We start from the raw sequence: 70,061 nt of genomic DNA, 5'->3' as shown, positions 1-70,061 counted from the left end.
TGGTCTAGAAATTTTCTTTGGAACTAAATCAGCTTATGATCTAAAAAATTTTAATGAAATAGCAGCTTCGTTCTGAAGCATTTAGGGCATTTCCTCACCCATAAGGTATCAGAATCCAGCAGCAAAATAAACTGGACTTTTGTATGTTTTTATTATAAGAAATAGCGGTTTATTCTCCATGGTTGGTCTTTGTAGATGGAGCTTATTTCAAGAGTCCGGAATCCATATATTGTGGAATATAAAGATTCTTGGGTAGAAAAGGTCAGTATTAATTCAGAATCTATTATTCATTTGCTACTGTTTTATTTAATTTTTGCTCCTATATTGAGAATCAAATTATCAATACCTAATTTCCACAAAAATGCACATGTGATAGTTTATTACTGTAGCTTGTTCTGTACTTCTTTTGTAATAGGAATTTTCTTTGCTAGAAGCTGTCTCAACTAGCATAAGAGCTAAATTTATGAACTTTTATGCTTCTCAAATGCGACATAATTCATTGATAGCCATGACATGTCTTCATTATTAGCTTGGCAATGTTGTAAAAGAGTAGTTCTGCATACTGCCATGAAAGGTTGGAAAGTAATATTTCTGCACACATGGAGTCAAGTGTTAGAAAATAATAGTTATGACTGGAATTGACAATAATAATGGAGGGAGAAAATGCCAAGTTGGCATGCTACCTCATCCTTTTCTGCTTGTTTTACATCTGAATGGAAGAAATGAATTTCCTTGCCATCTTAAACATTTTCTTCTTTCAGTGATCAAACAAATGTGGCTGAACGAAACATTTTCATCCTGCCTTTTAGAGCTTTTATTTGACTTGAAATAACCAATGCTATCTACATGCATGGTGAAAATTTTAAACCAGATACTGGTAACTGAGTTCAATTGATGCCTTGGTGCTTCCTTCTTCTTCAGGGTTGCTATGTATGCATCATCATAGGATACTGCGAGGGTGGAGACATGTATGTTATTTCTTGCTGCCATATGTGTTCCTATTTCCGCTAGAATGGGGCTTTTGATGGCTTATGTCTTGTGTTTAATCTGCTTCTTTTACTTATGTAGGGCACAGGCCATTAAGAAGGCAAATGGAGTTCTTTTTCCAGAAGAGGTATGTCTCATATCAACTATGACATTCATATGGTGTAATTCAATCAAATTTAGTATGCACATGATACATTGATTGATCATAAACAGAGACTTTGCAAATGGCTCACTCAACTGCTTATGGCACTGGACTACTTGCACTCTAATCACATACTTCATCGTGATGTGAAGGTACTGAATTTTCCTGAACATCTTCTGAAGTTTCCCTTAACACTGTAGTGATTGTTATTTTATACATTAGTGCTCTGAAGTTATTACTTATAGTGTTGTATAATTGCTTCAGTGCTCAAATATATTTTTAACAAAGGATCGAGACATTCGGCTAGGTAATTCCTTCTAATCATTGGCAAATACTGCTAGTCTAGTCATTGCAGAGACATGGGTGTAAATGCTTGGATTCATCTGTTACATGATTTTTGTGTAGGTGATTTTGGGCTTGCTAAAATATTGACTTCTGATGGCCTTGCCAATTCTGTAAGTGTCCTCATCTGGATAAAATTTCTTAGCTATGCTCTTGAAACGTTTCTGCAGTGTCAGTTGAAACTTCATTTTTGCCAAACCCTCTGTCTGCCATCAGGAGTAGTTCGTCCAATTTTCATGTAATGCAATACCTTTTCAAAGCACTACAAGGATTCTACTTTTTGAAGTGTAATAAAAGTTAAAAAGTGTTTTACTCTTCTTTTCTTTGTTTTCAAGTACCGACCTCATTTGGTTGTATCGAACAATTATGTGTTTCCTCCTTGATACTTGTCTGGTATTTGCTTTCTTCGTTTATATTTATACTTAATTCTCTTAGGTTGTTGGGACTCCCAGCTATATGTGCCCAGAGCTTCTTGCTGATATTCCATATGGTACCAAGTCTGATATCTGGTCGCTGGGTATGTTTTGACTTGTTAATTATCTGCATCATTGTCTTTACTTAATGTCTATGCCATTTACTGATACAAGCACCTGCCATTGAAAATGCTTCCAGGATGCTGCATATATGAGATGACTGCTCACAAGCCTGCATTTAAAGCATTTGTAAGTTTACATCATTTCAGTGCCTAAATTTGGATCATTATTCCTGATTTATCTCTGACCTTGAAATAAATTTTCTGCAATGTTCATTGTCAGCTGAAGAAACTTTTCTAGATAAACATTTAAGTCATGAACTAGTTTCTCGAATGCAGCCCAAAATTGCGCATGAAATTTCTTTAAGTTTGGAAAGAATATTATTTTATTTGCTCCACACCTGGTCCTATATTCATGCAAGGATATTGTACTTTGCTTCTGAATGGTGGTTTCTATACATTCTTAATGAGTTATCATGCTATTTGTGTGGAAATGTGTCCTAGGCAATGCTGAAGCCTGCTTCTGATGATTATAGCATCATCATCCTATTGATGTGAAAAATGACAGTCTTACCCAAGGTTGTCATCTGGTGCCTCTAGATTAATTTCAGAGTATTTTGTGGCTGTAAGGATGACGGCTGTTTTATCAATGTTTATTCTGTAATGCACTACAATGCCTAAAGTTTCTATCAAATTTAAAGTAGATGAATTGAATTTTTACCGGAGAAGTTTGAAAAAAATACTATTTTATTTGCTCCACACATATTTTATCATTCTTGTCATGACATTGGCTGGCCTTGCTTGAGTTCATTAATCATAGGGTTTGTTTCTTATACTGCTTTCTTATTTTTCTGCACCCATCTGTTATCCACTTTGCATATATATATATATATATATATATATATGGCATATAATTGCAGCTTTCCTCATGAACAATTTGAATTTCCATGATTGTCTGCAGGATATGCAATCATTGATCAATAAGATAAACAAGTCTATTGTTGCTCCTCTTCCAACCAAGTATTCTGGTGCATTGTAAGTTTCTTGCCTCTAACTTGGACTTGTGTTTTTGCTAAACTCCACAAGAATGTTACAGATGTGAAAGGGTGGAAGGTGCAATTTTGTTTCTTGAGATGCTTCATAAAAATAGGCACGGTGGTGAAAATAAATTAGACCTTAATATGTATGGAGTCTATGGACCTATAAAAGTATTTTGCTTGCAGTGGAATACATGTATGAATATGAAGCACTGTTACAAATTGCGTTTTTTCGAAAAACAACATTACGTTAAGAAAGAGAAAAATGGCAAAATTGTGAACATGTTTTTCTGAAAAAAATGTGAAAACAAGTTTAGCACAATTTTTTTCACGTTTTTTGGGGAATCCTTTACTCCTTCTCATTTTTAATGTTAATATCATCATGGATTAAATTTTAAATTTAAATTAAAGTATTCATAATCATTTTTATCATCAAAGACCTTTTCAGCTCTTTCCCCGTTCACTTTCTTTTGTTTGGTTGGATATTGTTTCTCATTTCCGATCCTCTCCACATCTTGATAGGTAATTATCGACAGACTGGAAATTAAAATATAGCTATTTAACTATTTACATTGTGGAAAATTTATGAAATATAAATTGTTTAACTTAGTAATATCTTATTATGGAAAAAATGTGGGTTAAATTGCAAAAAGCACTTGAATAATCACATTTAAGCAGTCCGGTTTTTATTCGTGCTAGTGGTTTGGGATCTACCAATTTCTCATATATATATATATAGTCTTACGCCTATTTTTTAGCATAAGAGCTGAGGGGTACGACGGCAGGGGAAATCGCCGTGAACTTCATTCACGGACGCCTCCCCACTGCAAAAAAAGAAATTGCAACGGAGGGCAGCGCGTCCTCCCTTTTTAGGAAGGGGGAGGCCATCCAGGACCACCGGCGACGCCCCGCCAGACCGTCCTCGGCAGCGTCGGGGTGGCGACGGCCTCCCCTCCACCACTGCGACGACACGTGGCGATGCATCGCCCGAGTGGGGAGGAGAGGCCGCAAAGCGCGGGGAAGGCATGGGGCCCGACCCGAGCCTTCCATTGATTTTTTTGTTTTTGTTTTTGTTTTTTTTTTAACTTTAACGATTGCGTGTTGTGAAAATCGGACGCTCCATATGGACGCTCCAATTGGATACTGTGTTCGATACCCATCATTTGTACAGTGCCGATGCAACATAGCTTCAGATATTTGATATCTCCAACTAATTTGGATGTACTTGTCTTTGAAAATTATATTGAAAGTTGTTGGTTATGCTTCCCCTCCCATTCGTGATTCTGACATTCTCTCCATAAATGTTCAGTAGGGGACTCGTGAAAAGCATGCTGAGGAAAAGCCCAGAGCATCGACCAAGTGTACGTATAGAATGCCATTCCTGGGATTTTACTTTTTCATATGTGATGTTCCCCCATGCGGCCATGCCCGTTCATTGGAGTAGGTATTGAGTCAAAAAATGTTGTTGTTGACAGTCAAGCTGGATAGGCCCATCGGTTTTGAACCTCAGACCAAGTTATAAAAACAATGCAACTATTTGACACAAATTTGGCGGATCTTCTTGACACAAATTTGCCATTTTTTACCTGCAAAAGGGAAGAGAAAACAAAGCCCAATTTTGGCCAGTTTCAGGATACATGTTGACATTTACAAAGAACGTTATCCAAATAACTTGTTCAGATCATTCTTTTGACGGACTCGCAGATGATGCATGACCACCATATCCAGAGATGTACCACGTCTTCATAAAAGAATTATGGTTAATTGGCTTGCCTTGTCCCTTGCTTATTTCTGAATGGGCCAAATAAGTCGGGTTTCTCAAGTCCCAATCCTTGTATCGAAGCTTTAGATTTTGATTTTGACCAACACTAATTTGGCTTATCAGGCTGCAGATCTTTTGAAGCATCCAGTTCTCCAGCCTTACGCCCTCAAGATCCATCTCAAATCCATACAGATGCGTGGTTCTCTTCCATTCCACCTGCATGGATATGGTGGTATTATTGATGATGTTGACTATAACCATAACCCAGAAAGACGTTCTTGTGTGGATTGTGTCGATAACTTCAGATTCTCTGAGGTAGAGGACAAATGTATTCCAGCAAACCCTGAAGAGAATAGACGGTCATTCTGCGACGAGAAAATATTGAGAGCTTGTGATCCTTACGACGATCAAGACTTAAAGTTTGGGAGGAGAGCATACAGTAGTCCCATCTTTCTGAAGCATGAACTGAGCGAGGTATCTGATGCCTGTTGCCATGCTGAAGACACCACCATCAGAAAGCCTCAACGTTTGAAGGGCTCGCGTGTTACAGCATCTCCTAGACAAAGTTCCCCCGTTTGCATGCAAACGCCTGCTACAGCTTGCTCAACACCACAGAGAAGATCAACATTGCCAAAGATTCCTAGAACTGGCATAACCCGGGAGTCGGTAAGCTCTTGTATTTCTCACTGTTCATTTTTTTCACACAGAACATGCAAAGACCTCTAGCATCTTGACTCGCCTAAAATGTCCACTGCAATGCTCAACCGTCTGCGGTTTTTCATTTTGCCGTATGAAGTCATCAAAAGTTGCTTTCCTATTTTGCTGCAGCCTTTTACAGGACGAACTCTGGACTACCAATCCAGTAGGCATGGTCGCCGAGCATCATTACCGCTACCCACAAAAGCAAGTGTGCAGACACCTCGTATCCCCAGCGCTGCAACGCCAAGAATCCCGCGCACGTACAGTACTCCGCGAACATCTTCTGCTGATACAGGATCGCCTGTGACCAAAGTTGTTAATAGGCGACAACCGGCCAAGCACACCATCCAGCTTCTGCAGCATGTGGACTCGCCTGATGTCTCCGTCAATGAGCCTCGAATCGACAAGATTGCAGAGTTCCCGTTAGCAGGCAATGGCGAGCCTCTTTTTACCAAGGCTCAGAACAGAAAAAATGTGAAATCGGCTAGCGCTGCCATTCAAGAGTGCCTATCCAACTTGGTTGATCTGTCTTTGACACAGGAAAAACGGACTATAAGGATACATGAAACGCCTGGGAAGTGTGGGTTCAATGAGGTTATGAATGTGATAAGGAGCAACTCGGGTGGCCTGGGATCGGCTGATGGCGTTGGAGAGGATGTCTGCTCTGGCAGGTTGTCCATTGATTCCCAAAACCATCGGTTCAACACCAGGTCGTTTCAGCAGCGGGCAGAGGCTCTGGAAGGGCTGCTAGAGTTCAGCGCGCGGTTGCTGCATCAGGAGAGGTATGAGGAATTGGGAATACTGCTGAAGCCCTTTGGGCCAGGCAAGGTTTCTTCCAGGGAGACGGCTATCTGGCTGACAAAGAGCTTCAAGGGAACATTGAGATTAGATCATTGAGATGCATGCGGTTGAAAATGTCGTTACCACGCTGTTCTTTGGAAATGGAAATGAAAGAAGTTTGCGATTCCAGATCTGCGTGTGCGTGTTAAGGCGGCTTAGAAAGTTCTCCAAATCGACAGCCAAAGCCAGGTGCGCTGTTCAATGGACCTTACAACAGTCCCCACTTCGCGCTAATAATTTTTCAAATCCATTCTTAAAAAACCTGAAACGTGTCTTTCACTTCTTAACCAGAAAAAGTTTGGCAAAAGAAACAAGCCATATTGTCAAATATACGCGTGATTTTAAGATGACTTTGATCGCCAAGTGAAAGACAGTGGCGATGCTGAAAGCTAATGACATACGTGTTTGATTAAGCTGATTGAACTAGCGGCTGGCAGGTGGGCCGCTAGTTCGTTTCTTGGTGGTGTCAGCGGAATGTGAAGTATTTAGCAATTGAATTGTAGTAAACAGTAGTAATCTCACAAACATTTGAGCCATGATTGTAAAATTGCACGTGTATATGTAATAACTGTCATCATCAAAGTTTTCATCTTTGTAATGGTCTGAGAATACCCGGCAACAACTACCGTGCCCGTAATTTGGGCGCACTTTAAATTAGTCCATTAAACATGCCTTGTTGGACTGGTTCACATCGTCAGGTGGTTGAATGGTTGTGAATATTTCTCATCTGATAAATATTTGAGTCCCATCTTCCTATAATTGCAGTGGCATATGCCAAAACCATCTTGATCATAAATTCACATTTATGAAGTTCTGGAAATGCCTGGCATCGGCTATCTTGCCCATAACTTTGGCAGACATCAGCGGGTTTGGCGCAAGCTGCCTGCTGAAGTAATGGCTCAATAATGCTATCAACGTCGGTTAGTGCACTCGGCATTCGCTCGTGTCGGCCCCTTTCAAATATCGGCGGATACGGGGCCTCTATCAGCTATCTCGTTTGATGTTAATAGCAAAATAATATTAAAAAGATAATTTCATTTTTTAAAAATATCAAATATAGTTCAAAAATTGACTGCCACTGAAAAGGACACCACAATCTTTTGGCAGAAGAATTTACAAAAATATATATCTTTGGGGTGAATTTCATTCGGATCGGTTATCTGATTGAACTGCTTGAGAAAAGTTGGATATGTCATGACTCGTCCCATTCATATATTCAGATTATTTTAAAACATGTCTGAATTATTTCAAAACTTGACTGAATAGACGAATAAGAGTTTATGAGTCAACTTATGACCCAGTCATCGGGGATCCAAATCCCAATCAAGAATTTGCCAACCATGGTTTGAGCTACGCCCTTCATGTTATTTTGGCGATATTTTCCCGATTTTTTAGCCGTCCGTGTATATGAACCCAATTTTGAATTGAACCAGGCCATTTCTCTCTCCCCAGGTTCCCACCCATTTCTCTCTCCCCAATGGAAGGCGACGCCGGAATCCTCAACGCCTTCGAGCTCCATTATTCCGATCTGGTTCTCCTATCGTCGTCTTCGTCATCACCATCAACGTCCGTTGCTTCTCAGGAAAGGCTCGATTCCATCTCCAGAACGGTCGTGGAAACCCTAGGACCCGGAGGGCACGGACTGCTGGCGGTAATTGGGGTACCGAACGCCGGTGAGAACTCGCGGAAGCTCCTCTCCTTCGCCCGAAAGCTCGCGCTTGTCGAAGATGATAAACGACGTCGTATCCTCAAGGTGTTTCCCTGTACTGGCTCATTCCTCGGTCTGAAATGTCATTTGAATGGAATTTCTTTGTTTCCTCTTCGCGTTAAATGATGACGATTGAAACGATACTTGATGGTGATCTGCGTTTAGATGAAATGGCGTGTCTTTTCGTTCCGACCATTTTGAAGTAGACATGTTTGAACGCCCAAAACGGACATTGCTAGCCTTACCAAAATATGTCCAGATACTAAATAGGTGGTCCATTTTTTCTGATCTCTGTTGCTTCATTCAATTCTCAGGATCATGGATTGGGGACAGATGTTCCTTTGAAGAGCCCCGATAGAAATGTCTCGGCTTTCGCGATGCAACTCAAGTATTCGAGTTTAAAGTTGAATTCAGAAGGTCTAAACAAGGAAGCGGCTAAGTTCCGCACAGATCATCCTGTTGCTGTTCAAACATCTGATTCGGTTGAGGATGAATTTGACATGCTAGGCGATGCTTTTAAGCAGCTAGGGTTTTGCATGATGCAGCTAGGACTTCTTCTAGCAAAGGTGTGTGATAAGGCATTTGGTGGTAACGAGCTTGAATGTAGCATTTTGGAATCTTGTGCAGCTAAAGGCCGTCTCATTCATTACCATTCTAGCTGGGATAGGCTGATACTGAAGGAGGTCGTGAAGCTGAAGTCGATTAGTAAAGGACCAAGATCGAAGCACTCTTCGTGCCAAAACAAGGCGAGAAAATCAGAAGATATGGTGGGGGAAATGGCGATACTGCAGTTCGGACTGCGCTGAAGGGCGAAAGTACTCGAGTTATTGAAAGTGGTGCTACATCTTGCGAGACACCTGTGCCCAGTTTGTGGCAACAATGGCATTACGATTATGGCATCTTCACAGTGCTAACAACACCGATTTTCTCGTTGCAAAATGAGAAGCTGGTGAAGGAAAGGAATGAAGTCAAGTTAGACGGACATACATCTGAGTGTTATCTTTTGGATGGACATACGTGTTTGCAAATCCTTGATCCTGTAAGCAGGAAAATTCTTTTCGTAAGAGCTCCTCCAGAGAGTTTTATTATTCAGGTTGGAGAAGCAGCTGAAATATTATCTAATGGGAAGCTCTGCTCGACTATTCACTCTGTTTCTAGACCCGTGGAAAGGACAAACTCAAGTAGAGAAACTTTTGTTGTCTTCCTTCAACCGGCTTGGAACAAGACGCTTTCCGTCTCAGGATTGCCTGTTGCAACTTGCACCCGAGAAATTGATTCAGATCATGGTATCGACAAAGTTGATGATGAAGTTAATTCTTTAGCTTATGAGATCCAAATAATGGTTCCACCACTTTCAGCTCGCCTGAAAGAAGGAATGACATTTGCAGACTTTTCGCGTGTAACAACTAAACAATATTATGGTGGCAATGGATTACAATCGAATGTCAAGTCTTAAACTATATCATATTTGCTCAGTACCAATACCTGCTATTTTGCTTTCATGATTGGAAATGAACAAACTACAAACGTCTCGAGCGTTTAACTTTTTGGTGCTGCTGATAAACCCAAAGAAGAAGGCCTGAGACAGAAAATCAAGCTTCTCTGCTGGAATATTGTTATCAAGCTCTTCTACTGATACAAAAAACAGTAGGAAAAGAAAATGGTTCTTTGAATTGAACTGAGGGTGACCCCTACCACCTTACAAGGGAAAACTCAGTAAACAAAATGGGGTTGGACTTGATCCCGAAATTTCAACTTCATACCGTTTACAATCCCTTCTTACCACCTGCAATATTGAATTTCACAGCGAACATCATCACCCAACTAGCTTATATACAGTCTGGGTCAGGAAAAAACTTTTTGCCAGAAAACGTGACAAAATTTGTGCCTTTAATATATTTCTAAAGCACTGTTTTGCATCTTAAGCATCTGAAATCTGCCCTTTTATCTGTCCATACAGAGCTGGCCTGTGTAATTTCTGTATTTTCAGATTTCTTGCCGTTTCACAATTCACTCGTGATTCAGTAAGAGCTGGAGTCAATTCCTCTTGCTAGACGCCTGAACGTTAGAAAACATCAAATTAAGTGATCAGTATGCCCCAATTTTCTAGTGCTAAAGAATGCATTAGTCTGAAATGTATCTGAATTCCATGTTAGGCAATACGTACATCTATGCGAATGAATGATCTGCGGTAATTAGTATTTGCAAGCATGGAGCAGGTGGAATCACATTCACTGTCCCTCAGAGAAATTGACGATCTGTCAAGTTTGATGGTGCCTGCGTGTTGATAGCTTTTGCAGGATGAAGCTACATGTGATGATGACCTTTGCATCCGGATTCCGCAGGGTACGCTCTTGTTATCCATAGATGCACGCCTCTTAGCCAGAACCTTCTCAAACGAATCAGGTCTCTGCTTTGGTGCACTCTGTGACCGAGCTTTAGCTCTTGAAGATTCTGTGTTGGCCATGTAATTGGGGAAAAAGCTGTCACTGAAAATTGGTTGCGAGTATTCAGCTGTCCAAGCTCCAAATGAACCTCCAGTTGTATCTGGCATGGGCTTGGCTGATGAATACTGTGAGGTGCTATGTGTTGTTATAGTTGAATATTCCTCCGTGTCCTTTTTGCAGACCCATTCTCTGTCATCGGCTAATTCGGTTAGAGCAGCGGATTTGGTGCAATCCAGCTTTGGAAGGGGTGGCACGGGCCTAGAATTGGCTGTCCCCTTTGAGGTATCCCCGCTTCCACTCATGTCTATCTCGACAATTTTTATGTTCTCAATCCTTCTGTCAGGATTCTAAGAAGAACAAAAAAAGACACTGCTAGTTAGTAGTCTTTCTATTCTATGTTTATCCTAAAGGAAGAACTTTCACTCTGTCTTTTGTATGTTCTTAACCAGGATGTGAAGTGCTGGACTACTTAATTTTTTTTCTTGTTGAACAGATATTTACACTTTAAGTTTCAGCAAATTCAGGTTGGTATGTGTAATTGTTATGTAATTCTGACCGTTAAATCTAGTGCAAACTTTTGAATAACTTGCACTTATTTCACAGTAGAAATGTTGAAACTTGAAAATAAGATGTTGAGAAAGGGGTTTCACTTACATATGAACATCTGAATTGGTGTTCATGATTTGTTCTCTTGGGATCAGATAATTGCAGAGCATGATATCGTGCTTCTTCAGTCATTCTAATTCTTTGAGCTCGGGCTCGGGCCTGAACTGTTACAAGTGCTTGCATGCACCGCAGAGTGGCAGTAGCCTGCTTCCTCACTAGATGACCTCTCACTAGGGCCTGCAACTTCACCAAGCCTTTGAGTGCTCGCAAAGCTTTTCTTGCCTGCAGAAAGCAGAAGTTAGTACATTTTGAATTTGTTAACTTGGAGTTTAGAGCAAGAAATAGCAAGTGAGAGCCAACAAGATAAGAACGGAAAACAGCTTGAATCTTAATGGCAGCGATTTCCTCAGCTACAGTCAGCTGGCTTGACACGAGGATAAGCCTACTGACAGCAGCGGCAGTATCACCAACGAGTACGGTATCTTTTGCTGAAGCTGCAATTTCATGCTTCTTTTGTTCACTCTCCGATTCACAGGCGGATATAATGGAGCCAGTTGTGGTGGCATCGGCGTTTGCAGCAGAAGAATTGGGTGAATTTGAATCCTTAGGATTCGATCTGGAGAAACTCCATCTGCGTTTCTCTTTTGGAATTTGACTTGCGGTTGGGGCGGATCTGTCCTCATTTGAAGACGTTTGGTTTAGCTTTTCTTTGTCCTTGACCTGCTCCTTGTTCCTGCCCCAGAAGCTTCTCAGCCATTTGCTGGCTTTTCCCATTTCTGTGGCTAATTTGAAGTGGTGGACGATGATGGGCATATCTGATGAGGACCAGTCATGGTGAGAGCAAAAAGGAAAAAGGAAAGGCAGAGAGCGAGAGGTCGATCTGGTTCGCAGATCTTCAATTCCTTCTCTCTTTTAATATAAATTGCATTCATCTATCCCTTTCTGCACATCCTCTGGCTGCTCTCATCATCTGCTCCTCTTATTTATTGCAGTGGAGTTCCATGTTGACGGCAACTTGTTGCATTTCCTCTACTGCCGCCTTTATTATCTTAACAATCAACATTTTTCGCGAAAAAACAAAAAAGACTTTTACCACATCTATTTGGATTGACCTATACAGATTGCCCATGGATGCCATGTTCATCCTATCAGTCTTGGTTTTCTTTTGTGGGATGTAATTCCATTTTCATCCTGAATTTGGCTTTTCTGCGGTTGTGTCAAACGGCGATTCAGACACTTATTGTTTACTGGCTATTCCTGATGCTCGATCTCTTATTCTGCGGGCGAAGGTGGCAGGAAGATTGTTGTAGCTGTTGAAGCAGTCTGCGTGGCAAAGGCCCTTCTTCTGCAAGTTGAAGGGGCAGAAGCCGTTGGCACCTTCTGATGGAAACACATGCATTTTGGTAATTTGATGGAGCAGCTAATTAAGAGAGCTGCTGTCGCTTAAAGAGACAGGTCAGAGAGCATGTGAGCTGGCCGGCTCGTCCAGAACACCTGTTTGCAGGTGGGGTTGGGGGAATTGTAGCTCACTATTATTGGGTTTTAATGTGACATAACAGGTAAGGTTGGGGGAATTCTAGCTGACTATTATTGGGTTTTAAAGTGTCATAAATAGTTTCTTTTAGAACTATTATTTTTTTATTTAAAGACAAGTTATTTGTTGCCTCTCTGTGTGTGTGTGCCTGTATGTGTTTGTGTGTGGAGAGAGGGAGAGAGCAGCTTACATTTCAGGCGAACGTTATCGTTCCCTTTGAGGGGGAGACATGAGTCTGTAACTTGCACTACTACTTTTTATCGTCTCCCACGTTGATAAACGACCTTTCAGAAATAAGAGATGAACTCAAGCTACTCATACATTTTCTAACCTAACTCTTGAGAGTTGAGCAGATTAAGCTACTACAATTCGAATGATTACATACTTTTTCATCTTTCACTTTTATAATTGGATGGTTATTTTTTATTTTGTATCGTTAACAATTACCATTGTAAATGGTATATTATCTGACTAAAATTTATGACCAAACAACTAGCCATCGCAAATATTTTTGCATGATTTTAGGGTTACAAGTTAAAAAAAAAAACCATCCAGCTATAATAATAATAATAATTATAATAATAATAATAGGAGAGGGAGGGAGAGAGAGAGAGTTTGCACCTCCCTCTCTCTCTCTCTCACAGCAGTTGAACGCTCATTACTCTGGAGAGCAATGCACAATGTCAGAATTTATAAGAGAAAAATGAACCATAAAATCAAACGCGCAAATTAAATTTTAAAGGTTTTATTATTGCGCTTGGATCTTTTGCCTCGTACAATTCAATTAATATCTCAGATTTTACTATTTTGTTATTTTTATATTTCATGTATTTTGCGATCCCTCCACGCGGCCTCTCATGAATTCAGCCGAGTGTGGGAAACCAGATTCCTCCGAATGGCCTGAAGGATCCACGTTATTGAGATATATCTAGGAATAAAAACTAGACTTCTTAAATCATTGTTAAAGTATATTTTAAACAAAATATGAACAATCTAGAATCACTAATTCAGCGTAAAAGGAGTCTTAGTTTATGTAGTTTATATAAAAACTATAAATTTTTGTAGTAGTGAAATTTTGACTCTATAAGGGCCGTTGATTTTTCTATAGAAAACATTATTTGATTAAAAAAAGGATCAACTTAATGTATATTTTTTCATCAAAATATTCTTAAGATCACATATGCATGGTTGGATTACAGAAAAAAAAAAAGTTTAAACAATCAATTTTGAGGAGTCTAGTTTTGATCTCTGTCAATCTTATCTACCAATCAATCTCTCTCTCTCTCTCTCTCCATACATATATAACAAAGTCGAAATGGCATCCACAATAATGGACTGCAAACTTTTCTTTTACAAAGGAAATGGTAAGACTCGGTACTTCGTTATCAAATGATTTGGTGCCACCACAACTCTCAGTACTTCGTTAAAGAAAATTGAAGTGGATATAATCGGGAATACGCTTTTGATGTGCACCATTCAAATTTTATTTAATTTATATATGTGTGTGTGTTCAACAAAGTGGTAATTATGTTTCATCATAAAATTACAAATTGCATAATTTTTAAATTTCTCCAATTATAAAATACACTGAAACACCATAAAATAAAAGACATTTTCATTTCCATCATAAAACTTCTTCCTAATGTTCAATACAATAACTAATCTTCACAAATACATGTATATTGGTAATACAAAAGAATAATTATTTAAAAAATGTTGAAAAAGTCCCTGTTTTCTTTTCTTCTTCATCTTCTTGTTCATCTTCACTTGATATCACGAGTGTTTGAGAGAGAGAAAGGGTCTCGTTCCTAACAGCTTTGATCTCCTCCCTCTTCCTCTCCCTTTCTCCTGTTCGTTGGTTTATAACTCTACCTGGATCTCTTGATTTTGTTTATTCTTTTAATTACTTTCTTCTCACAGTTTGATCTCATCAGTTCTTCTTATTTTACTTGTTGCCAAGCCACTGGCGCTGCCCTCATATTTTGCCTCTCTTAAGTAATTAACATTAATTTTCTTGATGCCACCTTCCCTCTTTCCTTTCAACTTGTACTGAAACTCTCGCGTATAATTAACCAATTGAAGGCGAAACTAGCATATCTCATGCTTCGAATTTGGAAAGAGTAGGGTTGCTTGAACTCGTTTGTGAAGTCTGTCGATTTCATTGACATGATCACGTTTGGATGAATGGATCAATCTTAACATGACTCCCACTGCCATCAAATTGTTTAGTCAACTTCTTTTGAAGTCGTTAACTTTCAGTGGGTATTTATTATTTTATCAATGCCAGTTTATTGCTAATTGGTGATTCAATAAGTAGTGTTTCTTTGCTTAGTTTATTGTTAAAATATAGTAAAAGTCTACTTTCTTTATTGTGGCTACATTTTGGAGCTAACGAGACATTACCTATTGATGTTTTTGGACAACAAGGAAAGGAATATTTAATTGCAATGTTGGCACGAGAGTCATGACAACTTGGTTGAAGAAGACAATGAAATAAAAAACTAGTACATAATTCTAGCATTCTGATTCTGCCATGAGTCGGTGGCGATGTATATCATATTTGATGTGTACATCTCTCACATTCAACATGATCTGAATGTCGACTTCTCATACTTAATGTTTACATTTTGCGTTTAACTTTCATATTATATAAAACAGGAAAGGAAGAAAAAGTTCACATAAAGCATGACTCGCCCTCATTTACAAGAAAAAATGAGCACTTTCCATGCATAGTGTTGGCTCTTCACATCTCAAGTTCATAAACAAATTGTTAAACCAAATTTTCATACATCTCAAGAGCAGAAAAGAGCTTTGATGCAATTTTCATGGGAAAATTCTTTAAGCAATGGCCAAAAGCAAGCAAGTTCTAAAGCTGCTCTAGCTAGAAAAGACGGTTTAGTTCCACGTCTCCTTTTGTGCTTGTTTGGTACAAAATATACTACAAGCCATAGTGGTTAGGGCTGTACACGAGCTAAGTTGAGCTCGAGCTGGGTCAGCTGGACTCAATTTGATGCATATCTCGCTCGACTTGAGCTCAAGTGGACCTGTACCAAGTCAGCTCGAGATCACTCGGTCAGCTCCAGATCACTCGGATAGACCAAGCCCCTGCTCAAGCTCAGACTTATTTAAACATGTATACCAACTCCCCATTTGACTTGGATTTTTTTTCTTTTGGTTTTAAATTCAATACAAGAGAAAATATAACCTACAATAAACAACCTTACTCGAATTTGTTCAACTGCAAGTTTGAGTTTCCTGTTAAGCTGAAGCTCAACTCACTTACAAATAAGTCAAGCTTGACCAAGCGAGTTTGATCGAGCTCAAGTTAGCTCGATTCGTTGTGCAAACTTAAAATCAATGGAACTAGAAATTCTTAGCTGAGGCCCCTCGAGGGCAGACCTTCAAAAAATTAATGACAAAAAGGCATCAATACGTACACAAACAGATAAATAAATCAAAGCATTAATATGCTGAAACATAATTTTTGTGTGTCAGTGTGGGCAATTGCCCATACGTGCTTCGGCCACAAGACATTTATTATAAAATAATATATCACAGAACATTCACGATCAAACGCTTTGGGTCATAGCAGCTAACACCAAACCGATAATCTGATCAATATTTTGCCACAGAACGGGCAACTAATTTAATAGAGGGAAAAAGAGGCTTCACAAACTTCGATTCAAGATCGCGAAAAAGATAAACAGATACACGCTGAAGCCTGTATGGATGTATGGAATAAAAGCAAAATCCGACTATGTTCGCGATATTTTTCGCGAAGGAGATAACGCGGTTTAGATAGTGAAAGGAATTTAGTCCTGTATCGATCATTTTGGTCGAGAATGGGAGCCAGGAACGCGTATAAAAGTGAGTTGAGGTGGACGGTTGAGTCATACTTACCTGGACGGGGTCTATCGGCGATCATCAAGGTCGATGGCCTAGGGTGACTGCCTCCATTGCACTTTGGAGGAGAGTCATTCTACCATCTCCCCAAGTGGGAGAGTGGACGTCATAATTTGTGGTAGAGGGGGAACGCGTTCGCGCGACCCCCATCAATCTTCCTAATATAAATGTTTATTCCTATTTATGTTTGAGTGGTCTCTAAGTCTTATATACCCACAAATGTCACAGATCATTATTGGTTCTTATCATTCCTAATGTATTTTTCTTTTGTTTGGTTTTCATCTTAGTACATTATCCTTTCAAATCTGAATGTTAGAGTTCTTCACCACTAGCACGAGTCATACAGATTCCAAAAATAAGAAAAAGTAACGGATTCACAGTATTTGCTGTTGAATTGAGATGAGAAATAAAAAGAAATATAGGAGGTTTATAGTCACTTGCTCATGCCTGTGAATTTATATCCGGTCTAGTCTGATCCATATAGCTCGCTGCGAAGACTTGATATTGCATCTAGTTTTCAAATAGATTAAGAAATTAAAATAACAGAAATCAAGAAAACTCAGGATAAACAAATTGGGACAATAGTACCTTGGAAATCCAAGTTAAAGTGCACAGGTTGGCTGTGTGAATGTCAATCTCTGCCTTCTCTGGTTGTATAATTGCAAAAAATAAAGAATCCATCAAACCCAAATCTGACCCGTGCGTTCACACCCCAATAAACAGGCGCTGCTGTTCACAAAATCGACATTAAATGGGAATAGAAAAGCGTTCATGATTGACCATGAAGAGTATTTTCCATATCTCTTTGTATAAAAAGCATTTTAAACCTGTATAATCGAATCCAGATACAGACACCGAACGGGTCTCATGGATCCTATCTGACATCTGGACAAACTTAATCAGAGTACTGGATCGGTAACTAGGTTCATTCTTCTCCGTGCAATAGTTCCTTAAAAATCTCTCAAAATCACGCACGCATATAGTGTTGAATGTTGACATCTCATACTTAATGTTGACATCTACCGAAACTTCTCCGGTGAATGCTTTCTGGTATCGGGCAACATCTACACCCTGAAATATGCAGCCAATGATTCATATCATGCTGGAATCAAGGTCCAGAATGCCACCAATCTAGTAGCTACACAGGCTCGATCACCTAACCATCTCAGCGTTTTCTCAATAATGGGCATCACCATCGGCTGCTTGGCCTTCGTGTTCGCAGTCTTCCGGTGTGTCTGGCGGCCTAGAGCAGTAAGTTCGATCGCTGACATCAAAGACGAGGAGGACTCTGAGGAGGACATGGACGAACTGGAAGAGGAGGAATTCCTGAGGACGCTGCCAGGACTGCCGCCGAGGTTCACCTTTACGACGCTTCGCGACGCCACAAATGGATTCAGCCAGAAGCTCCCACGGGCGGGTTCGGCACCGTCTTCCGCGGCACGTTGCCCGACGGCACGCGGATGGCCGTGAAGAAGCTCGAAACGCAATGGCAAGGAAGCCGCCAGTTCCGGGCGGAGGTCGCCACGTAAACCTGGTCCGCCTCCGCGGCATCCGCGCCGACAGCTGGCGCCGGCTCCTCGGCTACGAACTCCTACCCAACGGCTCGCTCGACAGATGGCTCTTCGAGCCCAGGCCGTCGACCTCGGCCACTAAGCACATGACCAGCCGAGCACCGGTTTGCCAAATTGGAGACAGAGACACTTCGTCGCCGTCGGCACGGCTCGTGGGTTGGCTCACCTCCAAGCGGGTTGCGCAAGCCGATGATGCATCTCGATATCAAGCCTCAGAACATCCTCCGAGACGATCGATTCGTGGCCAAACATTCCGATTTCGGCATGTCCCGGCTGCTCGGGGAAGGCGAGACGACGCAGGTCGTGACGGCGGTTCGCGGCACGCCAGGATACCTCGCGCCGGAATGGATCCGCTACTCGATGGCGACCAAGAAGTGCGACGTGTACAGCTACGGGATGGTGTTGCTGGAACTGGTGTCCGGCCGCTGGAACTTTGTGCCGGAAGCCGAGGACCCGCGGCACTGCTATTTCCCGGCATGGGCAATGCTGAAGGCGATGGAGGGGCAGTTCAACGAGGTGGTGGACGCGAGGCTGAAGTTGACGGAAACGGAGATGGAGGAGGCAGAGCGGATGACAAAGGTAGCATTCTGGTGCATCCAGGAACAGCCGAACAGAAGGCCGTGCATGGTGACGGTGGTGAAAATGCTGGAGGGGGAGGCGGAAGTCGAAGCGCCGCCGCTGTGGCTGGTGGAGTCTGAGAGGGCGCCGCGGTTCCTGGAAGCCTATGGGTACGACCAAGTCGCGGGTTCGATGGAGGACGTACCCGTCTCGTTCTGTACGCGATGTGGCTCGGAAGTTTCCGGACCCAGGTGACCCCGACTCTCCCTCTCCTTGTAAATCTGCAATCCATGTGTACACCGGAATCCCTCCTTCCCCTCATCGGAATTTTTTGATATATTTTTATCTTTTTGCAGTTTTCTCGTTCATAGTAAATATTTCCTTTCTTACACTTGATGAGGGAAGGAACCCATTTTTTGGGGGTGCATCAAAAGATTGTCAACACACATATTACCAGTTACCTGCCAATCGACTAAAGCTAACAACCACCAAAGGACAAGGTTGTGGAAATCAAGAGTCAAGAACTTCTAATTGAAGTTAACACGGCAAGTCTTCTTTAGATGGGTGCCAAATTTAACGTCTCCATCTTATTATAAGAGAGATGTCTCCACTGTCACGAAATTCTACGCCGTCGACCACTAGTTGTTTGTGTGAGAAGGAGGAGGCATTGAGGTTGGCATTGGCTGTCAACTAAAATGGCTAAATAAATGTTGTAGCGGACGATCAGGAGGAAGGAGTTGCTGGCCAAACTCACCAGCTTCTTTCAACTCAATGGAATCTCCAATAATTTGTGGAGCAGAGCGTTTAAAAACCCCGCACAGCTTAGGGGCATTTCATTCTAACCTCTAATCATTTCATGCGTTTACAACCAGACTCTTCATTTCCTAGACTAATTTAGACCAAATCATTTGACAATGTAAAATAGTAAGTGTAGAGATCCCTACTTTGATATATATAACCTGGGCATGAGTCAAGGTTAACCCTGCTCACCCTTGAGTCGGCCGGATTCCGCTTTACTCATCTTGACTCATCAATTCAAGTTATTTTAAAACACAATTGAAATGCTAACCCGATGACCACGTCATCTGCTGATCCGAGTCTGAGTCACAAGTTCGCCAACTGTGGGCTACAATAAACTTGATCAATTTGAAAAACTGGAACATCACCAAATTGCCAATAAGGTGAAGCTACATGGAAAACACTGATCAAACCTATCATTGTTGTCATTATCATTATCAATATTATTAATTTTCTGTTATTAAGTCTTAATATTTTTCATTTGGGCACACTATTCAGTATGCGTGAATGAAGCCATCAATCATTAGAATCTTGCATAATTCATATATAATCAGCTACACAAACGTATTTTAAATGACATGAATTTCATTTCGTCTTGATTCCTCCAAATTGATCCGTTTATAGTTTTGAGTTAGGTTAGATCCAAACGAGATATATACATAAATATTGGCCTGTTTTTTAGGTTCTCTCTCAACTGCTTCAAGAGATTGATTTTCAAGGGAAGCAGTGTCAAATCAATATTTTGTAGGTTCAACCAAAAAAGATTCGTGGGGGCAGTTCTCGCTTCAAACATGCATACTTAAATTGGTTCTAGGAATTAAGGTGCTTCTATTTATATTGGTTATGAAGAAGGATCTTGCTTCATCTTCTCTATATCTAACTCTAAATATCACGTAAGTTCAAGTCATTTTGCGCTTTCTAGTTGCGCACTCTTGGAAGGATAGCAAATTCTTGGTTATTAAGAAAAAACGAATGGGTATCCATTAAAGTGAATTAGCTTCGATAATATTTGTAAAAAAGAAACAAAATATTCGCAAAAGGCATACCAATGGACCACTATGTCCACCTTCCTTGCCAAGTGTTAGCTTTTTGTCCATCATGCTGATCCAGACACCGGTCTTTTTGCTGTAGCTTGTTCTGGCTGCAAGTCTCGTACTATTCTTTCTAACTATTTTAGTCTTCTATCTCCCCCTTTTCACCACCGCAATTGTTTGCTGACCCGTCCTGTAAACTACTTCACATTCCTCGTAAAAAGTCACTTTGGCTAAGCACTATGTGGACTTTATTTCCATGCATTCTCTTGACCCTACAAGTAGGGGTGGGCATCGGGCCGGGCCGGGTACCGGGCCTGGCCACCAAAAGCCAAGCCCGGCCCGGCCCGCCGCGAAGAGGGAGACACGGGAAGGGGGAGCCGAGTGGAGAGGGAGACCGAGCGGGGCGCCGGGGCTGCAGGGGGACAGATCGACGGAGGCGGAGAGGGAGAGGAGCGAGCTGCGAGCCGCAGGGGCTGCGGAGGACGGAGGTGGTGTGGGAGCGGAGCGGGGCTGCGGGGGACGGAGGCGGAGAGGGAGGGGAGCGAGCGGGGCTGCGGTGGACGGAGGCGGAGAGGGAGAGGGAGCAGAGAGGGAGAGGGAAACGGGAGAGGGAGAGGGAGACGGAAGGGAGAGGGAGCAGAAGGAGAGGGAGACGGAAGGGAGAGGGAGCAGAAGGAGAGGGAGACGGAAGGGAGAGGGAGCAGAGGGAGAGGGAGACGGAAGGGAGAAGGAGAAGAGGGAGAGGGAGCAGAGAGAGAGAGGGAGATGGAGAGGCAGACGGGAAGAGAGAGGGAGGGTCACGGGAGAGAGCCGAGGGCTCAGGGCGGAGGCATCCCGACCGCCCGAGGGTGGGAGTCGGGCCGGGTCGGGCCGGCGCTGGGCCGCCCTTCCCACCCGGGCCCCGGCCGGTTTGGTTATCGGGCCTGGCTGTAGGGCCCGGGCCGGGCCGGCCAGGCGGCAGCCCGGCCCGACGCCCAGCCTTACCTACAAGCCTCCTGCTCCTGCTTTTTGTAAGCTTGACCGGATTCTTTGCCGGTTTCTTTGGGACAGATACCGTCCATCAAATTGTCCTGTGACATGGTTATTGTCTTTGACGCCTCAAGGGGGGTGAGGGTGTTGTGGTTTCCGACCTTAGTTATAGCAGTCGACTTTGTAGTCCTCTTTGTTGTGGTGGTGTTTGGCAACTTTAGATTTTTCTTTTCTTGTCTTTATCCACTCTAAATATGACATTACCACTCAGTCTATCTGGCCTGACCTACCCTCCCACTCATGGCCTTTTTATCTTTGGACTTGTATTACTGATTTCATGCCTTTCTTTCTTTACCTTGCCTACCTTCTGCCCTTAGGTACCCCTTAGTGGCCCCTCACTCCTCTAACTCCTTCACCACCACCTCTCATTACTTCGCCTCACTTGGTCATTCTGTTGTCCTTGTTTTTTTGTTGAGCTCTTTAGTTTGCAAGTCTCTCCGTGTACTATTGATTTTCGATTTTTTCTTGCATGTTACATCAATACCTTTGACTACCTCTAACTCCTTGGCTTTCATCTAACTAACCAATGTGTCATACAGCTGCAAAGTCACATGTTTATCTTTTCTATTCTTGCCTTTTTCCCATATCCTTTTAACTGCTTGGCCTTTGCTGCCTGATATCCTTCGCCCCTCCATGTATCGTCTTCCTTTTCTTTTTAGCCCTTCTCACTCTACCTTGCACTTTTGGCGGTGTACATGGCACTCGTGGCTTATTAGCTTCTAGTGGCAGATTTGGGAGGAGCACAACAGTAGAGTGTTTAGAGATATATCTGCATCAATGGACTCTGTTAATTATATGGTGAAGGCTGATGTGCATTTGGCAATACGCCCTCATACTAGCATTTCACTTTGTGTCTTGTTCTCACTCTTTTGTTGTCTTTTGTTCCTGTCTTCATACTTTTTATTTTCCTTTGATTTTTTGTAGACTTTGTGCCTTCATACTAACATATATATATATATATATATATATATATATATATATATATATATATATATATATATATATATATATATATATGCAAGCCCTTACCTTGTAAACCCGTAACTTTGGGACAGAGGTTGGAAAAGGGGTATATAGGGTCCAGCAAAACTGAATTTCCACAGTCTGAATTTTCTAACACAAACATGAGTATTTCTTAACCGCCAAAATAAAGACGGCGAACCCAACATGTTGAAGCCCGAATGTGATGTTTAAGTTTACTATCTAAATCCGATCAGAATCATAATTTCATTTTTTAACATCTGAATCCAAATCCGAGTTTTAAATACATGACCAAATTTAAACCCTCATATTATCCTAATAAGTTACTTTCAAAATATATGAATATTAGATATAGAACATTCTAATGATTTGAAACTGAATCTGAATGTAAAATCTACTAACTCTGATGTCATTTCTTAAATTTAATTCTGATTCCATTCTTAGCCAGACATGAATTTTTCTTTCGTGCCTAACTTTGTCAAACAGTTAGATCAGATATCCTATCTGATTTCATTCCACTGGCATCCCTACTCTTCGACAGTGTAGAACCACATTGTTTATGAATGTTAACAAGGTACAACTTCGTACATAGCCACATGAACAACCGCAACAAATTTGGCATATTCATCCCTATATTAGGTTGAGTTTGATGGCTTTGGATCTTAAATTCTCAATTTAAACAAACTGAAGATCTCAGTAACATAGATTTCAGACCCATGCTACAGCTACAGGTTAAAAAATATGGATTTAATATTGAATTGGGGAGGGGGGAAGACGCCTCAGAGAATGAGGCTCAGGAATGCAGAGAAATCCCACAACCCTCCCCTGATTCATTCACCACTGATAAACATTCATCTAATTTTACAACAGAGGGCTTCATGCTTGTGATCTTTCCTTTAACAATAAGCAGGTTTTCTTACAATAAGAACGGGGACTTATTTTTATACCAAGATAATATATATATATATATATATATATATATATATATATATATATATATATATATATATATACTCTCTGGTAATCCCCGTCCTTTACTCTTCTCTCCCCCTCGTCCGCATCAACTTCTTTTTCTTCTTATTGATTCATGTCACAAATTTTTTGGTTTGGGGATATCTCTGAGTTTGCATCGTGTCGTCGTTCTGTTTTTATTTGTGAAACTTCTTGGTCGTGATTTAAACGACACGTTTTGCAAGAATCCGGAGTTTGTGTTTGAGAGGTTTTTGTCTCCAAGAGTATGTAACCATTATGTTTGGCTTTTCCCATTTTCTGATTTTCTTCACCAACGAAAACGTGCATTGCCAAGACAACAGAGCAAGTTAAAAAATGAAATATGAAGCAAAAAACAAAATTCAGTTATGAAGAGCTTCCTATGGATCTCGTACGAAGAAGCTGATTGTCCCCGAGTTTCATCCTATTTGGAAAGAGTGAAAAGCTTCCTGTTCCTGAAATGTGTGTCCTGGTAAAAAATTCTGATTACTTCAAGCAATATGATTATCAAAAGCAGAGGGCAATTCCATATTGGCCACTAATTTGTTACAATTGGAGAGTGCTTCTCAAGGTGATACATGGGTTGCAGTTCTTTTATAAGAAACTTCAATGTTTAATCGTAGCTTTAGTTTAATCTGCTATGTTTGCTTTTGATATTTCTTTGATCGCTATACTCTTCAGCTTCTTTGTATTATACTTGGCTACCATCTAAAAGTTTAAAAAATAGAAACTTCCATTTTTTTTTCTGAGGGGAATTTCGGAAGATATACATCAAGATGGCATTCGGGGAAGCATAGAATATCGTAAAGGTTGGTAAACGTTAATATTTCTTCAATTGATTCTGCTACTTGTACTCAATCTTACTCTATGGGTACAGAAGAGATGAAAGCGGAGACCAATGAAACCATGGAATGGTTATTACAAGAAATTGTGAAAGCTGCTGTCAGAGCTGCACTATCTGCTGCAGCAATGAAAGCTAAACTCTTTTCAGATCATGAAGAACATTATAGTCAATGAGTGCCAATATTGTCAACCATCAGGTTCATTGCTGCCCATGATTCGTTAAAATGATTTACATATTGCTTTGTACGAGACCGAACTGTTGAAGCAGTTTTTTGATATGAAGATAGCAACGGACTTCTCCTCCATGCATGTGCTTTCTTTATCATTTTATTCCTTTATTTCTCTTGGTCTTAGATTTGGTTCTCTCTACAGGTTGGTGTGTTCTGATAATGGATCATATATTAGTGTTATTTTATAATTTAATTGGAGTTTAGTGCATGTGGTTAAGCAACTCTTCACCAGCTATGAATGTTCTGTAACCAAATAAAACAGCTGATTTTTGTTCATGTATATATATATATATATATATATATATATATATATATATATATATATATATATATCTATATATATATATATATATATATATATATATATATTTTTGTGTGCGAATGATAATGGCTGTATAACTGCATTCAGATCATTGGTGCTGCTGGCATTAGCAACAGCAACAGGTAGCTTCTGCTGCAGCAGCAATTGTTGCCTTTAACCCCAACAATCCATTAGCGGCGTTTAGAAGTGCCTGCCAAAGTCAACATACGTCTTAACTGCATGTGTCCCAATACCCGTAAGCCCATTCCGGAGGGTAGCGGCGGAAAGAGTCTGACCTAAGTGTCTAGATTCTACCAGTTTCTCTAAATATATCAGGAAAAAAAACCAAGCCCATTAAATATGATATTTAACGTGATTTTTTTGAAATTTAACCATAACAATATAACCTTTAGTATAAGTTGATGCAAAATATATATTAAGTTGATCATTTTTGTGTTTTTAATAGTTATTTTTATAATAAGTAAAGTATATATATATATATATATATATCATTTTCTCACCATAAAACTTTCCAAGCAAATTTGGAGTCCACCTTCTTTTGTGTGTGCATAATTAAACTTTAATGAGATTCACTTTTATCTCACCTAGCTAAGCCATCCAACTCCCCAGCACAACATGTGCTACTATTTGCAAATCTAATAGCATGAGAACTAAAGTCCCTTCCTTTCCCTCGCCAATAAGGCACAGAGTTGCATCCGTGTTTGATGTAGCAACAACATTGTCAATTAGGTACCTCACATGTAGTGATGTCAATATGGCTGGGCCTCAAGCCGGGCCGCCGGCGGAGGCCCGGGACCTGGCCCGAAACGAGCTCGGGCCTGATGGACTGGCTCGGCTCGGCTTGGGCCCAGCCCGATCAGGCTTATTAAGGATTAAAAAAATATTTTTAATAATATATATTTCATTATTAAACTACATATTTTATATATAAAATTTTATTTTATAATTTAAAAATATTAGTTTATTATAATCGGGTTGGGCTGGACTGGGCCCGACTTTCGGGCCCACCCCTGGATGTCAATGCATTTGATTTGAATCAGGAGTCCGACATAACCATCTCGAAAAAATTGGATATGAAAGAAATTTGATATCCGATAAAAAAAGAGATCATATTTCCATTTAAGAAATGACATCTGATTGAATTTTGATTAGATTCAGATGTAAATAAATATCCTATTAGATAAACACTCAGATCGATTTTTTTTTTTAAAACATATATCCCATATCCAATATTTTTACATTTTGAAAGTTGGTCAAATTCATTTCAAAATTCGGATTTGGATATAAATTGTAAAATTCAAATTCAGATTATGAAATTGGATTTTGAATTCGAATTCAAATGTGACTTCTTGGTTCATATTAGAATGCGAGTTTGTGAATATATGCAAAAAGAGTATATTTTAGCTGAGTCTGATAAGTTGACATCCCTAATCATACACCACCGGAATAGGTAATACTAGCGGACTTCATTCACCAAAAGCTTAAACAACTAAATCAAGCCCTTTAGAAAAGTAAATAAAAGGTAAAACTAAAAGATAATTTATGAATATTTTCATTTAAGAAAGAAATCTTATTAAAATTTAAAATGAAAAGGTAATAATATAACATAATTTATGAATCTTTTCATTTAGGAAAGAAATCTTATTAAAACTTGGAAATAAAAATATAGGATTAAAAATAATTTATTAATTTTTCATTTAGGAAAGAAATCGTATTGACAATTGAAATTCAACAATTTGGTGATACATATATAAATTGAAAAATCCACCCCTGGCACCACCACTATTCTTGAGGATGAGAGAGAATCCCAAGCTTCTTTGAGCATTCATTCATAGATCTACTCTATTCTCTCTTTGCATACCACTCTCATTTCCTTCGAAGCTTCTTGCATGAATTTCTCACCTCTTATGTATGCTTCTTTAGTCTCTCTGTTGAAAAGAGAGAAAGAGAGAGAGAGAGAACACACTCACTTTATCATATTCGTTTTCGCAACATCTTCTGGCGGGTCCCTTAATAATATTTTTTAAACATTGCCCTAATCATGTAAAATTATATAAATGAAATATACATACTTGCTCTCCCACCAACGACAGACATTTTCGTACTTACTTCTTTTTTATAAGGGTGAGTGATTCATTCCACTGCCCATAAGAGAGGCCATTGGCCCCCCTTCTGTGCCCGCCCACAGAGTTTTTACAGAGCATGCTTCATACCCTTTTACGGGTCAGAGGTAGAGCACACTGGGACGTGACAGTGACCACTCCAACAGTGACCACTCCAAGACTCAAACCTGAGTTCTTAAAGGAGTCGGACCACCTTGCGCCCAGTACGCTACTACCTCTTAGGGTAATTTCTGTACTTACTTCACTTTACTCTTTTTTCATTCTTTCTTTGCAAGAGTCTAGGAGACCTAAACTATTTGTCTTGAAATAGAACACGAGCATCCCCTGAAGGTAAGTTCTGACAGATATGCCTAGCGATGTGCTTTTTTATATCTGTGCCTGTTACAACATGCAATTAACTTCCTAATAAAGCATTGTACAGTGTTTCCCAGTTCGTGGGCCTCCCTTGCTATGGACTGTTGGATGGGTAAAGGTGTACTTTATATATTTTTTGTAACACAAACACCATTATCACATGTTACAAATCTTTGTGAAAAACTTTGTGCTTCTTTGATGTACAAACTTATAATTGTACTCTTGTCTATGGTGAGGCACCCTCACCCTCCAGTTTAATCAAGAATGGATTCTTTCATGTAGTAACCGGTGTTGCAATTTGGCTGAGCTTGAAGCTAGCCCTAGATTGTTTACGACATTTATGGTTTGTTCCCAACGACGGACAACATCGGGTGTGGCTTATAAAAGGGGAATATGCACAGTACTTAGAATCAATTGGAAAAAAAGAATCTTGCCTAGGCGAGATCCATACACCTAACCAGGCTAGGCGATGGCTCAAAGCCTTCTACGAAAAGGAAAAGAAAAGGAAAGACATTGCCGTGTATATTAGAGCTGCATTGACAAAGGGGAAACTTTGTCAAGCTGGATAAATATGTAGCTGTGAGTGGGCTACATAAAATACTTGTTTTTATATTGACATTTTAAATTTAAATCTTTATAACTAATTTTCTTTAATAAAAAGTTTCTAATTTAAAAGCATTTACGAACTTATTTCCCACCGGACCCAAGCAACTTGGGCAGGTGAAGGAATATGTTGATGATGTCCATATAGGGGACACTGGCAGAAGCCCAACCGTTATCGTCATGGCCGTGCTTCTTCAGGAGGTTGCTTGTATCGTAGATGATGTATCCACTGAAGACGACTGTCCTGAGAATGCCGAAGATTATCGCGGTGACTTTGTGGAAGGGAAAAAAGATCAGATAAAGCCAAAACATAACCGAACTTCAATGCTTTTGACAAAATAATTGGAAAGAAAATAGAAGGAAATTTCTAATTGCAGGCATACCCCAAAGATGTCAAAACAAATAAAAGCCATCAAAAAACCACAGAGGAAAGACCCCACAAAGTAGGTATCATGGTCTTGCCGTACAGCCCAAAATACATAGAGAGTCAAGCTCACAGCCAGCAACACCGTTACACTCTTGGCTTCCAGGATGTCGCTGCCTGCTCCAACCAACAAAAAGGATTCAATGAAATTTTCACAAGAAGTTACAAAATTTAACACAATTAACATTGATAATCTTTGAAGCTATGAGGGTAGATGCTACATTATTGGTTGAATGCATGAAACAATATATGGTTCATTAAGAAAGAAGGACTTATAGTTGGACCGTAGGTCACAGTTTTGTGAAGATAGGGTACTAGTCCTGCAAAAATATGCAAGGGAGGTAAAATAGTCCAGCCATCTAGACCTTTGTTTAATCATGGCCTTATGGATCGATGCAGTGCTGTGTACCCACAAATCCAAAGATCCTGGATTGGGACCTCCAATGCCAGTTAGCTAAGGTTAAAAAGCCAAACATCTTAAAATGTTGTTATATGTTTTTTAAACCAAAACATGAGCATTTGAATGCCATAATTGTTCTTACGAAATATATTGATTTTTCTATTACTAAAATTTTGACATTGCAAGAGCTGTTACTTTTATTATTGAAATCACATTTACACTCATAAAATAATCAACATAATATATATTTTCTACCAATTCGCTCTTAAGGTCATACAACTTTATCGGTAACTTAAGTGGTTATATATATATATATCAGGTTACATGACGTGGCATGTGAAGTCACCAGAAAAATATTTTTTATGTACTTGGCTCGAGGCTGAGGTTCTAACTGAATTACCGAGCTGAGCAGGTGCTCACTCAAGTTGGAAGTACTCATATTCAAGCTCTCCATATGTGTATTCACTTTGAGGAATTTTCATATTCTTTTTTATTTTGGAAAAACATAAAAAATTGGAATTACAATATTCTTGGCCTTTTAATTCCAATATTCTTGGCCTTTTGTCTCCTACACGAAAAAAAACAACAAGGTTAATAACAGGTCGACATCCATAGGGATGTCAATATATTTGATTTGGATGAAACTAAACTTTACTTAAAAAATAAGACATGAAAAAAGAAAAAATTAATATCTGTTTAATTGGATTTGGTTTTAAGGATGACATCCAATAGGATTTATATTTTACATATATAAAAGTATCCGATTTTATTAAGATTCAAGTCAAATTATTTTTAAATAAATATCCTATATCCAATAACTTTACAATGTGAGAAATGGCTGGATCCGGTTGAGAACTCGATTTGGATGTGAAAGTAAAAGTCAGATTCAAGGCTCAAAAATTGTAGAATCAGATTTTAGATCGAATTAGATATAACTTTTCATTCAAATCTGAACTAAAATCCAAACATATGAATGTTAGGAAACATGAATGAACATCCCCACTCAGTCAACAAACAGCATCGGCAAATCAACGAGAAACGCAAACTGGAGGTTTACAAATTCATGGAGAGAAAGAGGATTCAGGTTACCTCTTGTGAAGGCACGTTTCAAGCCCACAAGGAAGCTTATGGAGATCCTAAAGAAACTGAGAAGAAGAAAACTGAGCAGGTTCTTTTCGCGGCAAAAGTTCAGAGGGATTAAAACTGCACGGGCCAAAATCAAAGAACAAGATAAATGAAGTCGATTGAAACCAGCATGTGATTCAGGAAAAATCTGTTTCTTGGCCCCGTCATTATTCAACAGTCAGAAACTTTCATGGTTCTCGGCAAACAAGAAACACTGAGAAACTGAAAATCCCCTCCGATCGCAAATTTTAATGAGCAACCAAAGCAAAGCCAGAGCAAATGCCAAAACCGTAAAAAAAATTTGGGAAAACAAGAACAATAGCAAATTCTTTCAAAGGGGACAAAGAGGGTAACGAGATGCGCTCACTGAAGAAGCGTCTAACTGTGGATTTCAACCCGGGGGTCATTACTAGGCTGTAAAGTCTGTAACCGAATGGACAGCCAAGACGATGGAGCAAACCAAGAGACTGATGAGGAGCTGAACGGAGTAGACCGCTTCGAAGAATGCCCATAGAAGCGAGGGGTCATCCTGAACGGAGAGGACGGAAGAGACCGCCCGAAAGAATACCCGTAGAAGCAAGGGGTCATCCGGACAGAGGAGACCGCCCGAAAGAATCCCCGTAGAAACAAGCGGCCGTTCGGGCGTAGTGATTGTGTTACCCCGGCCTCGATGTCGGTAGCTTGCATGTTGGGAGTCATGTCAATCACCCTGTTGGTGCAACTGAGAGCCTAACAGAGGAGCCCGCAGCGAGAGGGAGAGAGAGCAGTGGAACTCCACTCTTTCTTATGTTGTGTGCATGGTCAAGCTTGTTGTGTGCATGGTCAAGCTGTAGCTAAACGACGTTCTCATGCTAGCTTCGTGTTTAACGTCATTAGTGGAACATCAAAGTAGCATGAGAACGTCGTTTAGCTAAAGCTTGACTATGCACACAACATAAAAAAGAATGGAGTTCCATCGCTCTCTCCCTCTCGCGGCGGGCTCCTCTGTCGCTCTTAGTTGCACCAACAAGGTGATTGACACGACTCCCAACATGCAAGCCTCCGACATCGAGGCCGGGGTAACACAATCACTACGCCCGAACGGCTGCTTGTTTCTACGGGCATTCTTTCGGGCGGTATCCTCCGTCCGAATGACCCCTCGCTTGATAACGTCGTTTAGCTAATGCTTGACCATGCACACAACATAAGAAAGAGTGGAGTTCCACTGCTCTCTCTCCCTCTCGCGGCGGGCTCCTCTGTCAGGCTCTCAGTTGCACCAACAGGGTGATTGACACGACTCCCAACATGCAAGCCACCGACATCGAGGCCGGGGTAACACAATCACTACGCCCGAACGGCCGCTTGTTTCGATGGGTATTCTTTCGGGCGGTCTCTTCCGTCCTCTCCGTTCAGGGCGACCCCTCGCTTCTATGGGCATTCTTCAAAGCGGTCTACTCCGTTCCGCTCCTCGTCAATCTCTTGGTTTGCTCCATCGTCTTGGCTGTCCATTCGGTTACGGACTTTACAGCCCCAGAAATGACCCCCTGGTTGGAAATCCACAGTGTGATGCTCGTTAGACGCTTCTTCAGTGAGCGCATCTTGTTACCCTCTTTGTCCCCTTTGAAAGAATTTGCTATTGTTCTCGTTTTCCCATATTTTTTTTACGGTTTTGGCGTTTGCTCTGGCTTTGCTTTGGTTGCTCATTAAAGTTTGCGATCGGAGGGGATTTTCAGTTTCTCACTCGTTTGCTGAGAACCATGAAAATTTCTGACTGTCGAATAATGACGGCGCCAAGAAACAGATTCTTCCTGAATCACATGCTGGTTTTCGATTTGGGAGAAACTGATCGACTTCATTTATCTTGTTCTTTGATTTTGGCCCGTGCAGTTTTAATCCCTGTGACCTTTTGCCGTGAAAAGAACCTGTTTAATGTGTTATAAATAGTTTCTTTTAGAACTGTTATTTTTTATATTTAAAGACATGTTATTTGTTGCCTCTGTGTATGTGTGTACCTGTGTGTGTGGGGAGAGAGAGAGAAGGAGAGAGAGAGACAGCAGCTTACTTTCTATAATCTTCCACGTTGATAAACGTCCTTTCAGAAATAAGAGATGAACACAAGCTACTCATACATTTTTAACCTAACTCTTGAGAGTGAAACCGATTAAGCTACTACAATTCGAATGATTACATACTTTTTCATCTTTCATTTTGTGAACCTTTTTATCAGTCATATACTGGATAATTTTATGATTGGATGGTTATTTTTTATTTTGTATCGGTAACAACTACCATTGTAAATGGTATATTATCTTACTCAAAATTACGGCCAAACAACTAGCCATCGCAAATGTCTTGCATGATTTTAGGAACAAAAAAAACAAAAAACCATCCACCTATACAGATAGTTGACTGATTTCAGTTCTTAAATAATAATAATAATAATAATAATAATAATAATAATAAAGGGAGAGAGAGAGGGTGCATCGGTCAATCATGCCTCTCGATTTTCCTCTACGTTCTCTCTCTCTCTCTCTCTTTCTCAGAGGAGTTGAACGCTCATTACTCTGGAGAGCAATGCATAATGTCAGAATTTACAAGACAAAAGTAAACCATAAAATCAAACGCGCAAATTAAATTTTAAAGGTTTTATTATTGTGCTTGGATCTTTTGCCTCGTGCAATTCAATTTATATATCAGCTTTTAATATTTTGTTATTTTTATATTTCATGTATTTTGCCATCCCTCCATGCGGCCTCTCATCAATGCGGCCGAGGGTGGGAAACCAGATTCCTCCGAATGGCCGGAAGAATCCACGTTATTGAGATATATCTGAAACCACATTCGGTTAGGAATAAAACTAGACTTCTTAAATCATTGTTAAAGTATACTTTAAACAAAATATGAACGATCTAGAATCACTAATTCAGCATAAAAGGAGTCTTAGTTTCTGTAGTTTATATAAAAACTAAAGATTTTTCTAGTAGTGAAAATTTGACGCTATAAGAGCCGTTAATTTTTCTATAGAAACATTATTTGATTCAAAAAAAGGATCAACTTAATGTATATTTTTTTCGTCAAAATATTCTTTAGATCACATATGCATGGTTGGATTACAGAAAAAAAAAGTTTAAACAATCAATTTTGAGGAGTCTAGTTTTTATCTGTCAAGTGTCAATCTGATCTACCAATCTCTCTCTCTCTCTCTCTCTCTCTCTCTCTCTCTCTCTCCATACATATATAACAAAGGGGAAATGCCATCCACAATAATGGACTGCAAATTTTTTTTTTTGCAAAGGAAATGGTAAGACTCAGTACTTCGTTATAAAATGATTTGGTGCCACTACAACTCTCAGTACTTCGTTAAAGAAAATTGAAGTGGATATAATGGGGAATACGTTTTTGATGTGCACCATTCAAATTTTATTAAATTTTTATATGTTTGTGTGTTCAACAAAGGGGTAATTATATTTCATCATAAAGTTACAAAATAGTATAATTTTTAAATTTCTCCAAATATAAAATACAATCAAACAGCATAAAATAAACAACATTTTCATTTCCATCACAAACTTTCTTCCTAATGTTCAATACAATAACTAATCTTCACGCATACATGCATATTAATAATATACAAGAATAATTATTTAAAAAATTTCGAAAAAGACCCTGTTTTCTTTTCTTCTTCATCTACTTGTTCATCTTCACTTGATATCATGAATGTCTGAGAGAGAGAAAGGGTCTCGTTCCTGACAGCTTTGGTCTCCTCCCTCTTCCTCTCCCTTCCTCCTGTTCGTTGGTTTATAACTCTCTCCCTGGATCGCTTGATTGTGTTTCTTCTTTTAACTACTTTCTTCTCACAATTTGATCTCATCAGTTCTTGTTTTTTTACTTGTTGCCAAGCCACTGGCGCTGCCCTCATTTTTTGCCTCTCGTAAGTAATTTATATTTATTTTCTTGATGCCACCTTCCCTCTTTCCTTTCAGCTTGTACTGAAACTCTCGCGTATTGAAGGCGAAACTAACATATCTCATGCTTCGAATTTGGAAAGAGTAGGGTTGCTTGAACTCGTTTGTGAAGTCTGTTGACATGATCACGTTTGGATGAAAGGATCAATCTTAACATGACTGCACTTCCATCAATTTGTTTATTTCACTTCTTTTAAAGTCGTTATTTCTCAGTGGGTATTTATTACTTTATCATTGCCAGTTTCTTGCTAATTGGTGATTCAATAAGTAGTGTTTCTTTGCTTAGTTTATTGTTAAAATATATAGTAAAAGTCAACTTTCTTTATTGTGGCAACATTTTGGAGCTAACGAAACATTAGTTATTGATATTTTTGGACAAAAAGAAGAATTTTCAATTGCAATGTTGGCTTGAGAGTCATGACAACTTGGTTGAAGAAGACAATGAAATAAAAATCTAGTACATAATTCTAGCATTCTGAGTCTGCCATGAGTCGGTGGCGATGTATATCGTAGTTTGATGTGTACATCTCTCACATTCAACATAATCTGAATGTCGACTTCTCATGCTTAATGTTACATTTGCGTTTAACTTTCATATTATGGAAAAGAGGAAAGGAAGAAAAAGTTCACATAAAGCATGACTCGTCCTCATTTACAAGAAAAATGAGCACTCTCTATGCGCATTATTGGCTCTTCACATTTCAAGTTCATAAACAAATTGTTAAACCAAATTCTCATACATCGCAAGAGCAGAAAAGAGCTTTGATTCTCATGGGCAAGACTCTTTAAGCATTGGCCAAAAGCAAACAAGTTCTAAAGCTGCTCTAGCTAGAAAAAAAACGGTTTAGTTCCACGTCTCCTTTTGTGCTTGTTTGGTACAAAATATACTACAGGATAGTGGTTAGGGCTGTGCACGATCTAAGTCGATCTTGAGCTCGGTCAGCTGAACTCAACTCGCTCGGCTTGAGTTCAAATAGACCTGTACCAAGTCAGCTCGAGATCACTTGGATACACCGAGCTTCTGCTCAAGCTCGACTTGTTTAAGCTTGTATACCAACTCACCATTTGACTTTGACTATTTTTCTTGGTGTTAAATTTAATAGAAAAGAAAATATAACCTACAATAAACAACCTTACTCGAGTTTGTTCGACTATAAGCTCGAGTTTCCTGTTAAGCTCAAGCTGAACTCATTTACAAATAATTCGAGCTTAAGAAAGCGAGTTCGACCGAGCTCAAGTTGGCTCAATTCGTTGTATAACCTTAACAGTTAACAGTGGTGGAGTTAGTGGTGGAGTTAGAAATTTCTGACTCAATCTCCAAAGGGCGGACCCTTCAAAACATTAATAACAAAAGGGCATCAATATGTAAATAAACAGATAACCAAATCGAAGCATTAGTATGTTGAAACATAATTTGTATGGGTCAGTATGGGCAATTGCCCATACGTGCCTCGGGCACAGGACATTTATCATAAAATAATATATCACAGAAAATTCACGATCAAACGCTTTGGAACATAGCAACTAACACCAAACCGATAATCTGATCAATATTTTGTCACAGAACCGGCAACTAATTTAATAGAGAGAAAAATGGAGGCTTCACAAACTTCAATTCAAGATCGCGAAAAAGATAAACAGATACACGCTGAAGCCTGTATGGATGTATGGAATAAAAGCAAAAATCCCACTATGTTCGCGATATTTTTCGCGCTGCGAGAGACACCGCCGCGCGGATGTGCGGCAAGGAGAACGCAGGAGAACGCGGTTTAGATAGTGAATGGAATTTAGTCCTGTATCGATAATTTTGGGAGGGAATGGGAGCCAAGAACGCGTATAAAAGGGAGTTGAGGTGGACGGTGGAATCATACTTACCTGGACGGGGTCTATCGGCGATCATCAAGGTCGATGGCCTAGGGTGACTGCCTCCATTGCACTTGGGAGGAGAGTCATTCTACCATCTCCCCAAGTGGGAGAGTGGACGTCATAATTTGTGGTAGAGGGGGAACGCGTTCGCGCGACCCCCACCAATCTTCTTAATTTAATTGTTTCTTTCTGTTCACTTTAGCGTGAACTTTGATTATTTTGGCATCAACATTTCAAAGATTAGTACTGGTTATCATTCCCAACCTTCTCTTTTTAAAGCAGTGTTGGAGTGGTTCCAAACTAGAACTACTTTAATACAGTTTCCAAAACTTAGAAGAAGAAACGGATTCACAGTATTTGTTCTTGAATTGAGATGAGAAATAAAAAGAGATATAAGAGGTTTATAATCAGTGGGTGCTCTGATCCTACTACTTACTTGTTCATGCCTGTGAAACTGTATCCGGTCTAGTCTGATCCATATATCTCGCTGCGAAGATTTGATATTGCATCTAGTTTTAAAATAGATTAAGAAATTAAAATAACAGAAATCAAGAAAACTCAAGATAAACAAATTGGGAAAATAGTACCTTGGAAATCCAAGTTGAAGTGCACAGTTTGGCTGTGTGTATGTCAATTTCTGCCTTCTCTGGTTGTATAATTGCAAAAAATAAAGAATCCATCAAAAGCAAATCTGACGCGTGTGACCACACCTCAATAAACAGGCGCTGATGTTCACAAAATCGACTTTAAATGGGAACAGAAAAGCGTTCATGATTGACCAAGAAGAGTATTTTTCCTTTTCTGTTTGTATAAAAGCCTTTTAAACCTGTATAACCCAAATCCAGATACGGATACCGAACGGGTCTCATGGATCTTGTCTGACATCTACACAAACTTAGTCAGTGTACCGGATCGGTAACTAGGTTCATTCTTCTCCGTGAGATAGTTCCTCAAAAAAGAAAAAGAGTATTTGATGCATCTCTCATATCAACACATATAGTGTTGAATGTTGGCATCTCATACTTAATGTTAAAATTATGTGTTTTAACTTTCATATTACAGAAAATAAGAAAGGATGAAAAAGGTTCGTAGAATGCACGGGTTGCGCTCATTTTCAAGAAAAACAACCACTCTCTAGCTTCCTTCACATCACGAGTTCTTAAACAAATTTGTTAAAATCAAATTCTCATACATCTTAAGAGCAAAGAGATTCATTTCTCATTGGCAAGACTCTGTTTCAGCGTTGGCCAAAAGCAGGCACGCTAAAGCCTAGAAGGGTTTCAGGAGTAGACCTCGGGCGAGGATGTGCGGCCAGTGGAAGAAATTTAGTCCTGTATCGACAATCTTGGGAGAGAACGGGGCGAGGAACGTGTATTAAAGGCCATCGAGGTGGATTATTAAATCATACTTACCTGGACGGGGTCTATCGGCGATCAGCAAGGTCGATGGCCTAGGGTGACTGCCTCCATTGCACTTGGGAGGAGAGTCATTCTACCATCTCCCCAAGTGGGAGAGTGGACGTCATAATTTGTGGCAGCGGGGGAACGCGTTCGCGCGGCCCCCACCAATCCTTCAAAATTATAACATCTACCCTCCGAAGGTATAATCTTTTGTCTCATGATGTTACCTAAGCTGCAACTGTTTCTTCTTTGTTTTCAGATTTATGGCTTTTTATGTTTTTTTTTTCTCACATTGTTGCGCAAACAGAATTCCGTCTTTTCAATTCGTAGTGTTTTATGTGTTCCAAGCTTGTTTGTTACTTGTAAGAACATGACCAAGTCTTTCTTCCTTGCAAACAATCTTGTTGGATACTTCACCGTTTCTACCAAGTGGGTTTTGGAGGTGGTGAAGAAGAGTGCATCTACTAGATGAACATACTCAAGATCACCTCTGATCTTCCATTGGGTGCAATGAAACGCATCCTCAGTTGTGCACACACATATACACATGCAAACACTTGCAAGTGTCACTTTCACCACTCGAGTGAGAGGTCGAAACCCCTCCAAGTGCACACACATATAGATATGCTTTAGGGCTGTTTTAGCAAATGGATAGATACATTATTCAGGTCAAGTGTTGCACATGTCATTGTTTGCAGTTTAAAAAAATAACACTCACAAAACTGAAATGAAGAACACGTTGATAGCATTCTACTCAGGCCAACCAACTATTGTTATAATTCTTTGGGGCACATGCAAATGCCACTCTCTTTCAAATGAGATGTTAAATCAAACTAAATTGCCGGAGCAAAATATGCTTAATCATTCATAAAGATCCAAATGACGTTTCCTATTTCTATTTTGTTTTTTTTTTCCACGTGGGCACGTAAACAGAAGCAGACACTTTGAGTGCAAACACATACAAAATTGGTGTTCTTTCATATAATTGGACACAGTTTACCGCCACAGTTTTAATCGTTTCTATAGTTGAAAGAAGCCGGGAATTGAATACTCGGAATAAACAAGAAAGGAAAAGGAAACATCTAAAAATGTTTTGTTAGGATGTTAAAAGAATAGTTGTCAGATCGCTAGTAAAAAAAATCTGGGAAGAAGCAGATTCTTTTCCACAGAACATCCTGTTGGTAAGATTTCCGGCATCGGCCGATCCAAGAGTTGAAAAGAACAGGACTTCTGATTCAGTGATTGGCGCAACATCACCTGTCCATTCATGAATGGTCTTCTCAGACATGCTAAAACTTGTCTTTAGGAAAGTGTGGTTTTAAGATGGATCCAAAATGGGAAAAAAAAAGGAAGATTCACACGATCTGTTCTTGAATTGAAAAAAAAAAGAAAAAAAGAGAAATAGAAGAAGGCTTATAAAAAGCATCTACAATGGGCACAAACCCAACCCAAATGTAGAACTTCTTTACCTTCCTCAAGTTAGAGGGTATCAAACCAACCCCTGGTTTAAGTGGGTAGGGGCTTCTCTTCATCTAACTTGAGTATCGATGTTACTGGTCAGTTACTCATACTTGTGGTATTATAATGGATAAAGTCTGATCTATATGCGATCTTGCATCTAGTACATAAATAGACAATGAAATACGAAAAAAGAATAAAAAAATCAAGAATGTTTGGAGAAACAAACGGGAAAAGTCAAGAATGTCGGTTTCTGAATCACCGGATCCGGTACTAAATTCAAAATAAGCTAAATAGAATCCAAATCGTTTTTGAATTGGTAAGGCGAATAACAGGGAGGTCATAGCTGGTAGGCAGATAGTCATACTTCAATTTCCATGTACATTTTAGATGTGTTTGGAGGACAACCTAAAACGGTGTTTTGGATTCTAAAACACCGTTTAAGGTGTTTGGTGACAATGAAAACTGGGTCTTGAATGAAGGATCTTATGCACATCAGTCAGATCAGAAGTTTCGGCTTTAAAAAATGAGGTTCAGGTTTTCATTTTTTCTGCTCTATACCTGGTTATATGAGACCCAATTCAGAAGCAACTCTGCTGGGAGATTAGGCTTCCTTCCTTTTCATTACCAAAAAACAACAAATCAGAAACTGACAACATAGTCAAACAACAAGAACAGGCCACCTGAATGTCTACTCATGATCAGACTTCAGGAAAATGGTCTCATTGAACTTTGGTTGAGCGGAAAACACCCAAAGAAGGCTGCATCCCTCTCCCTTTTCCTGGAGTTCAAGGTTGTTTCAAAACTTTTATGTGGTACACCAGTCAACTAAAGCATCATGTTGCGACCGTTTTGTAGCTTAAAGGAGTGATGCCCATAAAAAGAAAATGAAATGAAGTAGGAGCTCTTACCAACCCACCACCCTGATCGAATAGATGTCCATTTTGTTCATCCTGAAGATATCATCTCTTCCACAAAGGAGGACATCGTTACTAATATATACCTAGCTAGCAGGATTCAGTTGCTTTAATCCATGGTGAATGTACAGAATTAAACTGATACACAGTAAAAGCTCGAACTCTTCTACATAGCTCAAGATCCTAACCTGTTAACAGACAATCCAAAATACTCCATCTCCATTGATACACTGAAAAAATTTAACAGACTGCCCATCACCACTTATGTCGGATTTGGAAAGGCAGGATTCAACCGGAATACGAGCCGCTTAACTTCTAACATCCAAATTAGCCCCTTCTGAAATTCTAGAAGTTGCAATTTTCTTTTTCTTTTTTTTTTGTTGATAATATTATATAAAAGCTGCTTCTCCTCTACCCTTTAGCACGCAAATCCCCAACCAAAAGAAAAAAACTTCAAACCCAAATCCGGCCCATTCATACCATAAGAAACAGGCTCTGTGCTTCGCAAAGATGATTTTAAATGTAAAACAGGCAAGCGTTAAACATTGACAATGAAGGATACTGCCCATTTCATATTGTGTAAAAGCCTTTTTGAACTGCAAACCGTAAAATCCAGGTAGGTAAGGATGTGAATGGGCTTCATGGATCTTGGTTGACAGCAACCAATTAAATTAACTGGTTTCCTTCTCCTCCACAAAGAGAGTTCCTTATAGAAAAAAAAAAAGGAGCCTGAAAAGGTAGAAATGAGCTCGCTTGGTGTTTTATACAGCACATATCGCCACTGGTGCCTGAGTATCTTATATCGACGTGCTGGTGGTTAAGGCAACGTTGTAAAATATCACATCGGATCTGATCCAGATATGCTGATACGTGGTGTATCACTCCAAAATCCCCGAATGATAAAAATAAGGAGACTTACTTGGCGACTGTATCTGTCAAATCGACCAAAACAGTCTCTTGTTGCAAAAATTAGTCATTATTATCTTTTGCAAAATTGTCTTAATATGTAAAAAATGACATAAAAAAAAGTCAATATTGTAACATTTAAAAGCTTCGTAATCTACCTAAGATTGTAAGCAATCTTGGGGGCATTTATTAAGAGAGTTGTTAAGTAATTGCTTTGATTCATATCTTTGAAACCCGAAAATGTTAGAATTTGGGTTCGGATTCATTAGATCAGGGGTTTGAATCCACTGTGGGAGTAGGTCGGGTCAGTAGTATCAAAGCCAGTTCAATATGCATATGCTTTAGAAGGATGTAGACTGTAATACCTCAAATGTTTACTTATATACATATAATATTGTGAGGAATCTAGTGAACTTATAAATGAGGTTGTTAAGTGATTGGTTGTTCCAATCTCTTTTTTTTTAAAAAACTAAAAATGAAACTGCTAGAAGGCAAGTTGGAATCTATCAAATTAGAGATCCGGTCCTAGTGTGAAAGTGGGTTGTCATAAATATCTGTGGACTCATGTTTGCAGCAAGATGTAGATACATGCACCTGGATTCAGATTTGCCTATCTACTATTGCTTTTTTAATTTAAACCGTCATAGTTCCCTTATACTTCATTTCTAATGGACGAAGCCTGGATAAAATTTTGCTTCTCTTGGTTTAACTTGTTATGTTGGCCACTAGCCTTCCTGCTTGTATTTTTCTTATTTTTTAACAAATTAACATTTTTTTTCCATCAAATCTTTCCTTCCTTTTTATTCCATGCGATTGACTTCAAAGATTAGGACTGAGAATCCTAAACTGTATTAAATCAGGTGGAAGAAAAACGCGTCTGATTAACAATCGAGTTCCGTTCAATATGCAACAATAGAACCAAATTCAAATCAAAATCCGATATGCAACTGAGGCGTGACGCGGTTACGTACCAAGAATCGGATCTTATTTTGCTTCTGGCTGAATCCATTTCGGCAAAAATAAAGTCAGAATTCCATTAGCCGAATTTGATTGCTATAAACGGTCGAACTTGATAAAAGAGTGAACTCCATCAGAATTCCAGCCGCGTATGTTTAGGAACGTGAATCCCTTTTCTTCACGCCGACATTTCTGATTAGCCATCCAGTTGTTTTCAGAATGGGCATCATCCCACCAATCACGCTACTACTCATTGCTACTGAGAATTTTGGGTCCTCAAAATTTTTCTAGAAACTTCTTCGGGTGAGCGGGGTTTGACCTACTTCGTAAAAGGCAGAACCTCCCACCCTACCCCTGATCCCCAAGGTATATAGTATGTTTTGAGGCTTCAAGACGCTACCTCCACCGTGTTTCAACTTGCACATTGACGGCCCCTTTTTTACAACATAAAAAGTTGTAAAACTCTGATGGGAAACCTAGAAAATGAACCCAATGTCTAAATGAGTAACAAACAATATTCATCCTCTTTCCTTTCATTTCAATTAATGCAATTTTTTTCACAACTTGATATATAATATAATATACAATACACATTCGCTTCATATTCTAGTTTTAGTAATCCATGTATGCGTTACTACTCGTATATATATATAACTAAAAACGCTTGTTCTGTGGTGATTTATTGTTTAACGTGCTAAGCTCAAGCTTAAGAGGAGCCAAATTGGAACATGCAGCTCTTTCACGGGCAGCTTCGCACCAAGAGGGTCATGGTTTTATATACAAGGAAATTAGACGATTGGTTTCATTTACAAGGAAATAAACGTGACTTGATTACATGTTTTAAAAAGGAGCTGTTTCTTTTCCCCCACTTAGCACCAACCATAGCCCATAAAATTGAAACCATATATTTAATACTTTCGACTTTTCATTGATCAAGGCAAAACTACCAGTATAAAGCATAATAAATTGGAGCTCAAACTGGTTATTTGCTCTAATATTTAAAGGCATGCAAGAAGCACGGTCGGGCGAAGAAGCATCAATCGGTTTCACTAGCAGAGTCAGAAATTTTGGCTGGAGCGGCACTAATTTTATATTTTTAAGAGCTTTTATATATAAGCAATCAAATATATCAAAGCATTAATATAAAATTAAACAAACTTTGTGAAGTCTGCCGCCATGTGGCTCGGCCGCTGACCACTCACAACAGGACCGAACTCGGGCTCGACTCGAATCGCTAACACCCCTAGTCTGGGTTTTCCCTACAAGGGTGGGATATCGGGATTTAGCTGCCTCACAAACTCCCGCATATACATCAAGAAATCAAACAGCAATGAAGTAGAAGAAATCAAGGCAAGAAAGAAGCAAGGGTGCAAGAGATTTGATATCATTCTGAAACTAAAATATTATATTTTGGGGTTGGTTATCTGCAACATAAAGAAGAAGAAAGAAGAAAGGAAGACCAACGTCGGAAGTAGGTAACGCTGAAGTAATGACGATAAATGTATTATGAATTTGACTTTAGTTGGAAAGGAAAGATGCAAGCAATTTCCGGTTCTTTTCACATGAATTGAAAGCTCCATTTTCAAAACATTGACAAAGGAGTTTCCAAGTGGTAGGTGATCGATCCCCTCAGTTTGCTCGTCTCTGAACTCCCTTTTGACTCGGATCCGGAACACGTATGTCGCACCTACCACATCCGTTTTGAGTTCTAAACAAACACGAGTTGTGACATCTGACCACCAAATGAAGTGATGTGGGACCAAACCAAGTTTTTGCTTCTGGGAAAATGAAATCTCAAATTGTGGGCGCCTAGAAGCTCGTCTATCATTGAGCTGTAAGTGACCCGGAATTCATATCTGGATAAGTGATATTGGTATGAGGTCTGAATCCAGATCCATATATGCTACAGTTTTGGTGTAATGAATACAAATATGATATGATGAATAATACTAATGAGGCGACGAACTCGAAATTACGCAAAAAAATTCCTTCAATTGTTTCGATGTTGCAAGTCCTTTGCGTGGGCCACCAGCCCGGCAAACACGGAGTTAGTGTACTTGTTGACTGTAAGTTGGATGAGATCCCTCGAAATCAGAGGTCATTAGATTCATCTGCCCATCCTCTCTTTCGGTGAGGAGTCGAAGATGTGAACAAGGCACGAGAAGTAAACGAGAAATAGTAGAAAATTAGAGAGTTTGTAAACGCAACTAAGTATCTACTTTTTCGGAAACGCGGATCTTTGAATTTCTCTCGCATAAGACAACATTAGATCGGCCCGCACAGAGGGAAAGAGAGAGCAACAGATTTCTCTTTGTTCGGCCCCTCATTTGTATTTCATATGCTCAGATTTCTAAGAGTTCGATCTTCAAACTTTATCGTAAACATTCATAATCTATAAGGAGAGAGGGAGGGAGAGAGAGAGAGAGCTATTCGCCGCCACCATCAGGATGAGCGGCACCACCACCGCCACCACCATCAGTCTCCTCTCCCTCCTCCTCCTCCTCTTCTACGTGGTGGACTGTGCCTCCGGTGAACTCTTTGTATTGCCCACGAACTGGACGACGTCGCCGGGGTCAGCCGGAAACCTCACCATCAACACCGACCGAGGTACCTTTTTCCCGGCAACCAACTCCACCGGAAGCCCCATCGCGAGCAATGGGTCTGCCTTCATCCTCGGCTTCCTCAAACCCAACAACTCCAACTTCATTCTCTCCATTGTTATCAACCCCTCTTCCGCCCGCGCTACTACCGTTTGGTCCCTCAACCCTTCCCGGCCCATCCCCGGAAATTGCTCCCTCAGCCTCTTCGGCAACAGAACCATCGTTCTCAAGGACGCCAACGGGTCCGTTGTCGGCACGCTAGGCGGCTCCGGCGCCAAGATGCTCGGCATGCTAGAAAATGGCAATCTCCAAGTGTATAATACGTCCACCAGGTTGCTTGCAGTAGCCCGTCGCGTCATCTGGCAGAGCTGGGACTACCCGTCGGACGTCCTCCTTCCTGAGCAGGCGCTCCGTCAGGGCGCCGCCCTCTCCGATAGCACTTCCGGCCTTTACAACCTCACAATGCACGCCGGTGGTGCCGTCCTATACTATTCTGGCCAGCCGTATAAGACTCTTCCAATGACGTCCAATTTCAGCGTCGCCGGCGCTGTCCAGCCGTGCTTCTCCCCTTCAAATCTCTCCGCTGCTGGTCAGTCCTTCGCAGAATATACGGGGTTCTCGTTGGAGTTGTACTACTCAGGCCGGGCATCAAATTCATCCGCTTCCTGTTCTTTTCTCAATTCTTCCACGTACCTCGATTCCGGCGACCGCAACGACTCGACCACGGGGATCTTGCGCCTCGACGCCGATGGAAACCTCCGGACCTACGCGCTGATGCCGCCGCAGCCATGGAATTCGAATTTTTCGCTTGACTGGCGGCCCGAACGAGAGCTGGTGTCTCCCCAACAGAGTTGTGATTTGCCGTCCTTCTGCGGCTCCTATGGGCTCTGCCGGAGCCAGCAATGCAGCTGTCCTGGGGTTGATTCCGCCGATCATTTTGACCAGATTAGCCCCAGCGACGTCACCGCCGGCTGCAAGCCCAGGAACGCAATTAACTGCACTTCCGGTAGCCAGACAGCCATCCATTTCATTCGTATTCCGGCCTACGACTACTTTCTCAATGACTTGAAGCCACCAGAAAATTACACTTCAAATGTGACTGCCTGTGAGTCGCTCTGCTCTGCTTCCTGCGCTTGCCGCGCGTACTTCTACCGAAACTTCTCCGGCGAATGCTTTCTGGTTTCAGGCAACATCTATACCCTCAAATATGCAGCCAATGATTCATATCATGCTGGAATCAAGGTCCAGAATGCCACCACTCTAGTAGCTACACAGGCTCGATCACGTAGCCATCTCAGCGTTTTCTCAATAATCGGCATTACCATCGGCTGCTTGGCCCTCGTGTTCGCAGTCTTCCGGTGTGTCTGGCGGCCTAGAGCAGCAAGTTCGATCGCTGACATCAAAGACGAAGAGGACTCCGAGGAGGACAAGGACGAACTGGAAGAGGAGGAATTCCTGAAGACGCTGCCGGGACTGCCGCCGAGGTTCACCTTTGCGGCGCTTCGCGACGCCACAAATGGATTCAGCCAGAAGCTCGGCACCGGCGGTTTCGGCACCGTCTTCCGCGGCACGTTGCCCGACGGCACGCGGGTGGCCGTGAAGAAGCTCGAAACCCTCCGGCAAGGAAGCCGCCAGTTCCGGGCGGAGGTCGCCACGATCGGGAGCATCTCCCACGTAAACCTGGTCCGCCTCCGCGGCTTCTGCGCCGACAGCAGGCACCGGCTCCTCGTCTACGAACTCCTACCCAACGGCTCGCTCGACAGATGGCTCTTCGAGCCCAGGCCGTCGACCTCCGCCACTAAAGCACAAGACCAGCCGAGCACCGGTTTGCTAAATTGGAGACAGAGACACTTCGTCGCCGTCGGCACGGCTCGTGGCTTGGCTTACCTCCACGAGGGTTGCCGCGAGCCGATCATGCATCTCGATATCAAGCCTCAGAACATCCTCCTAGACGATCGATTCGTCGCCAAACTTTCCGATTTCGGCATGTCCCGGCTGCTCGGGGAAGGCGAGACGACGCAGGTCGTGACGGCGGTTCGCGGCACGCCAGGATACCTCGCGCCGGAATGGATCCGCTACTCGGTGGCGACGAAGAAGTGCGACGTGTACAGCTACGGGATGGTGTTGCTGGAACTGGTGTCCGGCCGCCGGAACTTTGTGCCGGAAGCCGAGGACCCACGGCACTGCTATTTCCCGGCGTGGGCAATGCTGAAGGCGATGGAGGGGCAGTTCAACGAGGTGGTGGACGCGAGGCTGAAGTTGACGGAAACGGAGATGGAGGAGGCAGAGCGGATGACCAAAGTAGCATTCTGGTGCATCCAGGAGCAGCCGAACAGAAGGCCGTGTATGGTGACGGTGGTGAAGATGCTGGAGGGGGAGGCGGAAGTCGAGGCGCCGCCGCTGTGGCTGGTGGAGTCTGAGAGGGCGCCGCGGTTCCTGGAAGCCTATGGGTACGACCAGGTCGCGTGTTCGGTGGAGGACGGGTCCGAACCCGTCTCGTTCTGTACGCGATGCGGCTCGGAAGTTTCCGGACCCAGGTGACTCGACTCACCCTCTCCTTGTAAATCTGTAATCCATGTGTATACCGGAATCCCTCCTTCCCCTCATTGGAATTTTTTGATATATTTTTATCTTTTTCCAGTTTTCTTGTTCATAGTAAATATTTCCTTTCATACATTTGATGAGGGAAGGAACCCATTTTTTGGGGGTGCATATAAATGTATTTTGATATCATTTCCTTAACTATTTACTCTTGGTCTGGCACTTCCTCTTCAATGTTTACCTAATGAAAATCACCTTTAGTGTAAAATAATCAAAAGATTGTAAACACACATATTACCTACCAATCTATTAAAGCTAACAACCACCAAAGGACAAGGTCTTGGAAATCAAGAGTCAAGAACTTCTAATTGAAGTTAGCACGGCAAGTATTCTTTAGATGTGTGCCAAGTTTCATGTCTCCATATTATTATGAGAGATGTCTCCACTGTCACGAAAGTCTACGCCGTCGACCACTAGCGGCTGGTGTGAGAAGAAGGAGGCATTGAGGTTGGCATTGGCTGTCAACTAAAATGGCTAAATAAATGTTGTAGCGGACAATCAGGAGGAAGGAGTTGCTGGCCAATCTCACCAGTTTCTTTCAACTCAATGGAATCTCCAATAATTGGTGGAGCAGGGCATTTAAAAACCCAGCACTGCTTAGGGGCATTTCATTCTAACCTCTAATCAATTCATGCGTTACAAATCGTTTAATAATGTAAAATAGTAAGTGTATAGAGATGCTAACTTTGATACATATAACCCCACTCACCCTTTGACTCAGCCCGGCTTTACTCGTCTTGACTCATCGATTCAGGTTATTTCAGAACTCGACTAAGTCGACGAGTCAACTTGCTGAACCAATGACCACATCATATGCTCATCCGAGTCACGAGTTCACCAACTGTGGCCTATAATGAACTTGATCAATTTGAAAAACGGGAACATCACCAAATTGCCAAATAAGGTGGAACTACATGAAAAACACTCATCAAACCTATTATTGTTGTCATTATCATTACCAATATTATTATATCTCTGTTACTTACTCTTAATAGTTTTTCCATTTTGGCACACTATTCAGTTGGTGTGAATGAAGCCATCAATCATTGAACATATTTTAAATGACATGGATTTCATTTCGTCTTGATTCCTCCAATTTGATCCATTTATAGTTTTGAGTTAGGTTAGATCTAAAGGAGCAATATACATAAACATTGGCCTGTTTTTAAGGTCCTCTCTCAACTGCTTCGAGAAATTGATTTTCAAGGGATTCAGTGTCAAATCAATATTTTGTAGGTTCAACCAAAAAAGATTCTTAAGGGCTGTTCTCGCTTCAAATATGTATAATTAAATTGGTTCTGCGAATTAAGGTGCTTCTATTTAAATTGGTTATGAAGAAGGATCTTGCTTCATCTTCTCTATATCTAACTCTAAATATCACATAAGTTCAAGTCGTTTTGTGTTTTTTAGTTGTGCACTCTTAAAAAGGTAGCAAATTCTTAGTTGTTAAGAAAAAACAAATGGGTATCCATTAATGTGAATTAGCTTCGATAATATTTGTAAAAAAGAAACAAAATATTCGCATAAGGCATACCAATGGACCACTCTGTCCACCTTCCTTGCCAAGTGTTAGCTTTTTGATCTTCATGTTGATCCAGACATTGGTCTTTTTGCTTTGGCTTGTTCCAGTCTTCTAGTATTCTTTCTAACTATTTTAGTCTTCTCATCTCCCTCTTTCCACCACCGCCATCTCTTTGCTGACACGTCTTGTAAACTACTTCACATTCCAGTAAAAATCACTTTGGCTAACCACTATGTGCATTTATTTCCATGCATTCTCTACAAGCCTCTTGCTCCAGTTTTTTGTAAGTTTAACCGCATTCTTTGTTGGTTTTTTTGGGACAGATACAATCCATCTAATTGTCCCGTTTGTTGGGACATGGTTACTCCTCGAGGTGTTGTGGTTTTCGACCTTAGTTATAGCAATCTGACTTTGTAGTCCTCTTTGTTGTGGTGTTTGGCTACTTTAGATTCTTCTTTTCTTGTCTTTATACACTCTAAATATGACATTACCACCCACTCTGTCTGGCCTGACCTACCTTCTCACTCATCGCCTTTTTATCTTTGGACTTTGTATTACTGATTTCATGTCTTTCTTTCTTTACTTTGCCTACCTTCTGCCTTTAAGTACCCCGTAGTGGCCTTCACTCCTCTAACTCCTTCATCACCACCTCTCATTACTTCGCCTCACTTGGTCATTCTGTTGCCTTGGTTTTTTTGTTGAGCTCTCTAGTTTGCAAGTCTCTCCTTGTACTATTGATTTTCGATTTATTCTTGCAAGTTACATCAAGATCTTTGACTACCTCTAGCTCATTGGCTTTAGTCGAACTAATTAATGTGTCCTTTTCTATTCTTGCCTTTTTTTCCGCCCTATCCTTTTAACTTCTTGGCCTTTGTTGCCTAATCTCCTTCCTAACCCTTCCTTCGCTCGTCCGCCATATCCTTTTAACTTCTTAGCCTTTGTTGCCTGATCTCCTTCCTGACCCTTCCTTCGCTGGTCCGCCATATCCTTTTAACTTCTTGGCCTTTGTTGCCTAATCTCCTTCCTGACCCTTCCTTCGCTCGTCTGCCTTTTTTTTTATCCCTTGCACTCTAAATTTCAGCTTTAGTGGTATACATAGCAGTTACTGGCAGATTTGGGAGGAGTACCACAGTAGGGGGTTTAGAGATACAACTACATCATTTGGCACTTCTCATACTAGCATTTCACTCCTTTTCTTGTTCTCCTCGTTTATTGTCTTTTGTTTCTGTCTTCGGTTAATGTCTTCGTACTCTTTATATATATATATATATATATATATATATATATATATATAAAGAGAGAGAAATGAAAAGTCTAACAAAGATATATATATATATATATATATGGAAGTCTGCACCTTGTAAACCCGTAATTTTGAAACAGAGGTTGGAAACGGCGTATATCGGTCCTGCAAAACTGAATTTCCAAACAATCTGAATTTTCTAACACAAACATGAGTATTTCTTAGTCGCGAAAACAAGGACGGGGAACCGCATACATGTTGAAGCCCGAATGCGATGCTTAAGTTTACTATCTAAATCCCATCAGAATCATAATTTTATTTTTAACATCTAATCCAAATTTGAGTTTTAAATACATGACCAAATCTAAACCCTCTTATTATCCTAATAACTTACTTTCAAAATATATGAATATTAGATGTAGAACATTCTAATGATTTGAAACTGAATATGAACCTAAAACCTACTATCTCTGATGTCATTTCTTAAATTCAAATCCGATTTTGTTCTTAGCCATACATAAAATTTTCCTTCATATCTAATTTTTTCAAACAGTTCTGATCAGATATCCTATCCTGAGGAGAACATTTCCATTCTCCGTGAACCGTACGATAAATAATGCATTTATGCCCTTGTTTTTTTTTCACTAATAACTTAAGAAAAAATCGACTAAACTCCCTAGACCAGATTTTGTTCTTCTTTAATAATAGGAAAAATTCTAATTTCCTGGTTAAATAATCTGAAAGCAACGAATTAAGGAAGCACCGAAGAAATTTCTCCCCGTCCCAGCTGTACGACCAAATAAACGGACCTCATTATAACTTTCCCCAATTTCGTCGAACTTTCTGCCTTTTTCTCTCGTTTCAGTCTTCCCAGAAACGTAGGAGACTTTCCCAACCTCCTCTCCCTCTCCCTCGCCTCGCCGGAGAATTCTGCTTGGAAGGAAATTTTCGACCATGTCAGGCATGCTGCCTGGAGTTGAGGTCGCTCGCCGGAGGAGGGCAAGCCACCACCACCAGATCGTGTCGAAGCCCTCCACTCGCCGGATGGATCCCGACGCCTTCTGCCCGTTAGGCGCGACTGCTGGGGAATCTTCTTTGGATGAAAATACTCTCAAGGCTAAGCGTAACCTCGAGGAGAAGCTATGGAACCGGAAACCAAAGTGAGTTTGTCGCTCTCCCTCACGCTTTCTACTTCTCACAGTCTTTTCCGGTACTGATCGGAAATCCAGGTCCTGAGGTCCCGAGTGTTCATTTTCGTAACTTTTTGTTGCAGCTGCAAACGCGGATGGAGTACGTTTTTCTGCCAGAGAAACAGGCCCCCAGCGGATGAGCCTCCGCCGGAAACAAGCCGGAAAGAGCCCATTCCGAGCACGACCCTCGAAAATTTCCGGTCTGCGATTCTTTCAAGCCAAGTAGGTGCAGGGAGGGATCTGTGCTCCGCCTGTTTGGATGGGTTTCATTTACAGCAGTCTGTGATCCGCCTACCATGCTTCCACGGACGCATACGGAGTGCCTCCGCGCTTTCTTGAATGCTCAAGCTCGTTGCCTCTACTGCGGATCCATTTTCATCGGTTGTGTGGTAGTTTAGGTGTTTGGAGATTAACGCTTGTGATATTGGGAATTGTTGTTGTTCATGAAATTGGTGTCGGAGAAATCAAGGGATTTCATGAACTTGGTCGTCCTTTTCCCGACTCCTAAAAGAACTAGCTACAGAGCCTTTTGATGTAGCTTCTAATATGGGGAGCTCAATTACTGTAAATATATTTACTTTGGAAATTCACGGAACTTACCGTCTATCAATTGACTCTGTTTTAGTATCTTCGATGAGATGTTGGCAACTGAAGGACTTCGAAAGGATGTTTCTCAATCTTTCAAGAAACGAAACTCTCCTCACTATTCTATATCGATCTGTCTATTTCGTCCAAAAAATGGTTGTTTATCTGGATATCGATGGAATTAGGAAGCTGCATCAGGCTTGAAACTCGAACACCGCCTCTGTCCGACATGTTTTTATGCTCGATAGAAGCACCTCTGTATTTTTATTGCAGAACATGCAGAAATTTGGGCACTTACCATGATTTATGCCGAACCCTTTTCAAGTTTTTAAAATTTTCGCCACTAATGGCACCTTACTCTACAGCAATTTTTCTCTTTACATAATAAAAATCATCAAGGTTTTTGAATGTATACGTCCGATCTTGGTGTAAAACCAACAACATTACAGAAAAGCTATGGATGCAAACATAGGAGAGGTGAGAATTTGATGATGGACATCTTAACATCCTTTGAAGCTTCCTGCCACCTGCTGCTCTTTGCTTCAGGTGGCGTAGGAGGTGAAGTCAAGTGACTTTGATCTTTGTACGACTCATATTCGATTTGTTGGAATCATTCTTAGGGAGAAGGAAGAAAAATGAATAGTTGAATCAAATCATGAGATCATCCTTAGAATAATTCAGGAGTACATACCTTAGATTATCATATTTTAATGTCACGTAGACAGAGGATTTCAAAAGAAAGGAACACATTTAGGAGAAGAAATTGAATGAATCGAAAGAGGAAGGGCGATCTCGATTAATTCAGACACTGCAGGTACGTGAACAAATTTGATAATAGTATAGCCAGAGACAACAAATTTGAACATGGAACAAGAACCTGAACGGTTTATGTCTTATTGGTTATCACAAAAGAAAAGGGAACTTTTGTACCAAAAAAAAAAAAAAAAGGGAACTTAGTTACTTTAAGCAACCCAAAAATAAAAAGTAAAAAAAAAATTATTGAGACAAAGGAAAATGAGTTAAAAAAAACTGAAATCTGAACATGTTTCCTGTCAAGGTCCTTTGCTATTTCATTTACACTAACGAAAGATACTCAAATTTCAGAAAAAAATATGTTTTGTGCAGCGCAAAACACCTACCTCTCTCCACTTCTAGATGCATTATGTTGCATCAAGCTTATGATCATTTCTCATTTTCTACACAAAGATCTTTCTTTTGATAGACAGGGACCCTACATTTCGTGGAGACACTTGGTGGCAAATCTGACTGCATAAAACCGCGTGGCTAGTTTCTTTGCCTCTAAGGCATAGGCATCATTAATTGGGTTGCGCAGAGAGTGGCTCCCATGAATTTTGAATTGGACTTTTTCATTCAAGCGCCACCAATGGATTGGCTTAAACCAAAGGTCAACCAACTACGCCAGAAAAGATTTTATTATATAGATCTTGAACATAATTAGCCGGCTCCATAGACGGTGGAAGGCCCGACCTTTAATTGACTGGTTGGTATCCACCTATTCATTCTTCAGATATGATTTTGTACAGGAAGAAACTAAGCATCTCTAACCCCGGGATGCCCTAAGAAAAATGTGGCGCACATGCGTAGTGAAAGGTAACACAAAAAATGTGGTATATAATTTAATATTATCTAGCACATATATGTTGGTATGACCAACGTATAAATGTTCAGGTAGGACCACCTGGCTTGAATCCATAACCTGGCTGACTTTGGTATAATCTATGATTTCAGATTTGATTCATATCCATTTATCCTTCTATGTGTCAGATGACACGAGCCCAAGACAAGAGGGAGGATTCATGCCCTTCTGTTGGTATTACTCGGAGATTTTGCATCCGTTTTCAAAATTCTAGTTGAGACGTAATCTCAACATGGTGAAGAGAAATTGTTCTTGTTTCGCGAACCGTCTATCTATGGTGATACAGTTTGTTGCTAACGTGTGCTGATCTTCGCCCACAGTTGATTGGCATACTTCTAGATGACTGTATGAATATAATATGCAGATGAATACTCCTTGCTGGAAGAATTTTCTCCATCATGATCTCATGAATCGTCTAAACTTTGGCTTTGGTCTGGTTTAGTTCCTTTGCAGATTTCACCTTTTCTTCAATTGACACTAAACTACGGTTTCATTTGTCACCATTAATACGTTGCATCTCACTTTTAATCCGTCGTGGATTGGGTGAATGCCACCAACTACGCAAGGCGAATCGAGAAGCTAAGAATTGGTTTGTAGAGTAAATCAATCATATGTCCTGGTTGATTTGTGTTTGTGTGTGCTTGACGTGAGAACTAAATCATCCCCTTAGTAGTCAATTCCAGAAGAAATGGCGTTTCCACAATTTTATGGAAGTTTAATGGAAGTTTTGCTTGTTATTCCACTTCCAATCGACCATTATAAAGCCAGCGGTCTCTTTGGAAGCTTGGTTGCCTTCCCTCCACGTAGTGGATATCATCCCCCTTTATTATTGTCCCTTTCCTTTCTGAAAATTCTCTACCAGGCAAATTTTGACCATGTCAGGCACTTTGCCGGGAGTTCATCTCGCTCGCCGGAGGTGGGCGAGCCGCCGCCACCACCAGCAGCCGATCGGGCCGAAGCCATCCACTTGGCCGTTGGATCGCTACGCCTACTCCCCTTCAGGCTTAATGGTCAGCGGATCTTCCCTGGACGAAAATACTCTCAGGGCCAGGCGTAGTCTAGATGAGAAGCTCCGAGGCCTGAAGCCGAGGTGAGTTTGCCGTTCTTTCTTATAGCCTGGTGATTCCGGTATCGTCTCGGGGACTTTGTTGACATTAGTCAGAGCCGATCCCCCGCCTTTTTCCTCGTCTGTCCACTCTCTCAAGACATCTGTATGCAAGAAAAAGATCCAACTTCAGTGATGTTTGGTTGCAGTTCCAAACGCGGATGGAGCATAATTTTCAGACGGGAAAACAAGGCTACCACACCTGAGCCTTCGCCCGCGACATGCTGGAGAGAGACCACTAGCTGCAAGTACGGTGAAATTTTCCGGCCGGCCATCCTTGCAAGCCAAGTTGGTTCGGAGGGGGATGTGTGCTCCATCTGTTTGGATGAGCTTCAGTTGCAGCAGCCAGTGATCCATCTGCCATGCTTACACAGATATCATGCAGAGTGCCTCCGTCCTTGGTTGAATGCTCACTCCCACTGCCCCTACTGCAGAGCCCATGCTTCGTCGGATCTAAGTTAGTTTGCGTGCTTGGAAGTTCACTGTTGATGGTATTAGGATCTTTGGTGTTCGGGAAATTGGTCAAGCTTTTAATGCCTGAGAATCAAGTGAAACATGAACTTGGTCGTGCTATCCCCTTCTCCTACAAGAACTTCTCGTTTATTTGAAAGCCTTTTGTTGTACTATGTCTAACTTGGGAATTAGCTGTTGTGAATATATTGACTCTTACGAATATCGGTTCTTTGGCTTGAGATTAAACGATGGACTTGGTAAAGATCCTGCCACGTACAGATGCTTCACATTAGTCATATAGTCAATCTATTTTGTTGAAATTAACTGATTCAATTCCTGGTTCCATTAATGTCCGTATAATAACCCCATTAATTTTTTATTCCTAGTTTATGTATACTTTATTCCGGGGAATACACCTTTGAATACCAAACACGAATTTTGTTCAACTTATTTTTTTTCTACCACCATAATCTCCCAAAAAACTTTTTTGGAAGATTTTATGTGCTAGGAGAATCTAAAGTAATTCTCGGAGCCAAAGCCCTCAATTTAATCCTCCCTCTTATGACAAGAACATTGATTAATCCAATCAATTAATCGAGATAAAAAGAAAAGGATATTGGTCTACAAATAAAATTGAAAACAATGTACATATTAATCAAGAATTGTTAAAAACCTTGGAAAACAATTTAGAATGGGAAATAAACATCATAGTCATCTGAATATGAGGGAGGATTTTTAGGTCGCTTATTTCCAATAAATGTTGGACAAGAATGAGAATTTTCATTATCGATCGCTTCATCTTTACTTGATTGAACAATAAGATTAACAACAATTAAATCATAAGGGCCACGGCTAATAATAACTATGAGATTTTTATCATCATTATTTAACTCTTAAAAAAATTCAACATCTATACTTTCAATTAAGCCCATATCTGGATGATAAAACCTACATCTTTTAGATCCATTTAAATATGCAAGGATTGTACATCGGATTGAGTTGTCATCAACTTATCTCTTGATGGATTCACAAGTTTTACCTGAGTTATAGAACTCCATCAAAGAAGGTAACTTAGATATGGTTTTTTGTCAATCCATAATTGATATGGTGTAGAGATGACACTTTACATGGAACTCTATTTAAAATATGCATAGTTGTGCAAACAATCTCACCCAAAATTCTTTAGACAAAGATGCATTTGATAATGTAGATCCGGTCATATTTAAAAATGTTCTACTGTTTCAGCAATTACATTTTGTTACGGAATTATTGGCGTTGATGTTTGATTATCAGTGTCATTCTCTTGGCAATAAGTATATAAATCATTAGAAGCATATTGTTCCAACTCGATCAAATCTCAAAATTTTAATATCTCGACCTAGTTGTTTTTTAACTTCTCGACGATATATACTAAATTTATCAAGTGCTTCTGACTTATTTGATGCACGGTATATACATTGATACCTTGAAAAGTCATCAATAAATGTAATGACATGCAACACCTTTATGAGTTTTTAAAAGTTCATATTTATTTGTATGAATTATTTCTAACAAATTGTAGGCTTTTACGACTTCTGTTTGAAATTGTTTTCTAACCATTTCAGCATATATGCGAGGTTCACATTTTTTAAATAATTGATCGGCTTAAGCAACCAATTTACCTTCAAACTTGACCCAACCGTGCTTTCCCATCCTCACCTTTCCTAGATTGAATGCGACTTCAAAACTCTTTTCAATTAGAGCTGGTACGGACACCAAGTTGTACCATATTGATGGTAACACAACCACTAAAATTATATGTGTGTCATTCACATTAAGACAAACTGAACCAATACCTAATACTTTGCAAGAAATGTTATTTCCCATGGATGATCGATGCTCTCCAAGTTGATATTCCTTGATCAAGTCAATCATTCCATCGTTGCTCTTCGTTATATGTTGAATATCTCCTGAGTCAATCCACCATCCAGTAAAAGATGAAAACTTTCTTTTTCATCTTGGGCGTGTTACTGGATGACAGTTCCATGGTGCCAGCAAAGAGAAGGTCTTTAATAAGAAAAATGAATTATCAAAACACATATAAGTACTAAATATACCATTTTCTTGTTTAAATGGAACTAAAAGCCACTCCCCTGAAAATATTTATCCACAAAGTCAGCACTGTAGTGTGTTCGTATATTTCGTATCATGCTTAATTGTTTTCCAATTTATATCTTTATTTACTTTTATATTATTTGACATTCTTGCATGACGAACGGATCATTAATTGAACTGAATCTTGTTTTAATTTTAGTCATCTTATCTGTGTGTTGTTATTTGTCTCACATTATAAATAAGCAACATATCCTCATGAAGATCTGGATAAACATTGGTTTAGGAAAACAATTAAAAAACTGAATTTCATAGCATTCCAACTGACATACAATATTTTTTCTTACAACACCATTTGACACGATTGAAATAATTAATCCACTTGATATGACGCAGGTTTTGAATGTTCTCCTAACACGATGTGGACGTGTAACAAGAGAATAACGCGAACATCAGGAAGAAGGTTGAGAATGTGATCTGTGGCCTCATGAAAGAACACGCGAAGAACGATCTGCCTGGTGAGCCAACGGCGGATCTCGAACTGTCAGGCTTATTGCTACTTTATTGCAATATTTCTGGTACCTTTCCACGAGAACGGCGAAAGGAGCCATGCCTGCGGTCGCAAAGGCACGGCGGTCCGGCGGCACAACACTAGCACATAGTGGCGCATTCAGCTGTTCAGGCACACACCTTCGTGAGTGGATGATGTTCATGCCGGCATACCCGAATTGAAGCGAGATCAATGACGACGCATTGCGATGTTGCGTCGTCATTGATCTCGCTTCAATTCGGGTATGCCGGCATGAACATCATCAAGAAGGTGTGTTTGTGATTTGTCCGCATCGTTATTAATTCTGGAATTGAGATTCTACCTTAAGGGTGGAATTATTATTATAGATTTTAGAATTTCTTTGTTTCTTTTTGGGGTGCATGTTGGTTTTAATTCATCAATTCTAGAATTTTAATTTAATTTCAGATTGTCAAACACAAAAGAAACTGGAACATTTGAAGTAGAGCTTCATTTTTATAATTTTAATTCTAGAATCAAAGTTCGATACGCCCCCCTAAAAGCATCGGCATGTCACCGCCATGCTAAAGAATATACCTGTTCGTTTTAATTAATCAAGAACAGTATACATGGGAGATTGCATCCTTCAAACGTCAATCAAAATGTAGGAAAGACTTTTTTGTGAGGTATGGAAGGGGAAGAACTTGGCAATTTCCGTCCTTCTATTATAGAATCTGAATGAAAAGCAAGTAATTGATTTGTTGAGTTCGATCATTTCAATTTTCTTAAGATCTGGAAGGTCAACTTTGAGGACTGACACCTGAAGAGTGATTTGACTATTTAGGCCGGTGTTGTTAATATTGACCAAATATAGTTTCTATAAGGGGCCCTTTGATGCATTGGAAATATAGAGTTTAAAAGAATTTTCATAAACTTATTTCAGGAATTGAAAAAATAGAAACAAAATCAAGATTTTGGAGAACCTCTTTGTGTTTGTTGTATTTGGGTTTATGTTTCAAGAAATAAATTTCTCAGTTCCATAAGAAGAAAAAACAAAATAGTTGAATTAAGCATTGCTTGAGAATCCAACGGCAACTTTTTTTTATCCTGAAAATTTTTTTTCACCCCTTAAATGGAAAGAAATTTCTGAAAAAAAACTTTCTGAAAACCAACCCAACATTTACTTTTTTCATCCTAACTTTGATGGGCAAGAAAATTTTCAAAATTTTGAATTTTATTGACATGGGTACAGGAAATATCCTATTCATCAAACGAGTCCTGAAAAATTAAGATTTTTTTGTCTTATTAAATTTTAATATTTGTTATTTAATTTTACATTATATGTTTAAGGAACATGGTACAGGGCAGGTTTGGTGGCGTTAGTCGGTTTCAATGTAGATATGCCAATGGGTTAAATTCAAATCAGCCGTACACTTCATCATAGATCTGATTTATGGACATCTATACTTTTGAATTCGTGTTCGAACGTAAATAAGAAGGAAAAAAAAACTTTATACCACTTTGAATCCGATTTTTAAATGCGCAGTCCGAGTTTAGTATGATCTAACTTTTAAATTCACAAATAATATGATGTAATTTTCAAATATACAAACAAATCCAACCATAAGATCTGACTTTAGATTGGATATAAGATATTTATTTAAAATCAAATGCAAAACCGAATTTCATCGTATATTTATTTAGAACCAAATTAGAGTGGACGACATCTCATCTTATTTCTTAATTACTAAATGTAAATATTTATTCACATGTTGCATTTTTGAAGCAGTTAGGTTAGACATCGAATCCAAATCGTCTGGTCCATTGACATCCCTATTTAAATTTATAAGCTGCACATATGAACCATCTTTTTTTGTTTTAAATATCTGTAAATTGGTCATTAATTGTTCTTATATATATATATCAAATATCAATTAAAGAGAAAAAAGTTATTTAAAATTGAAATTTCATTATTAATTAGACAATTTATGCATAAAAATATGAATTACAATAAAAAAAAGTCAAAATATACGTAGACCTACAGACATTTCCATCATATAGATATATGTATGAATGGGCTGACCCTTGCTTGATCAAGAATGGAGATAAGGGGAAGAGTTCTTCCTTACACAGCACCATCTTGTCAGCAATAATTAAGAACATTGAGATTGCCACTGCAATCAAATCCAACCAACCATAGTACTCAAAAACAGCAGCAACATGACTAACTATCATGATATACATGGTGAAGAGGCTGTAGTCTGTGAGGAATGGACACATCTTTTGTACCTAAGGAGACGATGAGTGCGTGAGCGGTGGGGTTGAGATTGCGCCTTACCATTTCAGACAACATCATCATCAGTGCGAAGTTGGCAATTAATGAAGCTTCTCATTACAAATATAGAGGATAAAATGGATCTAGAAACAAATGGCAGGAAAAAAAAAAAGGTTGTAAAACCATATTTTGCAAGATTCAAAGATTTAACCAATCAAAAGCAGAAAGCACCTACTCATCTCTTCAATAGCCAACAAAGATAATATAGAAATGAAGCTGCCTTTTCCTACATGCCACTCAATTTCTTCTATATTGTCTGCATTTTCATCAATCGTAAGTAGCAAAATTTATTTCACCTATAAAAGCCTTCTGCCAAAAAAGTATGCATATAAAGTTTCATTTTGTTCATACCTGCAAATTCTTGATTTGCTATGACTTCACTTTAATTCTTTTGAATCCATAGTTACCATATGAAAATGGTGTTTCCCTATAAAATACAGGCCTCTGGTTTTGGAATTCCCACTCTTCCCCAAAGAGAAGAGGGAAAAGAAGAAGGGAGGTTTTTGGCCGCATTTCAGGAATATACCCTTTGTTGGCGAATGTCACTTCAGTGCACAATGGACAGTGACGGGAAGAAAGCCCAAATATCTCGCATCTAGTTGAACAGGGGAACTGGATGGGAAAATAATGTGCGGGAAAGTGGGTAGCTGCTGTTTGCCGGTCATTTCCCTTGTGCGTGAGAACGAGAGAGAGTCGTTGAAAGTTGTAAAAGTCGAAAGAATCACAAGGCAAAGCAAATACTACCAGAAGCTTTTCCTGCATAAGAAGATTCAAGCAGGTGGATTCAGATTCCTAGGGGCTAACTCATATTCTGAATCCACCTGCCTGAATATTCTTATGCAGGAAAAGCTTCTGGGAATATTTGCTTTGCCTTGTGATTGTTTCTTTCGGCTTTTACAACCTTCAACGATTCTCTCTCTTTCTGATAGACAAGGGAAACGACCACCAAACACCAGCTACCCACTTTCCCCCACATTATTTTCCCATCCAGTTCCCCTGTTCGACTAGATTCGAGATATTTGGGCTTTCTTCCCGTCACTGTCCATTGTGCACTGAGGTGAAATTCGCCATCAAAGGGTATATTCCTGAAATGCAGCCAAAAACCTCCCTTTTTCTTCTCTCCTCGTTGGGGAAGGGTGGGAATTCCAAAACCAGGTGCTGAATGGAAAATCAAATAAGGTCTAGATGAAGAAGTTGTTGAAAATGTCAGTAAGCTCTAACTTTTTTTGGTACGTTCTGCATTAGTTTCTTTTTTATTTATATTTTTTCTTGAGGTTTGATGTTTTTGTTTCATGAGCGTTGCAGCCGACTTTCATTTGGCTTTTCAATGGAGGTCAAATTGTTTTCCAACATCATAAAGGCTTCCTCCATATACAAGATTTGATGTATATATATTAAATCTGTATGTGGATGATTGCACGCATTTTTTTTTTATTTGAGAACTTCTATTTCATAGAAATAGATCCACTGTTCCTTGCACAATTAAAACGTTTTCTTGTTTGAATGACATTAAAATTCAATCAGGTTCGACCTGTCAGGCGGTTGAGGATAAACGCTGGATCGACGAAGGATCAGATGGTCATGGATATTGCTCATGGAACAAGTTGAGAGTGTGATCTGTGGCCGCAACATGCAAAGAACGATCTGCCTGGTGAGCCAACGACGGATCTCAAACTGTCCGACTGAAAAACGCTTGTTGGTACTTTACTGCAATGTTTCTGATACCTTTCCATGAGAATCGGCGAAAAGAGCCATGGCCGCGGGCGCAAAGGCATGGCGGCACACCAGTAGCACATAGTGGCTCATTCACCTGTTAAGGCACACCCTCGTGAATGATGTTCATGCCGGCATACCCGAATTGAAGCGAGATCATGGCGACGCATGGCGATGTGAGTCTTGCTTTCTCGCTGCATCGCCATGGTCTCGCTTCAATTCAGCTATGCCGGCATGAACATCATCACGGAGGTGCGCCGGAGCGGGGAATGAGCCACTATGAGCTTGTGGTGTAGCGCCATGGCTTTGTGATGAAGGTCATGGCTCCTTTCACCCTTTTCGTGGCAATATATCCGAAATATTGCTGTAGAATACCAATAAGCCTTTTCCGATCGAACAGCTCCAGATCTTTCATGGGCTCACCAGGCAGATCATTATCTGCATGTTCTTGCCGGAAAAGTGAGGCACAGATGACGTTCTCCACCTTTCTGATGTTCGTCTTAGGCAAGAAGTTTGCTTCCCCCAACTTCTATTATGCCGGACTGAAGTTTACTTCCCCCAACTTCAGTCCGGCATAACAGGATATTGCTCACGGTTTGTGAGAAATGTACTTCCTATAAACAAGAAGATCAATGTGAAAAGCCATGAGAAAATGGGTGACAACCTTTTCAAAGAATTTTTTTTCATGTTATGTCTAATTATGGGATTAAAAAACAAAAAAAAAAGAATAATGAAAATGAGATGTGTAAGTTGGAATTTGTGAGATGAAAAATTATGACCATTCATTTGAATAACCTTATAAAATCTAATTAATGTACACATCCAGTTTTCGTAATAAACATTTTTTTCTATATATAATCATGGCATCCAAGCGACTCATCAAATAGTTTTTTCACAAACTCGTACCACAGAATAATGTAAATCGTCATGGAAGCTAAGGTATAGACTATATTATGGATTGACAAAGCTATAAACTGATTAATAACTAAATTAACTTCATATTGGAACATGTATCGGAAAATCTGATATATGTATCATATATCTACATGATTGAATTGGTAAAAACAACCAAAAAATGATCAGAATAATATAGTCTATACCTTAGCTTATTAATTTATAGAAATATTCCAAACGTTGGCGAATAAAAAGATATGTTCATGCTTAAGTTGGGAAGAAATACCCTAGTACAAGAAAAGTTTACTAATGTGAGATGTAGGAAGGCTTCTTCATGTCTCAGAATAAAATAAAATTTGCAAGTTGTGAGCATCAAATTAAGAGAGAATAATATCAGTTGGAACGGATCTTTATACTCTTCCGATTCAGTTGAGTTCCATCTGTCTTGGAACGGATCTTTATATTATACTCTGTCCCTGACGCCAAAACAAGAATTTAAAACCAAACAAGATCCGATTCGGTCAAGGAACGGGACAAATCACTGATGATCTGAAAGCCGAGATGGAATCGGAAAAATCGCGTCCGGATCGGACTCGTCACCATCAAGGAGACCTGTCACGATCATCTGGAAGGCTCCACACATCCGATCCGGACGCTATTTTTCCGATTCCATCTCGGCTTTCAGATCATCAGTGATTTGTCCCGTTCCTTGACCGAATCGAGTTCGATCTTGTTTGGTTTTAAATTCTTGTTTTGGCCTCAGGGACACAGTATAATATAAAGATCCGTTCCAAGACAGATGGAACTCAATATGATCTCATTGGGCTTTGGGAGGCCTCTTACTGATCACAACTTCTATTATGCCGGACTGAAGTTTACTTCCCCCAACTTCTGGTGTTCCATTCCACGAGCAATATCCTGTCTGCTCTGACTTTTGTCATGGCGGTCCACTGCAGGTTGAGGAAGTCATAAATATCAGTTACTTTTCAAAAATATACCAGGCACACGAATTATATGAAGGCTATTCATAGTGCTCAATCGCCTACTTAAGGTTACGTCCGATTACAAGGTAGAATTTAATGTGGTAAATTTACCATGGTAAATTTTTTTGAAAAAAAATACAAAATGAAATTTAACTCTCTTTCGATTTGAGGCCCTGTTTGATTCTACCCTTTCTTCTTCTTCTTCCCCTTATGCTTCTCCCTTTCCCCTTTGCTTCTACCCCTTCCCCTTTTACTTCTACCCCTTCTTCTTCTTCTTCTTCTCGTCCTTCTTCTATCCCTTCTTCTTCTTCTTCTCGTCCTTCCCCTCTGTTTCTACCCTTTCCCCTCTGTTTCTACCCCTTTCCCCCTCTGCATCGTTCGATCGGGAGCCGTCGAGTGGGTGAAATTTCATCGTGCTCAATGGCCTCCTTAATGGACAACCAAAACAAAAACTGTAGGTAATGGACAACAGTGAAAGCCACCAAGCAATACGAATTGTAAACCGTCACAAGTGAAAACAACATGGTAGCGAAGATCATGAGATTATGGGTGTTTGATGAGTCGGAGAACTGTGAAATTCTTCATTTTAAATTTTTATTTTTAATATGAGAATTGCATTATCAAACAAAGAATTTTGATTCCAAAATTATCGGCTCATTCTCGAATTAAAATTTAGGAATTGTGATTCCCCCTTAAGGGTGGAATTATTCTTTTCAGAATTTAAAAAAAAAAATCATCTCTCTTGAGGGCATATTTATGTGCGTGCACGTTATGATGATTTCAATTCATCAACTCTAGGATTCTAATTTATGTATTATCAAACACATCATTTTTTCTTCTAAAATCCAAATTCCGGACTATCAAACATAAAAAGAGAAACTAGAACTATAATTTTCATTTCAATTCTAATTTGAGATGGAATTTTGTTCTTAGAATTCTGATTCTAGAATCAAAATTGAAGACCATTAAGCGCCCTATAAAAGCAACACCACGTGACTGCCATGGTCAAGGATCTGCCGTCTTCGTTTTGACTAATCAAGAAAAATATGGGAGAATTATTTCATTCTTCTTCAGGAGAGACTTTTTTGGTGAAAGAACTTGGCATTTCTGTCCCAGTATTCTAGAAACAGGACGAAAAGTACGTAGTTAAACTATTAAGCTCGATCATTAATTTCAATTTTCTTCGGACGGGGTCAAGTTTTGACTATTCAGGCGAGTGCTGTCAATGCTGGCGGAACATAGACTCTATGAAAATTAAGGTTTTTTCTGTTTTATTAAATTTTAAATATTTGTTAATTAATTTTAAATAAAAAATATGGCCGGTCAAATTTAAATGCGATGAACTCTTCATCATATCTGATTTATAGACATTTATAAATTCAAATAAGAAGGGAAAAAAAAAAAGTCTGGATCTGATTTTTAAATTCACAGTCCGGGTTCAGTTAAATCAGTTAGATTCTATATCCACTAATCCAAATTCGGTTCACTGACATCCCTATTTGAACGGGTGAAGAGGCTCCATATATGAACCTTTTCCTGTTTTAAATATTTTTAAATTAGTCATTAGTTATTCTTAAAGACAAAATGTTGAAAATATACTGATTCACATTAATACTATATTGCCTAATATTATCCCCTTCCTTTGTAAAATGAACCGCTTATACTAATGTTGACGGTATTGATGCTAGAATGCATGTCCCATAACCTTCTTGGCAAGATTGATCAAACATTGGAACTTTCTTAATGTATTGGGAAGTCTTAAAAGCCATACATATAAAGATTTGGAGATATAATTAATTAAAAACACGCAGTCGCCGTCCATTAGCCTTGGTTATGTGACTTATGTCTTAGTTAAGTTGCATTAATTATGAGGCAAAACGACTAAACCACCTTCAACATAAACAAATTTGATGTTGATTAATGTGCACAATCATCCTCTTTAGCTGTACTTAATAGTAATATTTTGTTCTATTTTAAAAAATTACCCAAATAAGTGACTTTTTATTAATTTCAGAACTGGGTAGGTGAATGTCTTCTTCGTGTTAGAAGGTCATACAAGAGAAATCAATATGTATTGGAAAATTCAGGTATTGTTTTTTATTTTTTTAGTGAAGTGCCATGAATGTTGGCTAAAGTAGAAGCTTAGTAGAGTTGAGTTCTTTAAGAATGGCTTCTCTGCTATAATAAAGGAGAAAATTATGCGCTTACTTATTAATTACTTAAGACTTAAGTGTGTTCTTAATAATGTAAAAAAGTTGTGTTTTAAATGGCCTGATTAATTTTTGTCTCTGAATTTTTAAAAGTTTCTCAACATATATATGATGATACTTTTTATCACCCTTTTTCTCCATTTTGGCAATAAGCAGAGGAAAGAAGGAATAGTGTCCTTCTCTTAATATGTGTTGTCCAATGGCTTAATTCATCCTATAACTAAACCCAACCTACCAGAAGAAAAAGCTTGTGATGCCGAATCAAAAATTCAGTAGATGACAGAAGAATGTGATCGCTCGCTTGTTGATTTTGGTTATAATATTAGTAGATTGCACGAATTTTTCTTTCTTTAGTTTGTCTTTTTTAAATTTGAATTACTCGAAATGGATTATGAAATTAATCGCTTGTGACCTACTGTCCTATGTATCCACGTTAAAGATTGGAGATTTGGTATGGTCCCAAAGATGAATCAAATATGAAAAGATTTAATTTAATACCTTCTTGAACAGAAATTGGGTTTGTGGTTCATTTCATCTAGTTCCAGACATGATCAAAGAGATAGATAAAGATGCTAATAAATTATATTCAAATTGGATATACTCTTAACCATATCCATTTTTTCGGATGTTTACGTATTCGAATTTGAATAAAAATGAAAAAAAAAGTCATACCCAAATCCAAAATCCCATAAACAATCTGAATTTGATTTAATTATGGTTTTAAATTGACATCTAAATCCTTGTCTGAATTTTAAGCTGAATTATGCTGACTTTCAAAATGTAAGGGCATTGGATATACAATATTTGTTTAAAAATAAATTGATCGGATGTGAATCTGATCGATCAAATATTTTTGTATATCTGAATCTGAATATCAAATTGGATGTTATTTCTTAAATCAGATTCTATTCTTAGTTGGATATTAAATTTTTTATCATATCCTAGATTTTTTTGGAATTCTGTCGGATATATGATCCAAACCAGATATATTTACATCCATAGATTAAAAAAAACAATCAAGAAATGGCAGGTCTTCAGAAAAGTGCATATGGGAAAAGTCGCGTGCAATGAAAAATACAAGCACCGATTGAAGATGGATCATTTTCTCTCCTTGAAAAACAAGGAGACTATCTACTTCGTTTGACTAGTTCTGGGTTTACAAGTCTTTACATGTTATTAAATCCAATTACATTGAACCATCCGTCCTATGGTATAAAATATGTATTCTATATCATTTCATTGACTGACATATTGCTCAAATCAGATAGATCCTTTCATAAAAAAAAATAGACTGAAGTCCGTGCCTACCCATTTAACAGCTAGAGTGGCTTACAATAAATCAATATGTTAATTATAATTTTCAATGTTAAGGCCAGCCACCAAGTTTCTTAAACGCCTCATAACTTGCTATTCTAGGATATTACATGTTATATATATATATATATATATATATATATATAGTGAATAAGTGTTTGAATTTATCTAGAGTCACTTAGACAAGAATTTATCTAGAGTCACTTAGACAACTAACTAGAACTGTCTATATGAAGCAAATGGATGGTTGAGAGAAAAATAGCGACAAGAAGTTGTAAGCTAATATTAAATGACAAAAAACTCATTATATGTTTCTCTTTTTATATATATATATATATATATATATATATATATATATATATATATATAACTTTGCTAGCTTTTAGGCGAAGACGTTTATGCTTGATTTTCAAGTAATAGATACCCAAGGCCAGGAACTTGCAGGAAATTGTTTCTATGTCATAAATTCTAGAAAAAAATAAATCAATAAATGCATGGCCATAATAATTTATTTTTAAATACGAGATCGTTTTGAGTTTCATCATGTTCAATTTTTTGTCAACAACTAACTACTTCAATAAATGCACATTAAAACTTTGGATACATGGTTGTCATTTTGACTTCCATGGTGGACCTCCTCCTTGTTTATCCCCTTGCTCTTTGTCAACCTTCTTGGTCGGTTCACTTGGCATTCTTTGCTGTTGGTGAAGTCTTGGTCGGTTCACTTGGCATTCTTTGCTGTTGGTGAAGTCTTGGTCGGTTCACTTGGCATTCTTTGCTGTTGGTGAAGTGGAAGGAGTGGAATAACGGGGACTTAGGAGCAGATCTACTATTGTTGCTTTTTGTGAATTATGCTTGATGTGATGTGCACCTAGCCCTTCGCATTGGTCTAGAATATGGAAGGAGTGAAATAATATGCTTAATGTGATGTGCACATAGCCCTTCACATTGGTCTAGAATATAGAAGGAGCGAAATAATAGGGACTTAGGGCTTTAGGGGCACATCTACTATTGTTGTTTTTTGTGAATGCTTGATGTGATGTGCATCTAGCCCTTCGCATTGGTGTAGAATATGGAAGGAGCGGAATAATAGGGACTTAGGGCCTTAGGGGCACATCTACTATTGTCGTTTTTTGTGAATTATGCTTGATGTGATGTGCACCTAGCCCTTGGCATTGGTCTAGAATATGAAAGGAGCGGAATAATAAAGACTTAGCGCCTTAAAGGCACATCTACTATTGTCACTTTTTGTGAATTATGCTTAATGTGATGTGCATCTAGCCCTTGGCATTGGTCTATACCTGAGATCATCAGCTGATGACTAATTGCCCTCTCCGAATTTGTCTCGTTTTCTTTGTTTGTTTTTTGTCTTGTACATCTTTTGTTCCATCTTTGAGATTTTTCACAGTCGATTTTCTATCTTGTCGACTATTGCTCTCGCGAGTCTTTTTGTCCCCAAATTTTCTTATGTATTTCCATTTTATCGGCTTTCTTCCTCTCTCAATTCAACAACATAAGGAGTCCCATGAAAATGACTATTGGTGTGTGGAATAGCTTTAAGAAAAACATGCTTGAATGTCCTGGGTCAACACCCTTACGTATGTGAAAAATGTTTGGACGGCACACTCTTTAATGTGTGGCTGGTAATCGAATAAAAGCATGGCAAATTTCATAGAAACCTTGTGTATATAAGAATCACTATTTTCTTTCCACAAAGTTAACCAGAGTGGTCGGAATTTTCATGCCTAACAAGTTCAAAAACAATTTAAAATTTTTTATCTACGCCTTAAAATTATTTCTTTTGGCTGGTCTTTTAGATTTTCCATGGTGAATATCTCTTATATAAAAAAAAACATATAAATATATGAAGCCAAAAACTTCTATTTTATGTTAGAACATGAATGCTGAAAAAGAGGGTCTGCCGCGAACTCCGGCTTGTTCTCTCCCTTATCTTCTCGCAAAGATTAAAGATTTCGAATTCCTAGATAAGTTGTTAGGTAGAAATGGTGGTCTATTTGTGCTTTGCCGTGTTTAAAAAAAAAAACATTTATAAATATGATTATACTAATTAATTTTAAACTAATTCTGAAATCAGGAGTCTGATAATAAAGAAAGAAAATATTAGAATAAGCACAATTTAAAATGTTGTTTCCATTAAATGCACTAACGGAGTAGGTAATATGTTATGGCCCATTTATGTGTTATGTGCTGGAATTTACTAAAACGCCCCTACTAGTAGAATATGAAAAAATCTTCCGCAATGTAAAATGACCAAAATGCCTCTTTAAGTAAATGGTGGGAACATGCTTTCCCGTGTTAACGCATAAGTAACTTGGAAAGCATCCACATAGTGCCCGGAGTCGGCCAAGAAAGACGGTAAAAGTCATTCAATATAGGTTTGTGAATTCTTATAATTTATTGGCGCTTTTATTTTCTTTTATTCTAAATAGCCTGCAAAAAATAGAAAAAACACAAAAGATTGCTTAGAAATGAAAAAATTAAAGGAAAAAAATATTTGGCGTAAAATGAGAAGCTCTTTATGATAAAATTTTCATACTTTAAATGATTTGTTATTTGTGTCTATGAAATGTTCTTCATATAACTATATAAGTAGGTGGAGTAGTAAATGCAGAAAACTATATATTCATATGTTCCGATCCGTGACATAACTGTGACGCACGAATATTCAAATACTTTAACAAAAAAAAAAATCACCTCCAGACAGGGCCTACAATATGACCAAAGAATGATGTTTAATTGAAACAGTTAGCTAGCTAGGGCACATTTATTGTTATTATTATTATTATTATTATTATTATTATAAGTGCTCAACTTAGGTTAGTTGGCTTTATTTAATATAAACGTTTTCCTGACAAATGAATACAGTTTACATAAAGAAAATGATGCCATTTTTATTCTTCTTACCATGTGTTTTAGAAACATGTAAACAATTTTAAAGACGATATATAATATTATTGTCAAAATAATAATAAGTAAATGTCTTTATGAGGTTATCATATATCTTTTGTAAAATGCGTAAAGTTTCGGAATGACGCTAAGAAAATTGCGTTTCCGATGACGCTCGAAGACCGTTGCTGAAATTGGATACGTTTGAAGTTTCAAGATTGGACCCGACCGGCGCTTGTTCTATCTTGACTCGCTTCCACATAATTTAATATTGGAAACGTGAGGCGTTTGCTTTGACATTTTCGCACGTCATTCATAGACAGTTATTAGACCTGTCATTCACGGGTTAGGGTTGGATTAGAACCGATCCAAATGTAACAATAGTCGTATTAGACTGCGATCGCGGGTTAGGATTTAGGATTGGATTAGAACCGATCCAAACTAAACTGGACGAGGCCTGCCTAGAACGAAAATTCATGTTGGATCGATAAAAAGTTGTTCAATAAGAAACATATTTACCGCATTTCGCGTCCCAACCTACCTGTTTGAGTTATAACATATTTTCGCTCTACCAATAAAACTGTGATTACATATATTATTTGTAAAGTTAACAGTTAAATACTAAAACACGTTGACATCATGTTCTCTAAAAAGAAATATGATGTTCTAAGAACATAATACCAAAACACGTTCACATCATGTTCTAAGAACATAATATTATTTTCAACATTTATGGTAGTAGCTACGCGACACTTCTTTAGGGCTTGAGCATCCAGATTCGAGATCCAAAACTCATATTCCGGCAGCTTCTGTTTCGGGCCTTTTTATCAAATCCAGC

General features: G+C 39.4%; 7 protein-coding genes and 3 non-coding genes across 15 annotated transcripts in view; 9 read left to right on the top strand and 1 right to left on the bottom strand.

Annotated features, from left to right (window-relative positions):
- LOC116259048 (serine/threonine-protein kinase Nek1-like) overlaps positions 1-6,884 on the top strand; it is a 10,257-nt gene extending 3,373 nt beyond the window's left edge. For 4 of the 5 annotated variants that reach the window (XM_031636660.2, XM_031636678.2, XM_031636669.2 and 1 more), the window contains exons 4-15: positions 196-261; positions 922-968; positions 1,069-1,114; positions 1,201-1,281; positions 1,394-1,436; positions 1,535-1,584; positions 1,907-1,988; positions 2,084-2,133; positions 2,905-2,978; positions 4,290-4,341; positions 4,866-5,408; positions 5,571-6,884. In XM_031636660.2, coding sequence (XP_031492520.1) covers positions 196-261; positions 922-968; positions 1,069-1,114; positions 1,201-1,281; positions 1,394-1,436; positions 1,535-1,584; positions 1,907-1,988; positions 2,084-2,133; positions 2,905-2,978; positions 4,290-4,341; positions 4,866-5,408; positions 5,571-6,338 — 1,902 coding nt within the window. In that variant the 3' untranslated portion in view covers positions 6,339-6,884. The remainder of the gene's footprint in view (positions 1-195; positions 262-921; positions 969-1,068; positions 1,115-1,200; positions 1,282-1,393; positions 1,437-1,534; positions 1,585-1,906; positions 1,989-2,083; positions 2,134-2,904; positions 2,979-4,289; positions 4,342-4,865; positions 5,409-5,570) is intronic. The other variant, XR_007572319.1, reaches the window with a different exon arrangement.
- Positions 6,340-9,446, top strand: LOC116259151 (uncharacterized). Its single transcript, XM_031636811.2, has 4 exons — positions 6,340-6,470; positions 7,734-8,034; positions 8,304-8,672; positions 8,741-9,446. Exons 1-4 carry the CDS (start codon positions 6,340-6,342, stop codon positions 9,443-9,445), a joined length of 1,506 nt encoding a protein of 501 aa, XP_031492671.1. The 3' UTR covers position 9,446.
- Positions 9,447-9,641: 195 nt separating this feature from the next.
- On the bottom strand, positions 9,642-12,621 carry LOC116259086 (protein IQ-DOMAIN 19-like). 2 transcript variants are annotated; one of them, XM_031636719.2, is made up of 4 exons: positions 11,403-12,621; positions 11,091-11,324; positions 10,157-10,783; positions 9,642-10,047 (listed from the first exon to the last, which is right to left on the bottom strand). In XM_031636719.2, exons 1-4 carry the CDS (start codon positions 11,853-11,855, stop codon positions 10,027-10,029), a joined length of 1,335 nt encoding a protein of 444 aa, XP_031492579.1. In that variant the 5' UTR covers positions 11,856-12,621; the 3' UTR covers positions 9,642-10,026. The 2 variants fall into 2 exon arrangements, with proteins under 2 accessions (XP_031492579.1, XP_031492570.1); XM_031636710.2 differs by having other exon boundaries at positions 11,091-12,621.
- Positions 12,622-16,468: 3,847 nt separating this feature from the next.
- LOC116246533 (U1 spliceosomal RNA) lies at positions 16,469-16,628 on the top strand. Its single transcript, XR_004170717.2, has one exon. It is a non-coding gene; the product is annotated as a U1 spliceosomal RNA (small nuclear RNA).
- A 947-nt stretch (positions 16,629-17,575) lies between these two features.
- On the top strand, positions 17,576-24,531 carry LOC126409710 (G-type lectin S-receptor-like serine/threonine-protein kinase At1g34300). The gene is made up of 3 exons (XM_050075631.1): positions 17,576-18,859; positions 24,205-24,249; positions 24,318-24,531. Exons 1-2 carry the CDS (start codon positions 18,240-18,242, stop codon positions 24,245-24,247), a joined length of 663 nt encoding a protein of 220 aa, XP_049931588.1. The 5' UTR covers positions 17,576-18,239; the 3' UTR covers positions 24,248-24,249; positions 24,318-24,531.
- Positions 24,532-35,675: 11,144 nt separating this feature from the next.
- On the top strand, positions 35,676-35,835 carry LOC116246543 (U1 spliceosomal RNA). Its single transcript, XR_004170727.2, has one exon. It is a non-coding gene; the product is annotated as a U1 spliceosomal RNA (small nuclear RNA).
- Positions 35,836-37,078: 1,243 nt separating this feature from the next.
- LOC116246503 (U1 spliceosomal RNA) lies at positions 37,079-37,238 on the top strand. Its single transcript, XR_004170692.2, has one exon. It is a non-coding gene; the product is annotated as a U1 spliceosomal RNA (small nuclear RNA).
- Positions 37,239-43,639: 6,401 nt separating this feature from the next.
- LOC116259041 (G-type lectin S-receptor-like serine/threonine-protein kinase SD2-5) lies at positions 43,640-46,668 on the top strand. The gene has a single exon (XM_031636639.1). It carries the CDS (start codon positions 43,760-43,762, stop codon positions 46,451-46,453), a length of 2,694 nt encoding a protein of 897 aa, XP_031492499.1. The 5' UTR covers positions 43,640-43,759; the 3' UTR covers positions 46,454-46,668.
- Positions 46,669-50,113: 3,445 nt separating this feature from the next.
- On the top strand, positions 50,114-51,078 carry LOC116259134 (uncharacterized). The gene is made up of 2 exons (XM_031636788.2): positions 50,114-50,438; positions 50,552-51,078. The coding sequence occupies exons 1-2, from the start codon at positions 50,233-50,235 to the stop codon at positions 50,805-50,807; spliced, it is 462 nt and encodes a 153-aa protein (XP_031492648.1). The 5' UTR covers positions 50,114-50,232; the 3' UTR covers positions 50,808-51,078.
- Positions 51,079-53,387: 2,309 nt separating this feature from the next.
- LOC116259125 (uncharacterized) lies at positions 53,388-54,455 on the top strand. Its single transcript, XM_031636774.2, has 2 exons — positions 53,388-53,800; positions 53,965-54,455. The coding sequence occupies exons 1-2, from the start codon at positions 53,586-53,588 to the stop codon at positions 54,275-54,277; spliced, it is 528 nt and encodes a 175-aa protein (XP_031492634.1). The 5' UTR covers positions 53,388-53,585; the 3' UTR covers positions 54,278-54,455.
- The last annotated feature ends 15,606 nt before the right edge of the window (positions 54,456-70,061 follow it).

The sequence above is a fragment of the Nymphaea colorata genome, chromosome 1 (genome assembly GCF_008831285.2).
Source record: "Nymphaea colorata isolate Beijing-Zhang1983 chromosome 1, ASM883128v2, whole genome shotgun sequence".
Taxonomy (NCBI): Eukaryota; Viridiplantae; Streptophyta; class Magnoliopsida; order Nymphaeales; family Nymphaeaceae; genus Nymphaea; species Nymphaea colorata.
The sequence above is the reverse complement of the archived record's forward strand: the minus strand, read 5'-3'. Positions and strand labels throughout refer to the sequence as shown.

Excerpts from the sequence above, each read along its gene's own strand:
- LOC116259134 (XM_031636788.2), top strand. The coding sequence starts at position 50,233 with ATGTCAGGCATGCTGCCTGGAGTTGAGGTCGCTCGCCGGAGGAGGGCA. Across the intron at positions 50,439-50,551 it reads CTATGGAACCGGAAACCAAA|CTGCAAACGCGGATGGAGTA; the intron begins GTGAGTTTGTCG and ends TTTTTGTTGCAG.
- LOC116259041 (XM_031636639.1), top strand. The coding sequence starts at position 43,760 with ATGAGCGGCACCACCACCGCCACCACCATCAGTCTCCTCTCCCTCCTC.
- LOC116259151 (XM_031636811.2), top strand. The coding sequence starts at position 6,340 with ATGCATGCGGTTGAAAATGTCGTTACCACGCTGTTCTTTGGAAATGGA. Across the intron at positions 6,471-7,733 it reads AAATCGACAGCCAAAGCCAG|GTTCCCACCCATTTCTCTCT; the intron begins GTGCGCTGTTCA and ends CTCTCTCCCCAG. Across the intron at positions 8,035-8,303 it reads AACGACGTCGTATCCTCAAG|GATCATGGATTGGGGACAGA; the intron begins GTGTTTCCCTGT and ends TTCAATTCTCAG.
- LOC126409710 (XM_050075631.1), top strand. The coding sequence starts at position 18,240 with ATGATGCATCTCGATATCAAGCCTCAGAACATCCTCCGAGACGATCGA. Across the intron at positions 18,860-24,204 it reads TCGGAAGTTTCCGGACCCAG|ATATACATCAAGATGGCATT; the intron begins GTGACCCCGACT and ends GAATTTCGGAAG.
- LOC116259125 (XM_031636774.2), top strand. The coding sequence starts at position 53,586 with ATGTCAGGCACTTTGCCGGGAGTTCATCTCGCTCGCCGGAGGTGGGCG. Across the intron at positions 53,801-53,964 it reads CTCCGAGGCCTGAAGCCGAG|TTCCAAACGCGGATGGAGCA; the intron begins GTGAGTTTGCCG and ends GTTTGGTTGCAG.
- LOC116259086 (XM_031636710.2), bottom strand. The coding sequence starts at position 11,855 with ATGCCCATCATCGTCCACCACTTCAAATTAGCCACAGAAATGGGAAAA. Across the intron at positions 10,784-11,090 it reads ACCAATTCAGATGTTCATAT|AATCCTGACAGAAGGATTGA; the intron begins GTAAGTGAAACC and ends TGTTCTTCTTAG. Across the intron at positions 10,048-10,156 it reads GATCATTCATTCGCATAGAT|GCGTCTAGCAAGAGGAATTG; the intron begins GTACGTATTGCC and ends TCTAACGTTCAG.